The following is a 60,394-nucleotide window of genomic DNA, read 5'->3' as shown; positions in this document are numbered from 1 at the left end:
TTGGCATTTGTTTCAGAGCATATTCCAGGTATAAAACACTGGCACTTTAGGTAGACGTTCTGCAGGTAACAGGTTACAGACAGGCAGTGATAAGACTCTTTTTGTAAAAAAAATTATGTTTGTATGTATTTATTAATATTTATTTCATATATCTGTTATTTTAGATTTTTTTTTTGTGAGTCTATTGTTAAATTCACTATGGTTTTCAATCAAAAGCTGCATTTTTCCCTTGGTAAGTTGCAGTGAGTTTCGTGAATGTGATGGACTCCACCAAACTGATGAGATCCTAATGTGTCGGTCACTAACCATATGTTATTTGCACAAACCAGTGTTGTTTTTTTTTAAAAAAGCAGCTAGAGATATTTGCAAACCAGATCAATAGTGTTGGACTCCTCTGCCATTTAACTACAAACACATAAAACCCCTTAAGAGTTGTCTTCTTGGCTTTTTCTTTCACCTGTTCTGTCTACAGTACACACATTTGGTTGATCTAAATGATAAGATTGTTTTGTGCCTGGTTTAACAAATGTGTTGCCTTAAAAAAAGACCCTTGAGATGGATATAAGTGGAAGGAGAGCTCCAACTTTTTGAGTACTCAGTGCTGGATGACTATCAGAATTTTGGGGGTTTCCCTCCCTTCTCATTCATTTTAACCTCATGAAACCATACAAACTTGATTTGATTAAATAACCGGACCCCATTCAGTTTTCTGTACGTTGTTGCAGTCAGGCAGAAGTTGATGCTACTCCTCGGAGCTTCCTAATTTGTCCGGCCATATCTCCATATGGCAGGTCCTCCTGTTCTCGTCCCTTGCCAAAGAGATAAGGGAAGCTCTTTCCTAGTAATCAATAACTGTATCCAGGCAGGCAGACTGTCAGCTGTAGCTTTCCAACATTTAACTTTTTGGCTGCAACGCTGAACGCAACGCTAAGACCAGCTCACTCAGGGATTTATTGGGACAGATGTCATGTGTGGAGATTAGCAGGCATTTGATTGTGGATGGACCTTGATTAAAGTTAAAGATAAAGATAAGAACAGGAGATCTTGAATGAGTTATAGTTACAATTCAGAGTAAACAAAGGGACAGTAAGATACGTGTTTCTTCTCATATGCAGTCTGGGACAAGTTCTCATACTTGTGCATGAAATGCTCTTGTCCAAATATCAATGTCCAGTTTTGGTCTATGGTTATACAGCAATCGTTGAGGGTTGTTGACAAACTATTTATACTTGTTAACATCCTGCAGTAAGTATTAGTCTCTGAATCAGTTCAGTATTGTTTCATTTTTTTGTGTTAAATACTCTTCTGCAAGTCAGTCACTTAACATTGGATTATTACTGACAGATTAACAAGTAATCCATCATTAAACTTTTGGGCCGTAACCTTGAACTCTAAGTCCGGATCACCTGCAGGGATTTTGTCTGGACCGAGCTCCTACATGTGTTGTGAGATTGTATTGAACATGCAGAAAAGAAGAAGTTTGATGGTTGCTGTATGCTCATTCTAGCTCTGATGATGTGCACCTAACTTGTTTGCATTGTCTGCAGAGGTCAGATCCTAGCATGAATGTGATTACATTAGGAACTTCTGTTTACATGCACCGTGTGTTTGTTCACAGCTGAGGAGGCTTCTTCTTCAGTTGTTAAGCCAGGAGGTCAGATGGTTATCAACAATCGAACCATTACCCTCACCCATTGGCAGGTCTGCAATGGTGGCCATGGCATTCCCTCATTCCCTCATGGCTTCCAACTTATTACTCCTCCTGCCTGCTCCATATCTAGCATGAAGCTCTCTGCCGCCTCCCCCAATCTTTGCGCCACTCTCTTCCTCTCTCCCCTTGTCCATCTCGCACACTCAAGCTTTGAAATCTTTAACTCCTTTAAGTCCTAATCTTTGAACAAATATTTTGGAATTACTTAAATCAAACATAAACCGTCCTTTTTTGCACTAGGACATTGTAGTGCAGTAAGTAGATGTAGGGGATTATTTTTTTAAATATCGAACAACCTTAAAAATTGTACGCTTTTAAATGAAAATGTTTCAAAATTCTTAAACATCGCTGACTGATATAAGTGTAAGGGAACATTTGTAAGGTAAGTGGAACATTTGCATTTGAAATGTTGTGATTTAGAAGAATAAAACGTAACATGTAAAAAGTAAAACACAAAGTAGAGCATATGCACGTAAACTTGGGGTTTCCTGACAGTTAGTTCCTCAGCAGCACAAAATTTTGCACACCTTATTGTAAATTCTTACCTTCACTCAGGACCTGATGTGACACCTCCCTGTAAAAGCTTAAGACCCAAGTGTCATGGAAATTTGTATGGGTAGACAGATATCTCTGCAGAGATAAAACCCATAGACTAGTCTGCTGCAGAGAGTCACTGAAGTTTAAAAAATTCAACCTAATCAGCTTTTATCCAAGCTTTTATGTCACCAGATAGTTTGAGCCCCATGCTAGAATATAACACTGCGTGGGCCCCACTGGTCTACTACTCTTATGGATTATAAGGCCCTTGTCAGTCATGGGACCTTACAGTTGTCCTTAGTTTTCTATGCATAGAACATAGAAGTAATGCTTCTTTGGAGTATTTTCCACCTCATGTTTCACCTGAAGTGTCTCTCACTGTTATTCTGTTGTCAGGCCACTAGAGGGCACTTTAACCCTTTCGGAACATAAACATCTCTTTGTGAAGTGGCATGCTTAAACACCTATATTTGATGCATACTAAGAGTCTAGTTTCAATATTTCCCTTTTTTTATTTTTCAATTTTTTTTTTTAGGTTATAGTTTTTGTGCATTTTCGCCTTAGCCGGACAGGACAGCTGAAGAGAGACAGGAAATGTGGGGAGCAGAGAGGGGGAGGACATACAGTGTTTGTTTGAGGCTGGAATCAAACCAGCGACCTCTGCGATGAGGGCTATGGCCTCTGTATATGGCGCATTTAGATCGCAAGGCCAACGGTGTCCTGTATCAATGATCAGTAAAAGTTTGAAAAAATAGAAACTTTATAAGACAAATTAATACACTTATACAGAGGATAAATGAGAGTTAAATTGAGGATGATTAAGACATTGCAATAGTTTCAAAGCCAAGTTGCACCATGATTCAGGAAATCTGAACATACAGTTGAGCATCTTCCTCTTAAAGATAACCAAAAATTAAATCTGAGCCTTTTTAGTCATTTTTTTAACATAATTCCAAAGGAGGTATATGCAAGATTTCCATATCACCCAAGATCAGCCATGCAAATTTTAGTAAGAATCCATATCATTCATAAGTTATGATATTCTGAGCTTGCAGGTTCAGACTTTGGCCTTTGACTATTGTTTTCTCTCTGTTTATTTTCACTGCTGGAGGAACTGTACGAAGTAGGATCGTAAAGAAAGGTGACAGCTCTTGGGGCGGAGCTGCTGATGTGACAGGAGGTCTCACTGAGTGAGAGCGGGACAGGGAAAGTTTTATGGAATAGATGGTTACAAGGTGGGTAGGGTGGCTTGCTCTCCAGTCATTAGCTCCTGTGTCATGCACCTTTTCAATGGGAGGGGAATCTGGCAGGTAACAGCCACAGGAATATAGGACAGTGGAAATACTCCAGACTGAGACGGTGCTTTAAGGTGATTAAATATTAAGAGTAGGCCGTGATGTGTGCACTGTCAAATTAAATACATTCTCGTCTAGACATTAACCTTTTAGTAGAGGGGACTTTAATTCAGTTTGCTCATTTAGGTAGCATAAAGGTGAATGAACCTTCAAATTACTTCTGAGACACTGATTTTCCTGAACACATTCATTGGAAAATGATCCAGATTTTACTGGTTTCAGGTATTTATAAGGATATTTATTCAAGATATACAGTATGTGCTGATTAGGGTTAGGGTTAGGGTTAGGGTTACAATGTGATTAGGGTTAGGTTTAGGGTTATGATTCGGGTTAGTAGTCATGGGATGTTTGGCTCTTTTCAGAGAGACGGCTCTTTTGACCTGGCTCCCAACAAAGAGCCGGCTCTTTCGACTTCTGAACAGCTCTTAATTTAGGATCTTTTGTAGCCATATTGTTTACCTTCACTTTGCAAAAACTAATGGTTTGTGTGTTGCAACCCTTTTACATACACTGTTTTAATGAGAAGCCTTCTAATTGCCCAATTTGGTGCATTTATTCTGTTACAAAACCATTCTTACTTTTGTTTAGTATTTTAATCAAACTTTTTTTATGTACAAATGAACAAAAAACTGCAAAGCTATCCACAGAACAGAACCAAACTCAAGCAAACAGAACCAGAACCAACTCAACTAAACAAAAACAAGAACCAAACTTAAGCAAACAGAACCAGAACCAAATTCAAGCAAACAGAACCAGAACCAACACAGGCAAACAGAACCAGAACCAAACTCAAGCAAACAGAACCAGAACCAAACTCATAGAAAACAGAACCAGAACCAACTCCAGAAAACAGAACCAGAACCAAACTCAAGCAAACAGAACCAGAACCAACTCAAGCAAACAGAATCAGAACCAAACTCAAGCAAAAAGAACCAGAACCAAACTCAAGCCAACAAACCCAGAACCAAACTCAAGAAAACATAACCAGAACCAAAATCAAGCAAACACAACCAGAACCAACTCAAGTAAACATAACCAGAACCAATCTCAAGCAAACAAAACCAGAACCAACTCAAACAAACACAACCAGAACCAAACTCTAGCAAACAGAACCAGAACCAAACTCAAGCAAACACAACCAGAACCAACTCAAGCAAACATAACCAGAACAAAACTCAAGCAAACAGAACCAGAACCAATCTCAAGCAAACATATTAATGTCCTCAGGTTGGCATTTAGAAAAATCTGATGCCTCAACTTGGATGGGCTGATCCGATTTCTCCTCTCAGTGAGTCTTTGAGGAAGACTCTCTTGGAAGGAACAGATGTAGCCACGATACACAGCCTCCCCTCCATCACCTGTATCCTATATCCTCACATCTGATTGGCCGCATGGCCGCCATGCTGACCAATCAGAACAAAGTTCTTCTGTGAGCAGAGCTGGGGCTGAGCACTGAGAGCCAAGCAGCGAAAGGAAAAAACTGGGAGCCGGCTCTCTCTCGATGCAAGCCGGCTCTTCTGATTCACTATAAAGCATCGGCTCTCAGAGTCGCAGCTTTTGATCATGACACATCACTACCCTGCTGAGAATCCCCCCAATGTGGGTGGAGTTTGCCCTCGGGAACAGAGAAGGTTCCCTTTAAAAGTCATGCCAACACCTGCATTCTCGCACTTTACAGAAGAGGGCAAGAGATAGGGGGAGGGTGTGCGTGTGTGTGCGTGTGCGTGCGTGCGTGCGTGTGTGTGTGTGTGTACGTGTGTACGTGATTGGGGGGAAATATGTCACACAGTTGCAAAGAAACAATTAGTATTTGACACTTCTGACTCCTTTTAGCCTCCACTTCGACTGGCGGGTCAAATTGACCCACGAACAGTATCTATGCAATATAAACATGCAGGGGGGTTTGCAAATATCTGAAAGGAACCGTTTTTATTTCATATGTTGATTACGCTAATTAAGGCAAGTGGAAGAAGTTCCATACCGAAAAAACACTTTCTACAATTTTTTTTTTGTTTTGAACTTTGAAAAGGGTCAATCTGACCCTGAACATAACAGGAGGGTTAAAAAGACGTGAAGAGACCGACCAAAGTCCTTAGGCCAAAGTCCTCCTTCAGGAGCGATGTACTTAAATTCAGTTTTCCCATTTCAAGATGCACTCATGGAACAGAGTGCAAACAGAAGTCTCGTGAATCGGTCACAGACTGTCGCTTCGTGCATTTTTCAGATTGTTCTAATGGCCAGCAGGGGGCGACCCCACTGGTTGCTAAAACAGAACTGATTCTGTTGAAGTCTATGAGAAAAAATAGCACAGTGCTCAATTTCATAAAGTCACTCAACATTTTCTAATGACTTCACAATTTCAAACAGTTAAGTTGTTCTTACTGTGAAGTAGCTGGTTGGCTTGTCCCTTAATTAGCAACACATCAATCATGGGTATGTGTTAAGGCATTTCCTGCTTTACTGCCCATTTTTCTCTTCCTAAATCCTCAATTCACAAAATGAACAACATGGTATACTTCAGAAGACTACTAACAAGATATTGAGATAGTTTATTAAAAGGGTAAATGTTGACCCATCAAATAAACTAAGATATAAGTAGGTTGAATTTCCTCTGGTCTTAGAACATAAGACCAGTTTTTGAAACCAGTAGTATTCCCCTGTTGGCCACTGACAGAAGACAGGAACTTCTGCATGCAGAGACTGACTGCATGCACAGTTCCCCTAAAATACCAGATAGCTTTATCTAGAATTTCATGACACAGATGTCCATGTTCCCCCCTGATACAGTATTACACGTGTGAGCCATGTGCAGTGCTCATTAGTATTTCCTCTGCATCCTCACAGCAGTGGGTCACTGCATTAAAGAAGACAAGAAGTTGTTCAGGGAGGGGGGGATGTAGCAAAAACATACTGCAGCATTTTTCTTCAAGGTCATATTCTCCCACTATAACTTCAATGGATTTGGTGGTTTTATGATATAACATCAAGCTGTGCTTTAGGGATTTTCTCCTCAGTCTACTAATGCACTGTAGGAAACTTTATTTTACGCTTTTCTGATTAAGAGGAACATCAACATGATTCTGTTGTCACCTTGACCTCACCTGGGCATTTTAGACCTTTCTTCACTTGAAGTGTTAATTTTAAATCCAGAAAAGAAAGCTGACTCTAGAAAATTGTCATGTGTGTTACAACAGAAAGCCTCTGTTGCAAGGAATGCAACTGATTTAGGGAACCAACGCTTGATTACATGGAACGTATGTAGGTATAATACATCATACCTACACTATACAGGTTATATTTTCATGCATAACCATTCACTTACTATTGATCATTTCTTAACAATTTTTCCTCTGTAAAAAATGGTTGAAATCTTTGTGACTAATTTTTAAAAATCACAATTAATCTCAAAACTGTGATGTTTGATCACGATTAATCGCATTTTTAATTGCATGTTTTGAATTCAATTGTTTTTAATCTGAAACCGCTTTTTTTTAAAGTTATATTTTCTGGATTTTTTTGCCTTCATGGATAGGACAGCTGAAGAGAGACAGGACATGTAGGAAGTAGAGAGTGGGGGAAGTCATACCGGCGACCTCTACAACAAGGACTATAGCCTCTGTTTGTGGGGCACTTAGACCGCTAGCCAACAGCGCCCCAATTCACTTTTAAGCCCATACTAACAATGTAAATCATTTCTTGCCAGTGTGTTGATTTTAAAATCAAAAAGTGCTGCCCTGAAACCATGACTTAGAGGTAGAAGATACTTACTGTGTGCTTACTCTGTGAAATCCAGTGTTTATGATATTTAAATAATAATCACTGTTAACTTACGTATCTTTTTTTTATATTATTACACAATACTATTACACATTAGCAAATATGCAGGAGTTCTGAGATAATTTTGATTACCTACTGACGTCCAGTGATTCCCAGTTAATGCAACAGGACTTGCACTTTTCAGGAGTTCAGGTTGTCTTCTCTGTTCCTTCCATATAACTTTCATCCACTGGTCTTTGTTGATTTTCACAACCAAGGCAAGTGCTTTGCCAGATTTTGTGACGCGGTTGCCGAATGACTGTCTGATTATTTGCACCTGTATGCTTCAATCGTAGGTGATTAATAAAGAAGAGAAGAGTAACACTTACCCATGTGTTTTATTAGTTGATTGAGAAGGAGTACAGTGACCTCAGGCGGAGAAATAAAAAAAAAAAGTTTTTTTTTGCAGTTTAAGCTTCTCAATTTGTCGCTTCATGTCACTACTGCACAGTAAAACAGCATTCTTCTAAATCGCACTTAAAAACAAGAAGATTTTAATAACTTGACTACCAATTTACTTTATCTCATTTCAAATATGTGTGAGTTTATGTAGAACAGATACCTTTAAAAACACACTGTTTAGAGTAGCTGTGTGTGCACTTAGCTCTGAGTGGTGTCACAGACTCATAAACAGTTCATAGCCCTTGAACAGTGATGTGATAAAGGACAACAGAGTCTTAGTCAAAATATTGGAAAGAAGAAGTAAGAATGATCAGGAAGGTAATGTCACAAGGAAGTAAAATTAATGTACCACTTCAATGACTGAGTTTGATATTCTTGTTTTTCTTTGTGGCAATGGCTTTGACATTTTGATACTTTGTGTATTTTTTTGCAATCAGGTATGATTGGAGCGCATAACAGTGATTCAGCACTTTTTCGTAAAGCTGAATGGAAATACTCCATCATTATGTAGTAAACGTTTTTTGCCCCATAAAGCATTATCACACAGGACAGTAAGGTAACTCTGCAGATCTATAACATGTGCTACAAAGTTAGCTGTAATTGTAAAATGACATTTTAGTATTTCACAGCATTGAGTAAAGTAGAAAATAAATCTTATTTTCAAGAGGGTGAAGTGATTGCTATAGCAGCAATATTACAATAATCACAGCCCAGCGTGTGTGGTGTATTTATTCTGTTCTGTTTGTGGTCGCATGAACGGCGTGGTATTTTCACAGCTCCAAAAAAGGGCAGAACACTGAAGAAGAAAAAACAACAACAAAGAAACAAGCCTTTTCTTCTCAGTCTGCTTGTTCAATAAAAGTTTTACCCTCCATTTCTCTCCGCAAAAAAGGAGTCCATTCTGAGTCAAATATCAGAGCCTGATGTATCCAATTTCAGTACAAGTTGAGTCAGAGTCCCTGTTTTCTCAACAGTACACAGGTATCTTAACCAACCTGCAGTAGATAAAACAGTGGATAGAGCTTAAATCCATGACAGACTTGTGAATCCACTATAAGAAGCCAATACGCTGCTGTATTTCACACAGGAAAGGTTGGACAGTGACAGTTAGGTCCCAGAGTGAGTGTCCGGAGGTCGCTGCTGAAGCGTCTCATCCACGGTGACCACTACGTCCTCCACTCTGTTGGAGCTCAGGCAGTTTGAGTGGTTCAGAGATATATAGTTCATTTCCTCCAGCCAGTGATGCTCACCCAACTCAGTCATCTCGCTCATGTTGTTGGTGATGCAGTTTATCTCAATCTTGCTATGGTCCGGGACACGACGAGAGCCAAACACCCAGGCTAAAGAGAAAGAAAGGGATAACTTTGTTATTTGGGAAGTCAGTGCAGATGGAGATCACCAGCCCTTTCCATAAATGCACTTCTGAAAGTTGAACAGCCTGAAGTTTGATGTGGTGACTGGAAATAAGTCAGTGAAGTAATTAAGGCGTTGTCCACATTTTATAAAAGTTATGATATGCTTAGTCTTTAAATTCAAATATCCTGTGCCTATGGTTCTACCACAACTACATTTGCATAGAGTGAGAATTTAAAGTATGGCCACTTCTATGCTGGAACATTCATGTTCATTTAAAAAACGTGTAGAACAATGAAGCAAACTTCATCCTACAGAAAGTTATGATGGGTTCAGCCTTTGTAATTCCATTAGAGGCAAAGCACCATAAAATTGTTTCTGGGGGAGACGTGTGCAGCACAGCGGCCCTGCCATGTGTGGTGAAGCCTTTCTGAATTGGGACACATCAATCATCTACTGTCAGATGAGGAGCTGAGATTATGCATGACATGGAGAGTGTGAGAAATAGACAGCAGGCACAGAGGGATTCCTTAAGACCCACAAAAATGCACAGTCAGATTATCTGAAAGGATGTCGACTAGAGAGATGAATCAAAGAGAGATCGGCTAATTACAAATGAAGAAAGCAAAGGGAAGCAGAATAACTTATTTTCAAGAATGAGAGAAAGGTCCAAGATGGCCTGATACGTTATTTGCAGAAAGTAGAGCAAAAAATAAATAAACGTAAGTATTATCTTCATTGAGTTTAAGCAATCTTTGAGATGCCCAGCTGTTGATTTCAGAAAAGCAGTTGGTTTAAATTTTTATTGTGGGTGCAAGCCATTAATATCACTGATAGGCCAGCAGGAGGCGACTCTGCAAATTGCAACATCTATCTAGCAATCCAACTCTACCAAGGGCTGAGGAAGTGACCCATCTTCTCACTTAATTTTGTTTTGCCTGAATTACGATTTTCCTGGTGCTTTTCTCTGATGCTAGTTTCAACACTTCTGAAAACACAGAATGATGCTCTGTCTGCAAGTTTTGCTCTACTTTAGCGTGAGACCAATTTTTAAAGCAGAATATGCTTGAAGGCTTGGCTTCCTGTGTTTGACGAGTTGCTACCACCACTGCCTGTCAACAAGAATAGAAGCCTTTAATATCTGTACGCTCATTCAAGTGTATTTCTGGATCTGAACAACCAAGATACCAGATTCCGCTTCAAGACAGTCCTGCACAAATCAGTGGAAGACGTTATCAGGGCTGAGTCCACTTGTTATATACAGCATTTGTGCTGAGCCAAATTAAAACCTCTTAATGTAATGCTATTTAGAAAGTCATCAATACTCATAGGAACAATGAAGGGAAATTGTTGTGCATTTACAACCATCTAAAGATTATAACTGTATTCATTCTGATGACCATATCACCCTGTTTTTTTTTCTTTAAAGTGGGACACTCATATGTTAACAAGTCGTTGTTCAGTTGTTATGCAATGTCAAAACCATGACCCATCCTGTTGTGACTAGCTGAGTCTTGACAGTGTTTTTTGCAACCTTCATCTAGTGAGAAGTAAAACAGCCTCCACATTTACACCTCAGCACATTACCCAAGAGAGCCACAACTGCATTGCCTGAGTCTTTGTGTGGATGTGAAGGTGTGAGTTTTTGTATGAAGGTGAGAAGGTCACGTGAGATACAGACTGATAGACACATACGCTGTCATGACCAGCTGGAGGGGTCAGCATGTCTCTGTGGCAAAGCTAAGTGCAGCAGACTGTGACCCATGTGAGCTTTGTGTTATTTTTTACCTGGTTCACTGGTTCCGCCGCTGCCACCTTCAGCAACAATGGGCCTGCCTCCACCTTCATGCAAAGAGGAAGATAACAGACATGTGAGTGGCTCTTCACAAAGACTCTTTATGAAATGATGGAGACAAATAAAGAAGGCAGAGACAGAAGTCATTCAAACACGAGTTGACAGCTGTGATAATATGATTGAAAGGGCAGAAAGCTGAGACACTGAAGTAGACGCCCCCAGTGCAGCCTCAGGGCTGGCTCAAGCTTTTTCCATGATAGATTTTCATAAACAAAGCTCCAAATGTCCAGGCACCAGCATATCTCAAAGAACTCATAATGCTTTGTTTCCCCTGTAGAACACTACACAGACTGCAAGCCTGCTTTTTACAGTCTCCAAAAGTACTATGGGAGGTAGAGCCATTAATGAGGCCCCTCCTCTTTGGAGGCTCAGGCACCCTGGCTTCTTTCAAGAGGCTTTTAATGATCCTTATTGATAAAGGGTATAGTTAGGGCTGGCTCAGGCTTGGACGAGCCAATAGTTATGCTGCTACAGGCTTATACAAGCGAGGGACCTGACATGTATGCTGGCTTATTTATATGTATACTAGCACTGTATCCGACAGTGTCTCTTTGTGCAGTCCCCGGGGTGCTTATATCTCCTTGACTCCTACAGCAGCAATTACAGTAGTAATATCAGTCATACTATTATGACCTGTGTCCACTAAAAGCATTTTTGCACTGGCAGTGCACACCACCTTAACATTAGAGTGTTTCTTACCCCCATCAGATTACTAACTACTTACTTGTCTTGTGGCACTTCTATGTCTATTTGTAGTGAGTGTTGAATCGGTTTTAAATTTCTCTGTATCCTTGTTATTTGTAGAAGAAGAGAGAAGAAGAGAAGAATCATGGCCTGACATCAGCAGTTCGCTCTTGACCTGGACACTGTACCCGCCAAAATACAAATATGGTTAGTTTCTCCGCCAGTGTTGTTGACAAAGTTCATATTGGAAGTCCCACCCCTTATTGATTTTGATGGTCAGTGAGGGAGAAGTGACATTAATAGGCACTTAAGTGGTTGGTTTTGGACAGATAATAGATGCTGCCAGTGCAAAAAACTCTTTAAGTGGACAGAGGTCCTTATTATTAATATTGCTGTAATATTTCTGCTGTAATTACTGACACTAACACAGAAACTCAGTTATCTGTTGTTATTTCTGCATATTATTTTCTGCATATTTCCATCTTTCTCTTTTGTATCCTACCATATCCCACTTTAAGGGGCCTTCCTGTTGCAGCACATGGCTGTTTACCTATCCTCATTCCTTGCCAGTTTGCCCATGACTTGCTCATGGTGAAATGATGTTGTGTGTAAATAAATCTGAAAAAAGTACAGTCCAGACCACAAACTGTCATGACCTAGTTTGATGAGATTTGGTGCTATATGAATTAAGATTGATTGCTTATCTACATTTTTTCCTCTAAAGGTGCCGATTAATTGTCATGCGTCCTAACTTTTAGTCGGTCAAAGTAATTTTCCCTCCATAATTTGTTGTAACAACCTCCACATAGTGCTTCAAAACGTGTCACACTGCACCTAAATCTCAAAAATATATAATTTGTGCCTGGTCTGACATTTCTGTCACGAGCTATTTGATGGTTTTTTTGGCACTTTTTAAATTTGATAACAAATTACAGGAGTGTTGAACAACTTAATTACTAAAACTTCAATATTAATGTTATGAAAAATAGTATGTGTCCAGAGAGTATCTGTGTCCTGATCTGCCCCGGTTGAAACAGAAGAGTGAAATTTTCAATCCTGCTTTAACTCGTCTGATGTAATGAGCCGACAAACTGGTCCAGTCAGCACTATGAGACGACGCGTGTCCTCAGAATAGACTCATTGTTTCATCCCTTCATTTATTATATATAACTCCTCAAAAATAGAGAAACAGCATCAGGCCTCTCCATTTATCTTACACTGATTAGTTAGTTAGTACGTCTTAGACACAAGGTCACGTGTTTATTAAAGTAGAGCTGTGAATTTTTAGGAATGATTTTTGATAGGTTTAACTAAAATATCTACCACATTTACCACATACAATTTACCCCCCCCCCCCCCCCCTCCCAAAAACCCCCCCAAAAACTGTCAATGTATGAATTTAATAATTCAAGAACCTGTCGGAAAGAGTCCCCAAATCACTTCTTACAAGATGTTTGCAGTCTGTGTTGTCAGTTTCAGGCAGTTGTCTTGTTTTAAGCCTTTAGTGTGGTAAACAGAGACTCTGAAGAAGGCGCTCCAGGACAGGTGCTTCATTAAATTCCAGGATGAAAAATTGGGAAAAGGTCAAGTTTAATTAATTTCACTCCAAGTTATTCAAATGTAAAAGTGTAAATTTGTAATCAACTAGGGTATAGTAGTGACTGATTTTACTTCCAAACTAATTATTGACAGTTATCGTAACCACTCAAACTCTCTCTCTCTCTCTCTCTCTCTCTCTCTCTCTCTCTCTCTCTCTCTCTCTCTCACACACACACACACACACACACGCACACACGCACCGGATAAGGGGGTCACATACCGACAAAATCATTGACCACGTCTTTAACCAGGTGTCCAACTATCGCATATGCCACAGCCACCACAACCAGCGCTGCCATCACCAGGTAGAGAACCGCTTTAGGCAGCTGGATGGGGTCTCGTGCAGGAGTCCGATAGTCCGTGTACAGCAGGTCACTCTCAGAGTAAGAGTAATGAAAGATGTGCTCCATGCCTGAGGTATGGTTGGAGTTCAGAGGAGGGTTACTGGCGCTCATGGCGCTGTCCGGCTGCAAAGCGGTCACCATGGTGGTCGTCACATCCTCCGCTTTGTCCATGTTCACCAAACCTGTAGTTTTATTCATCAGAGGCAGTATCTGAGACAGAAAATAGCTCCAGTCCTTTATGGCGCTCGTGTTGCATAAAAACATCGTTTTAACTACAACACAGGATGAGGGGTCACAAAAGCGCAGCAATCAGATTCAGAGTGAGAAATACCAGACTCTCCAGGCTCGCCACTTTTTAAAGAAACAAAATCTGATTTTCATAGTCCGACGTGTTACCAAAAGATGTCAATTCTCCGTCAAACAGAAGCTCCACGGTGCATCTCAAAACTTACCTAGCTTTGATTCACTGAAAGAACATAGCGTCGGTACTGCACGGCTTTTACGCACGAATAAAAATGACTTGTGCTCACCAAATTTTTGGCATATCTCCTAAAGTAAAAGAAAAAAACATGCACAGAAAAAAAACACCTCACAATGACATCCAAGGAAACACTCAAAATGTGTCAACCTTATCCCCGCGACCTTAAAAACGCGCAAATGTTGGTCGAAGGGGCCAAGCATCTGTGACAGACCGGGCGCCCCGTGGCTGCCACACGCACTGATGATGAAAAATTCTCATTAAAAGCCTCGTCCAGTGAACCCGCACGAGACACAACACCACCCTCGCTGCTCTGAGGTATCCGGAGGAGAAATGAGCGGCTGGAGGGAGAACACGGACACCGAAAGCCTTGATTCAACCCCGTTTCTCCAGACTCTGCAGCCTGAGGTGAGTTCATGTATTTTCTACCACAGGCTGATGTTTCGGATGATACAGAGTTGATGTTATTGCTCTGGGATGAAAAAAAAAATTCCACTGATTACTGTTGCTGTGATTTAAAACGAGTCCCAGAGGGTGCTCTGTGTGATATGATCTTGCCTTTCAATACAGCTTAATGTCACTCAATGATGTTACTAAGAACTTTCACAGATTAAAACAAGACTAATACCAAATAACACCAAAAAAGCCAACAAAACCTAAACCATTGCGTGGACTCTTGGGACTTGAATTTATAACAAAGACTGAGTTTGAGGGATGGTTACTTGTATGTTTATATTTTGTGCTTCTCCTTTTTCAGAGGCTCCATTTTTGTTTATTATCTTTTATTTTTTCATGTCTGCAGTTTTTTTCGAATCAGTACCGATGAAAAATGTTCAATACATAACACAGTGATATGCCTGTTTTCACAGGAAAAGGACATAGTGATAAAACAAAACTAAAAGAGGTGGAATACATTCCATAAAACACATAACAATAAAAAGCCTAGAACACTTCCTTTCTTCCATTTCCTTTTACCGTCCTTTCAGTTCCCTTTTCTCCATTTCCTTCACCCTCCTTTCCATTCCCTTTCTTCCATTTCCTTTCCATTCTGTCTTTCCTTACCTTTTGCCCCTTTTCCTTTGCCTGCCTTTCATTTTCTTACCCTTCCTTTCTTTCTTTTCCTTTCTTACCTTTCTTTCACTGAGAAAAAGAACCAAGCTCAATTAAGATCAAATCCGCCTGCACTCAGGGATAAGTTCAGAGGAATGTATTAGACTCACTGACCCTTAAATCAATCATGTGAGTCAATCAGTGAGTCACTGTAGACGCCACCTTGGCCATCAGAGGTTCAGCTGTCACCACAGAGGGGGATTTTTCTGTTTTTTTTTAACATGTCCATCAATGCTTCACAGTGGATGTCATCTTCACTGCTGCAGCTAAATTATATGATAAAGGTGCAATCAAGCATTTTGAGCATTGAAATGACCAGAAAATTTAAGGAAGTTAAAGGAAAGTATTATTGCTCAAAATCAAATTGGGATACAAATACCATCTCTAAATACTTGAGGAACAAACGGGGATCAAGCCTTCCCAAAAATGATTTAGTTTTTCCTTAAAAGGTGGGAAATATTTAAACAAGTTTCCTGGTTTGACTTGCTGCTGACCCATTGTTCAACCACGAGGAAAAAACAGCTTCTGCTAAATGGACTTGCTATGAGAGGTATGGATTGAAAATCCTCTGGAAACGTTCATTTTTTATATAAAAAGGTAAGAACCCTGAGAAAGTGTGTTAATTTGTCCCTGAGGCTTTAATTTACCTCCGGCTGCTGTGTGCTCCAGGGAGATAAAAAACAATCTGCGGGTATTATATGTATAGAAGAAAAAGACGCCTGTGTCAGTCTTTGTATTAATGTCAGAGTCAAAAGTATACATGATAACATATAATATTTATCTACAAAGCTGCACATGGATAATCCCTGGCAAGGCTTTGGTAGGTTAGCCCATTAATGCAATCATTCATTGAAGTAACAGACTGTATGACAGGCTGAGCAGGTTTAAGATGGAGTCACTCCAGTCAGTGCAGGCTTGCACATGTTGGAATATTTCTGCACTGCATTGCGAGCTGTCTATAAAAGTATACCATTACTCGCATTTGTGCTAAAAGGTACATGCCTTAATTACTTTGGTCGAGTCACATCATGGCCTCAAAACAGCTCTTCAGAAACAGGTGAGTGACGTCACGGATACTAAGTCCATATTTTATACAGTCTATGGCCAAACCCTATACAACCATGTGTCAAATAACCAAACTTCACTGCAAAATTAATTATTTTCAGTCTATATTGTTTGTCTCTCCATGCCTGGCAACTGTACAGAGGAAGAGTTAACACATTACTTGCCCATTTTAGTTATATTAAGTTTTAAAGTTATGCAAAATTAGGCAGTTCAGTTGTGTTTAGTGCCGGCAGGGTGCTGCAAATTTTCTGCTGGGTGTCACCTCAGCTGAAAGTCACTGAATCTGAGTTCTTAGACAACTTTAATGTGCATATTTAATGCAAATATTGGACAAATTATGTCTTGCTGTTTTCAGACAGTCTAAGACGTTTCTGCCACAGTTATGTGGTAGTATTGTGTTGTGTTAGCAGCAAGTAACAGGTACTGATGTCAGTCTGGATCTTTCAAATCAAAAACAGTAGGCAGTTTATTAATTTGTAATGAATAGCTGAGTCGTCAATTGTGACAAAATAAGAGCTTAATGGACCAGACAAATCAATTTGAGACAACGATTTATCTTCTTTTTGCCTCCTGACACCGACCTGGCTCTTTATGATAAAGAGACTCATAGGGGAGAGTAAAAAGGGATAAAAGGCAGGATGGGTATTGCAGGAAAACCAGGGCAGAGCATCCTCTCTATACCAGTGATAATCAGCAGGGATTGTTACAACAGTGAGGGCATGCGTCTTGTGATCAAGTCCCTCTGAATAACACAGAGTCTGCGTCTGTGCTGCTCCGGCTTATCTGAATGCCTGATGAAAATTACCTCTCATACTGGACTCGTATACTTTAATCAGATAAGACCCCGGCCAGAAGAATGCTTCATTCCCCCCTTTCTACTCCTCTACAGGCTGATATAAGCTCTCTTGTGTCACTCGTCTCTCGCTCCTCCTCATCCTCACAGCTCGCGTGGATAAAAAGTCATTTCTCTCCCTAAAGCCATCAAGGTCAGCTCCCCCTACCCCCACCTCCCACCTCTCCTCTAATGTCAGATCCTGATCCCCAGCAACCCTGAGGTGAGCTCAGTCTCAGGGAGTGGATTCACTTTCAGCACACACTCTCCATGATCCTCATCCTCAACCTTTTGCCCTTTTCAGTGACATTTCCCATGAAATGAACGTCTCAGCTCACACTGACTCTGCTGTTTATGCATCCTTTTCTATCTGTATCTACATGATTAGTTACTAATGGCAACAAGACAGATCTGCAAATAATCCAAAATGATAAATTTTTAGGATGAAATAAGACAAAAACAAACATGAATCAATAAACAAAAAAGCTGAAGTCCTTTCCATTGGTTGTTAAAATGCTTTTAATTAAATGAAACATAGTTTTTCAGTAACATTGTTCTGAACACTTTGTTTTCTGTGAACAAATTGAAATGCAAAATTTGTATATCTTGACAAAGAAAAGGCAGAGGAGATGAAGAAGACAAAGGTGATGAAGATGAAGGAGCAAAGGAAATCAAGGTAGACAAAGAAGATGAAGAAGATCAAAAATACAGAGACAAAAAAGATGGAAATGCAAAGAGGATACAAAATACATGAGATGATGAAGAACAACAAGACAGGAAAAAAACAAAAAAGATAAGGAGCCATGAAAGACAAAGAAGACAGAGAAATAGAGGACGAAAACATAGACTAAAAGGATGAAGAAGATAAGGGGGACAGAGAAGGAGACAATGAGGAAGATGAGGAGAAGACAAAGATAATGTGGACAAAATAGATAAAGCAGACAAGGAGGAAGAGGCAGACAAAGGGGATTAAGAAGATAAGGAGAAAGAAGATGGGGATGACAATGATATAGAAAAAGAAGAAGACAAGCAGGAGGATGAAGGGGACATAGTAGAAGATAAAGAGGACATAGAAGACAAAGAAGAAGAAGAGGGAGTAGGAGAAGGGCATCACTCAACAGTTCACAGTATATAAAAAAAACTCCAGTTGTTGCTGTTCACCAAACTTCTTATAAGAAGCTCTGAAACTTTGTGTTCTCATATTTGTATTAAAAAAAAACAATCTTGTCTCTTGAAGCTTCCTGTGTCACCTGGAAGATTTGCGTATAATCATGTCAGAAACGGGTCAACATCCATCTCCTCCTCCTCTGTGGATATTCTGCAGGTAAATAGAACACTGGGGCATATTGATTTTCCATCCATCCATTATCTTGACCGCTTATCCCGTTAGGGGTCACGGGGGGCTGGAGCCTATCCCAGCTGGCTTCGGGCGGAAGGCAGGGTACACCCTGGACAGGTCGCCAACCTATCACAGGGCTAACACAGAGAGACAGACAACCATTCACGCACACACTCACACCTACGGGCAATTTAGAGTGATCAATCAACCTGAGCATGTTTTTGGACTGTGGGAGGAAGCCGGAGAACCCGGAGAGAACCCACGCATGCACGGGGAGAACATGCAAACTCCACACAGAAAGGCACCCGCCCGGCCGGGGATTCGAACCAGGAACCTTCTAGCTGTGAGGCAACAGCGCTACCCACTGCACCACCGTGCAGCCCTCATTGATTTTCCACCAATGAAATGAAATTGACTTGATATTTTTGAGGGCTATCAAATCCGCAGCATCCTCCTCAAGCTGTAGGTCAGAGGGACATGTGTATACTATCTGCTGAAGGCTGCTCAGTAATTTGAGCGGTAAAATGCACCAGCACACAGGAAATAAACTGTCAAATAACCTGGAACACCCAGGGTGACTGACATTTGTATGAAATTAAATGTGTCGAGTTTAGTTGTGTTTATTTGGAGCATCTCAGCTCTCTGTCAGAGTCCTCCTCCTCCTCCTCCTCCTCCTCCTCACCGGATGTTTGTCTGCTTGTCACATAGTAAGAGAAAAATACAAAAACAAGAAATAAGAAATACACTCACTGTACTTTTCCCTTTAACCCCTGTTTTAATCAGAGTTCATGTAATTTATAACCTATACCTACATCTATGGTGCTTTATAGGCATTCAGAGGGCTTGGTGAAGTGTCCCAATCAGGGTGGCCAAATTCTGATTGGAAAAGATCAGATTGCACGTGAGTCACTTTGAACTGCATTGTGTACATAGTTTTTATTACCTGAAATGTAAAAACAATCTGTCATGAGGACATGACTTAACATTTGTGTGTGATACATATACTACCAGTCAAAAGTTTGGAAACACCTTCTCATTCAAGGGTTTGCATCTATTTTAATTATTTGAAACACTGTAGATTAATACTGAAGGCATACAAAATATGAAAGAACATATATGGAATTATTTAATTAACAAAAAAGTGTTAAACAAAGCAGAATATGTTTTATATTTTAGATTCTGTAAAGTAGCCCCCTTTTTCCTTCATGACAGCTTTGCACACTCTTGGTATTCTCTCAGTCTGCTTCATGAAGTGGTCTCCTGGAATGGTTTCTAATTAACATGAGCCTTGTCAAGAGTTCATTTGTAGAATGACTTGCCTTCTTAATGTGTTTGAGACCATCAGTTGTGTTGTTCAGAGGTAGGGTTAGTACACAATGGATATCCCTATTTGACTACTGTTGTAATCCAGATTATGGCAAAACCAGATTATTTCATAGTTTTCATGTCTTCAGTATTAATCTACAATGTCGAAACTAATTAAAATAAATAAAAAACATTGATTGAGAAGGTGTGTCCAAACGTTTGAGTGGTAGTGTATATGTTAAACTGAGACAAGGCAGATATGACAAAGAAGTTAGCATGGAAAGGTTTTTTGTTCGTCATCATAACACCGTATTTATATGTATTTAGATAAAACCAATTCACAATCCCATTTAACAAACTGGACCTCGAGGTCAGGTGAATTTAGGTCTGCATTACTCGAGAAGAAATTGCAGGGCGTCAACTGACAGTCAGGGTTTGTGAGAGTATGAAAGGATGAGGGAGGTGACTTGAGCCTTGTCGCACTGGGAATATTCAATATGAACATGCAGTGATGTTCTTCTATCCATTTCTCTCTATCTGTCTCTTCAATGCAAATACCTATGTGATTCAGTTTAGTAGTAGTTTTTTTTTTCATAAATATTAATCATTTTATTCCTTTACCTTTATTTTGTTTTAGTCTGTAAGCTTGTCCACAGTGACAGAGTTATTTTGTCCGTTTGGCTGCTGGCATTGGGTCTTACCATATAAACATGACGCCAAATCTGGATTTAACTCCCACGCTGATTATCTGCATTGTATTAATCACAATAGGAGATTTAACATCAGAAGAGGACATCCCTGTTTGTATTGGGATATAATAATTTTGGTTAAAAAAGAAAGGTGAGCATGATTTTAGGGAAGTGAATGAAACCTGTTAAGAGGATTGTTTTTATCCGTCATGCTGCCTCTTGTGTTTTTGAAGTATTTTGGGGTATTTCAGAGTTCAGTGAGATCTCATCCCTCCGTCCTGCTGAGGGCGGCTGCCTCTGCTTATGCCAGGTGGTCTTTTTTTTTTTTTTTTACGTTGGGCACCGGCTGACATTTGGCAAAGACCAACTCTCTGTTCACCTTTGAACTTCTGTATCACTGCTAACACCTCTGACCTCCTGCCAGCAGCTGCAGCAGCTCAGAGGAGAGGAGGCGACAGAGCCTGAGACTGCTTCTTATGTCAGTTATTAAGCATGAAATATCTGTGCTCCTGGGCAAGGACATGGCAAAAACTTGTATATATTTATTTTGATATAACCCCCCCCCACCCTCATTGTTTTATATGTTCAAACCTCTTTTGTGTTTCAGTGCTTACCTTTGTATTTTTAGTCCGTGCATAGAAAGCAATGTAAAAGCCATTGTCAAATTCCTTTTATGCACATGCATGCCGGGCCAATGAAGCTGGTTCTTGAATGTAAAACTCCAGGCAAAAATCAGTTTCAGAGAAATCAACAGAGAAAACTGGGGTTTAAAACAGATTTTGCATTACTGAAGCTTTGTGCACCAACATGTTGTAAACATTACACCGTGCATCTCAGTTATTTAAAGTTGAGTCCTTTTCTCCCATCTTAGGCTGGCCACCTACCAGACGTCTTTTTGATCTTAACTGATTTTAAAACCTTGGGTGACCAAACACAAAAAAGACAGTTCTGGCTGATTTTGTATATCACCATCCTCAGAACACACATAGATGATTCCATAAGACCACTTAGACTAAGATCTCACATAATCTCACGTGATCAAGCATGACTTCTAAGGATGATTAACATCGTCAGCTGGCTGTCCTGGCATGTATTCTGTTTTGTAGTGAAAAACAAAAAACAAGGAAAAGAATATGGGTGAATAATTCCACAAGCTGTTTTTATTTTTTCCAACATTACACTTTTCTCAGGCACAGTTGTGTGTAAGTTTGCTGGCATATTTGTGAGCTGTAAAAGTACGCAATATCCAGTGATCTTCTCATTGGTTATTGTGGATATTCTCATTATGCTCTCATTTATCCTCACTTATATCTCCTGATTTCCCTCATCTCTCCTCGATCCTCTCTCATTCGAGTTAGTGCTTTGAAACACACCTTAATAAATAGTTTGTTTATTTGCGAGAATTATTTCGACCATGAACTCCACTCTCATGTCGGAACCATTTTACTGTCTGACACAGCAGCAAAATAAATAGCGTCACTTACAAACAGCATACTCAGTGTTTTGAAACACATTGACTTAGTAATAGGTACTGAGGAATTTCCTCAGATGATCATTTTTATATCAGTTTGGGAATCATTTTTAGGTTATGATAAAACTGTGATATATAAGCTACGTAATAAATCAAAGAAAGACACCATGTTGAGCAAGTTAAGATCAAAAGTGTGTTTTTGCTCGGCCTGAAGTTGCAAAAGTTAAATTCTGCTGGCGTAGGGAAAAGTGCTGCTTTCACCTGAAGTTAATGGGGATTCACCCTTTCTCCTGAAAACTTCCCAGAGGGTTTCCCAGGACAGCAGAGCTAATTACTTTCAGCGACGAGCATTAAAGAGAGGCTGTCAGAATGTGAGATAATGTTGGGATGTGTCTGTCCCACAGCTGAACCAGAGGCACAGCACATCTGGCACAGGGAGTCCCCCTCAGCACGTCTAATGATCCACACCGTCTCTGTCTAATGTATGATCTGTAGCACCAGCAGTTTGTGTTTTCCTCCGGTGCGTGAGTGATTGTTGCTTCATGAGGCTCAGTAGCGTGATGAGAAATTATGTCTGTGCAGGTTGACAGGAGGAAGCTAAATATGAACATGGCTTCATAGACTGTGTTAAAAAAAATGCTTTTTATTGAGACATCACAAAATACAATGTAGGTGAAAGTGTTATCTCAAGGTTGTTTTTTCAAGAAATGATGCAGGCATGGGGTAAGATCGACCACATCCCCACATAGGTGACGGAAAGCAAATCCCCACATAACGCCATAATGAAACACTGGCAGATGTAATGTTATTCAATGTTTTCCCCCCATAGGCTTGACCAGTGGTTCTCAACCTTGGCATCCTGACCCCTATGGGGGTGATGGGGTCACCAGATGGAATTACATATCTTTGACAGGTAAGTATTGCTTACATACAATCACCTGAGGGACATAACTTGAGCTGTTCCTGACTGACAGTGTGTTGGCGGCGTGGCCATCAGATCTGCCCCTCTTCATAATTTTACCCAAAATAAGGCCATAAACTAGCTATCATTAAAATGCCCAGGATCTATCAATGTGCTAAAACTGGATTTTATTCAGGAAGGGGTGGAGATGCAGGGCATTTTGTAGATATTCTGTAATTTAACCATGTGACTAAATTAATAGTAAATAATGAATTCTGTTCCCTGCACACAACAGTTCTGATAATGTTCCGATTTCTCTGAGTTGGTGTGATGGTCAGACTGGATGACTGCGACCTTTCTGTCCGTCTCAGCTGATAGTAATGTCCCTGGGATCGATACCACATTAATGCATTCCCCTCGTGCTCTCTCCTTCCAGTGGACTGCAAGGGTACCTCGCTCAGCCCATTCAGCAAAGTCACTCTGGTTCTACAGTCGCCATGAATCATTAAACAGTCGATCTCTTTTCTGCTGCTGCTTCCAAAATGTGTCAAAGGGGTTTCCCTGACATCAGCAGTCTGGTCAATTAAGTTTAACGTTAATGAAATAAATGTTTTCAGTCAATCATCAACATCAACAGGTATGACATTTAGACTGAGATTGACTCTGAATGCAGTTTGAAAATGTCAAGTGAAGACAAAAGAAGAAAGTCTACATAGCTGTTTTAGAATAGTCTGTTATATTAAACTAAACACCAGTGAGCAGGAAAAAAAGGCCAGCCTTTATTAGGTCAAGAATTTAGCAGAATATCTTTACTGCTTCATACAGCTTTGCCTTAGAGGAGATTTACTTAGTGATCTTCCCTCCCTCACGTTGTCCTCCATCTCTGATGTGATAATGGAAAACCTTTGGCAAATGGAATTGTTTTGAAAAGCCTTCCCCGGCTGTCTTTTCCCTGATGAAACACATTTGTTTCTGCCGCTTCCCCTCCTCAGACGTCCTCGGAGGGAAAATGGTCTTTTTCAGAGCTTTCCCTCGATGTGTCAGAGAGACAGAATCTGCTCTCTGAAAATTTAATTATCACAAATGTCGAGCTGGAGGAGCCGGGGCTTGCACAGACAGGGCGACCCTGTTCAGCTGCAGAGGGAGATTCCCTTGATCTCAACACATGGGCATCAAACTGGACTGTCAAATTATATTAAAGCTGAAGACTAACAGGTCTACAGCAGATTTGAACTGACCCAGTGTTTGTGTGTGTTTGCATCAGGATGTCAGTGTCGAAATTTTGTTGGAAAGAAGGTGAAATCAGGACTGAATGTCCAAGACCTGTTTCAAAATCATCTATTAACCAGATGGATGCAACCCTAGCTCAGCAGAAGCAACATAGGCTATGTTCACACTGCAGGTAAAAGTGGCCCAAAGCTGATTTTTTTGGGGTCAAGTGACCAGGTCAGATTTTTTAGGGGCAGTGTGAACACTCAAATCTGGCCCAAATCTGATTTTTTCAAATCACGTCACTTTATAGCGACACGTCACAATTCTGCGCGGCGGTAGCCTTGCAAAAATAAAGGATAGCAACGATGGAGCGCCTCAATTGAGTGGGCTGCCGAAGGGGTCTTGGGGAGAGCCGCTGACAGATGTAATTGAAAGTTGCCCTCAACATCCGGAAGTTTGAATAAACTGTCTCTGTGTTTATACTTGACTCCATGTTTACATTTGTGAAACAGCTGCATGTGACGTCATTGTTACTGTTCTTTTGCGCATGCGGGGCAGGTCGGAGCCGCAAGCAGTTCACACTGGAATCAGATACAGGTCACATTACAGATGGTAATGTGAACAGGCAAACAAAAAATCGGAATTGAGCATTAAGCCTTGCAGTGTGAACGTTGCCATAAAGACAAAAGACCCTCATCAGCAAACAGTTTATTGCAAATAATACTGTGTTGGAACAATGAGTACATCTTCCACATATGTAATTGTCATAAACCTCATGAGATGACAAGTTTGTGGAGGGAATGGTAAAGCTCCAGATGACGGCACTTACCAACTATTTGTTTAGGTGTTTAGTATATGTACAGCTCCAAAGAAACATTTCTATTAGTGAAACATGTTAAAAAAAAATAGGCATTTTAAAGATGGGAAGATAACTTTGCTAGATCATCATCAGGAAGGAAGCAGGAAATATTTGGTTTATTACAGTGTTTGCATATTATGTTACTCTAATTCCAACCTGTGTCTATAAAATAATACTGTTGGTGTTGTTTGAGTTGTTTGTGTAGCTATCGTGTGATTGCAGCAGTTTAATCTCACAGAATTATGTGGATGGACATCTAACCTGTCTGTGGTTGTCATCCAGTGTTGTTCAGACCGGGTTCCCTTCAGGTGAATGCTGGGTTTCTCTGGGGCGACGATTCGTCTCCTGTCATTTACGGCTTCATCTCTGCAAACTGATGCAGGATAACGACGGGATGGGCCGAATCAGAGAGCTACACCCAGAACAGGATGTCAGGATGGTAAAAAATTATGCTCAGTAATGTGGATTTACTCACAGCAATCACATCAGTTTATTTCATTACTGTGACGCTGATGGAAATGGCTTACAGCCTGCATGAAAATGTCACTGACCTCACAGCCAGGGGTAAAAATAAAAATTGGATCTTCCTGTTGTGTTGGAGCCGGAGCTATAAATGGAATCGATCTACCCAACAACAATTATGATCTTAATTTGACCTATTTGCTGTTCATTTGTGCAGTGTGTCTGAATGTGTGCATCAGTGTCTGTGTGGTAATGCAGAGCGATGCACCGGAATGAGCAGATGACTCCAGGTTTTATTATCTCAGCAGTGTGAAATTGATGCTGTGAGATGCTGTTTTGTAATTACACATCCTTTGATTGGCTAATAATTAAGATAACTTATTTATTTTACTATTAACTGTCTTATAATCCTATTTTATACTGCCATCTTATAACAATTATACAAACGTATGGTACCTCTTGCAGACATGCATCCATACATAACATTTTTCCTCTTTTTCCTGCAAATTAAGTTTTATCTTGTTGTTATCCTGAGATCTCGATTTTTCCCATTATAACAGATTAGTTTTTGACTATTACTGGATAACGATGCTTTTATTTTGGACTGACAAGATCATTTTCTGCTGATCTAGAAAAAATAAAACAATCAGCTGGTATTTATTTTAGCCTAGACTATGTCATGCCACCCTGCCTTTGACCATACCAATAAGGGGAGTTCAGACTATCTCCATGTTTTCTTTTGTGCTTTTGCAACCCTGGGGATACGGGAAACCGTGTCTAATATGTTTGCTATGAATCAGCCAGCATATAAGATAAGAAAACAGCAAGGATGGAGTCAAAACATCCATATACACAAGTCAACAGAAGTACCAGAAACTAAGCAGTCTTCATGATTGCATTCCTGATCCCCCCACAACATGCAAGCAGTCTGTCTCAAGAAGTGCTTTTTTGCACTATGTAACATGCAGTTCTCAGTTAATGCAATGTGTTAAAATGCTAACATCTAGATAACTAGATAACCTATGATAGCTTTGATGACTGGGAAACAGCTGAAGACTGGGTATCTAAGAGAAAAGGGAGTTCTTTTAGCCACCCTTCACTTCTTCTGACCACCACAAGGCGGCTCCTGCAACACAAAAACTACTGTTCTGAACCCACTGATAGTATTGATCACAAACGATAGTCTCACATCCAAAAAGCACAAAGCTTGATGGTGATGATGTGGCATATCTGTTTACTCAGCAAGTCTTGTTATGAAACATACTGTCAAGTTAAATAAGCTTTTTGTCAGCTGTGCTGGGTTATCGACTTTGAGTCTAGGCAAATCTGGACCTGGTTTGAGCCTACCTGATGTAAAAGAAAAGAGGCTCTGTATAAATGTCCACCTCTGCTGATATCTGTTCTTCATATCTCCTTTGTTCCAGAGGGGAGGCTGCCGCAAGATCGAAGGAGGATATTTAGAGTAATGGAGTAGGTCGTCAGGGTTTGGCAGGGCCAGGGAGCTCTATCTCACTCTGACAAGACCTTAAATGTCTGCTCGTCCAAAGGTTGTGGTTTCAATTCCCCCCCCTCTGCAATCCTAAAGGGAAGGAAGAACAGACCCAGCAACCTGCACCACCACAGATCCAATCTCAAGGCTAATAGAAGAGGGACACTGTGGCGATGCCTAGTTGGAAGAGATGTATATTTTAGAGAAAACAAATTTAAAAATAAAGTGAATTTAAAGCTCTTGTGAGGCATTCCTGGCTGGTTATGAAACGCACTGAAATAAATACTGATTCCTCCACTGCCATCAGTAGAAAGATTTATGATTTCCTTAAAAGTTCTTAAAGTAAGTAATTTCTGAAACCTGCTGTAGTGATGGGTGTTATGCGACATAATGAAAAACATCTCACATTTAGTTGAACACTGCTACTTCTGAACGTACAGGACAAAATCAGCAACAAGCTTTGTCCATAGGGGGCGACAAAAAACAACAAACTGAAAATCCCTTAAAGGAGCTTTAAGTAAAGTAAAATCAAGAATGCTTATTTCAGATGTCCTCTTTCTTATTTGTTAACAAGTTATTTCTTCCTTCTCTTCCCATTTTTTAATATATGTTTATTTTTACATATACACAATGACTGCTGGACTATGGTAACCAGACCACTATAAGCGTAGGAACTACTTAGGTGAATAATGGCTGCAAATTCTTCTGTTGTTGGGCTGTGATCCACTTCTGCCTTCTTTCCTTTTCTTTCAACATTAGAAGCCTTGTCTTGCCTTTTAGTACACCCCGCTGCACCACAGGTGATAATCAGGGTTGGACATATAGATTCAAGTTAACTGCAGGGAAAAGCATCCAGTAGGTAAAGTATGGGACATAAATAAACTCTTGATTTGAACAGAAAATTTGTATATCTTTCTTTTTGACTCCTTTAACACGTGACAATGGCTTGAATATTTACATATTACATTTTTCCTGTCTCTCTTCAGCTGTACTAATCAATAAGGGCAAAAATACTCCAAAATAACGTCAAAACATATGAACGAAAAATGTGGAAATCAAAGGGGGAACACAGGATAAGTCTTCTGATAATCATTGAAGGAGAAACCAAGGCACTGCACCTCCGGCTTAGCTGGTTCTCATCCACCAGCTCAAACCCCAGAGTGCAGTTAAAGAGAGTTATAATGTTATTGAGGACCTCCACTCATGTGCTTCATTGACTCTCACCTCCAGCAGAGTTATAAAAGTCACTTGCTCATAGATAAATCACAAAGTGTCAGGGTGCAGAAGTGAAGAAAATGTTGTAAATTAATACCTCTTATACTTTACTGTGCAGTCAGAAACTGTCAGTGTGCCAACTCTGGGGAATTGGTTAGAAAAAAAGTATTGACCAAGATGCCAGACCGCAAAGAAGCAGAAGTTTTCATTCTAAAAAATGACCCATTTTGTCATTTTATATTTAATATTTAATATTAGATCTTGCTGGCAATTGACATAGATTTTGTTTTATCAATACAACTTGCTCCTTTCTTTTAGAAAACACCTATTAAAAAATCCTGCTATAGCAGGATCATATAAAGATGAAACTACTGTGTGTTCCAGCACAGGGTGTGACTTTGGCCAAAGCCAGCAAACAGTAAAAGTAAAACAGTGTTTTCCACCATTGATATGTCATTTTTTAAATAACCCTTTGGTATACAAGGGAAATGTGGCCCAGAGGAAAATTTTACTGCTCAAGGCTTTCTCTTCTAAGTCTCCGGAGACAAAATTGAGATTCTCACTTAAGCCTCATTCAAGTTTCAAATTGTTCTCATTCGTTTCTCCGAAAATTCACTTGGAGAAATAGTTGAGTCCATGACATGAGTCTTACATGCAGGAAATGGTCAACCGGCTGGGAATCGAACCGGCGACCCCTGCAACAAGGACTGCAGACTCTGCATGTGGGGTGCTTAGACTGCTAGGCCACCAGCACCCAAAAGAATCCAACCCTTTAGTTGTAATAATCTGGCTAAATCTGGTCAGTCCTTTTGCGGCCCATATTTTAAATAAATCGTCTGTCATACCTGGTATGAAATCTCTGTCTTTTGCAATTTCTCTCAAATACACAAAATCTTTGTGAAGTTGTTTTGTTCTCAAACAGACTTGTAAAGGAATGACCATATTGTGAAGTCAAAGACGAGATCATTAGACATCTAAATAGCTGATCTTGAAGGTGGTTCAAATGTTTTAATGAGAATTGTAAGTTTGTGGACAATTACATTGAAATCTTAATTTTGTTTGGCACTATAAATGTTCATGAAAAGATGAGCTCAGGCTCTTTCTTTGCTCCATCTGAGCTCAACTTAAGAAACAAAGCTGAGTCTGACAAAAACAAATGGATGAGGTTAGATTGAGACAATTGAGAGAGCTCCCTGATTTCTCCACCTGAGCTCAAAAGGAGTCACAAAAGTTGAGAAATACCTGAGAATCATTTCAGATTTTGACGAGATCTCCTTTTGAACTGAAAGGGAGACTAAGCTGAGATTTTTTGCAACTTTTTTCTGGAGGCAAGAATGAGAAACAGGAGACATAAGCTATAGTCTCATTTTGCTTTCAAACAGATCTCATTGTTGTCTAGTGTTCTGTTGGATCTGTGCTGCAGTACGCTGGGCCAGATGTCACTGATGTACGTTTTCAGAAAGCGGAAGTAAACAAAGGTGAAGCCGATAGAGAAACTGCTTCTTTAGCATCCACTTATGATTTAAGAAAGTTGAGAAGGGGTTTGTATGGAATTTAATAATTTTCACATTACACGAAAACGGATTTCCCCCCATCAAAAAAGAAGAGAAAAGAGAAAGTGGAACGAGCGCTGTGAATTGTGGGAAACAGTACGCGAGGCAGAATGGTCTGATGCATACTGAGACATTTTCCCGAATTAGTAGACATCTGGGGAGTTTTGGCATACTGCAGATTTTGCTCTTGTTCACATACTACTTACTACATACTGAGTTTTGGCCAAATCAGTACGTACTGCTAGTATAGTAGGCGGTTTCCAAAACAGCCTAAGCCCAGCCCATCAGTGAAATAACTTTAACTTCTGAGCTAGTTTCAGTGTCTATTCAACAGTACACAGTTTTGTTTCAACTGAAAAATGAGCCCTGGGAACTTTATCAGACTCTTGGAGTATTATCTTTTCAGAATGAAGGATTGGTCCACAGATAATTAACATGGGTCAACAACGTCCTGACAAGTGCAATCATACAAATGTGCGTGTTGACAGCAATTTGAAGCTGAGGGACCTCTACACATGATGCAGAACCCCATTTTGATAATGTAGATCAGGCCTGGCTGTTATTAATCCATTTAAAGACCCACTGGTCCCATTAATAAAAACATGACACAGGATTGCTGAAGTGATGAGCAGACTGACACTCTGCGCTGATAACTGTTTAAAGACAAGAATGTGTGTGGGATAGATGAGGACACAGCATCTGGCCCTTTCATGCCTCGTCGAGTTGATGGAATACTAATAAAAGCCATATGACAACAGCATACTAAGTGTGCAATTAATATTCTAAAATATTCCTACACTGCATGTGGCAGAGACCTGTTCCAGAGAAAAAGTGACGGCTTTGTCTTTCCTGTACAGATGAGCGTCCTTATTAACCTTTTTCTCTGAGCCAAGCCTCTCACGAACCAGCCGGCTCAGCTGGACGCTCCGAATACACACCATCGCCGCTTGTTGTCCTGTCACCTGAGAACCGTCTTGACAGCAGATAGATAATCTTTTCCTGAGCCTTTTCTCCTCTGAGCTGGACAGCCAGAGGGAGCTACTTGATTGATTAGGAGATAGGTTCAAATCTAATTGCACATTTAGATAAAAATGTTTTTCTTCTACCTTGGTCTAAACATGAATTTCCTCAGATCAAGGTCATACAATGTTATGTCTACCACAATGAAGCCAATCTGTACCCACTCTTTGTGAGATCCTTTCAAGATAAACACGTGCTCTATATTATAAGAAGCAGTATGAAGATGTGGGAACCCAGCTATCCACTAAAATAAGATGCAAGCTTTATACGTCAGGAGGATGGGCTGATGAAAGTCAGGTAAGCAGACTCAGACGATTGCAAGCAGGTATGGTGTGTGAGGTAGCCGAGCAGAGTGTCAGGACAGGAAGACTACACCTACTTCAACATGCACTTGATGACAAATGAGACGGATAGGGCAAAGTACATGGCAACTTATCAACGTGTAAAGTAAACTAACCATACAGTTGCAAACAGACTCATTGCAAACCCCACGGTCTTCTGTGGTACTGCTTGCTTTGCCAGAGGAGACTCTTGGCTGGCTATGAGAGCAGAGGGAGTACTGTAGACCCTGGATGTGACACTTTGATCAATGTTTGACTCTGCACAGCCAGGTGGGAGATGTAGTGCCTGCCATGTTAGGAACATCTTATTTATAATGTTATTTGCATGCCAATGAAGGTTTACATGACAGAAACTCAATTAAAATAAATATTTCATTCTGACTTTACCTCTAGTTTTGACTTTTTCTCCAAAAATTAAAAACTCAAACGAACACAGAAGTTAGTGCTAGGTGCAAGGATTTTTTTCAGGTGGAATAAAGGAGGATTAGCCATTCTTCCTGCTGAGATGCTACTCCCTATCCAAACTCCAGAACTCTCCAGAGTGAATGCAATACTAGATTTACACACAGGAGGAAGGTTTTGGTTCTTATCTCTGATGTAGCCATTAAAACTTGGGATAAAGCTGGAACCACAGGGAGCAGATAGTGTTTCTCAAGATCCCTTGTTTTATTAGAAAGCAAAAGAAATATGTCTTCAATGAAAAGTTTTCATTTTTTTCCAGTCTCTAAATTTTCAAGCTTTCCAGGTTCATTCACAATGTATCTACATCATGTTCATTTAAATGTGACACTATCTGCATGATATTTCTTCAGAGGGTATTTCATTTGCATAGCACCTTTATGAGAATATAACACAATAAAAACACTTGATGTTTAATTGTTATTAATTTGACATGGCGTTGACGTTGCTGATGGTTTAATAAAAGTTGTATTTAATAAAGAGTTCTATGCGATAGATTTTCACAGAAGTGTAACAATTCTGTAACAAATCTTTTAAAAGTCTTGTCTGGAAGGCTTATAAAACTGTCATTTCTGTGCAGAGTTAAAAATACATTTTGAAGGAGAGGTTAAAATCCTGGAAACTTTTTCACATCCACATATCACCAACACTCATCCAAAAAAACAATTCAGATGGAAATCAATATTTTTTTCAGTCAAAACAAAACAACCTGATTATTGGACGAGATTTTTTCAGACTGACTGACTATAGCCCGGCTTCAGATGAGTTATGATGTAGCTCTGGGACTGCATGATGTTTAAATAATAGACTAATAATATGATTAAAAGTCAATCAATAGATTATAGTTTTTGGAGGACATGTGTGTAGAGCTCCTCTGCCCTCCGGTGGCCTAAAAATAAAAAAATGTGGACTTTGAGGCACAATGAAGGACATGCAAAAAACTCACTCATGAATCACTAGTGTGTTTGTGCTGAAGGGATTCTCGATCCTCTGCAGGGTGCTGGGGAGTGTCAGGCGTTGAGGCTCAAGGGAGGTGAACGGAGAGGTAGCCATGCGTGACTCAGGAAACAAAGCAGCAAGGTCCAAGCACATTCGGCAAGGAAGGACTTCGACAAAGAAAATGGAATAAATGTTCATGTAAGTAAAGGGCCTTAAAAAGACAGAAAGACTTGGTCATTGTTTAAAAAAAGGAAGAATGTCTTAATTTGGGAACATTACAATAACAAAGGTTTGTACATACGACCCTCAGTCTGCTGCATGATTGATGGCTCTCAGTTCTGCCTCCTTCTCCAGGTAATCTGTATCATCATTGCCTGCATCATGGCTGAGAAGAACAGGTCAGGAGAAAACACAATCCCCAGATATGTTGTCAAGATTATTGGCAGCAAACAGGTCAAGCAGTATGTTGAGGAGCCACAACAGTGAGTGTATTACGAGTTTGGTTGTGTTTATTAAGTGGATGAATGGAGCTTATAGTGTAATTGTTGTGCTCCTATGTCCTTTGGAACTGTTATTTTAAAAAGTTCTCAACAAAGTCTCTCCAGTGCCTCCTTCGCCTTGCTTCTTTGCTTTTTGTTGTGATTAACTGTTAGATACTTGCTCCTTTTGCTGACTTACAGCACCTCATCTGCAGTGCAAAATAATATCTGTCACAGTTCACAGAGAACAAAAGAGGAGGATCCTAAATGCAGACAAAAAGAAAGGTGTACTTAACATACAAAACAACAGGAGATGAAACAAAACTCACTAAATAAAAATCCACAGTAAAAACAAGCGCACTGGGAACACAGGAAGCCATAGCACCACTCAAGTAAAACTGACCAACGACCTGAAAACCCAAGGGTGGAAACACAAGGACTAAATACAGATGAGGTAACGAGCAACAGACAGACACAGGTGTGACAACGAGACACAGGTGAAACTTATGAGGGTGCAATCAAACTGGAGGGAAACATGAGGACAGGAAATAAAACAAAACCAGATACACAGGGGGCAAGAACTACAAAATAAAACAGGAAACACTAAAGACTTAACTAGAAACACAAGTCAAAATACACACAACACAAGACATGGATCACTAATACCACAAGGAAGACATAAGGTCAACTTATAACAAACAGGTCAACTTATAAAAAACACAGAATACACACAGGAAGGAAACAAGACTGAAACAAAAGGTAAATCTAGGAAATCAACAACTCACAACAACAAGTTTAAAATATAATTATCAAAATGTGTGCTGAGCTTTAAGTGTTTCTTTTTTAAATCACTGCTTTTGTTTGATTCGTTTTCTGTATTTCAAGAGTCCCTAATACAGACAATTATGATGGGAAAAAACTCCTAAACCAAAATTTCATTTAGTTTCCACTGCTTTTGAGTTTGGTGTTTTAGTTCACGTCATGTTGTTTTGTAAGTCAAGAGGGAGGATATTGGAATGAAAAGGTTTGTAACTACAGACAGTATCAAATCAATGTCAGCACAACAGCTACCAAGCTAGAGAGCTCCCTCTAGTGGCTGGCTGCAGCAGAGGTCATGAAGCCCGCCGCTCCCTTTATAACAGAGTGCAGAGTCTCTGAAGAAGTTGTCCTCAAACATGGTTGCTGTTGTTGTTGTTCACTCTTATCATGCTGATTTGTGTTGAAGTGTTTTCTTTTTGGAGAACTTTGGTTTTACTAACTGTATTGACCAAAGTTTGCAAAGTGAACATCATGTTGTAGTAATTTGTTACGAAGATTGAGACCAAAGAGAATTCTTACTGTGGAAATAAGCCAAGACCAAAGTGGGATCATATTCTTCCAGACCTCTTTTCAATTAGGCTTTTTTTTGCAGGAGGTGAAATTTCCCCCTGCTGGCCGAATGAAAGTTGCCCACCTTCACTTCCATGGTGTATTAGCTTAGAGCTGCTGTTTCTGGCATTAAAGCTGCTGTCGGTAGGAATGGTGTAAAAAAGTTTACTTTTTTTCTGCTGGGTTTGGAGAAAAGGTCATAATGCCCATCAGTACTCATCAGTAAGTGAAGTAATTTGAGACTATTGTGAAATCTCTGCGTTTTCCAATGCCTTAGTATCAAGCAATGTAATTCTTCCCTCGTTATGACAGACCAATCATAGCTAATCTCCAATCCTCTGTCCTGATTGGTTAAGGGGCGCCCCCTACTACGTCCTCCGATTGGTTATGAGTCCGGCACTATCATGACTTGCACATGCTGATTTGTGTTGGGGGGCTAAGAGGAAATCTGGTTGGGAGGGATAGTGTTGACATTCGAAGTCTCTCTCTCTGAACAGATGTGTACTTTGTGACTACCAACAGCAGCTTTAAGAAACAGCAGCTTAAAAATGTATTGTACAAAATAAAATCATTACCATCTGATGTTCTTCCCAAACAGAGAGAGTGGAGTCTTGACAAACGCAGAACGGAATCCTACATTTGATGAAAACTGCATGAAACTTCCAGAAAAACAAAACGAGATGCTGACCAAGTCTGACAGACTCACACAGCAGAGGGTGGAATGTGCACTTTGGGCCGTAATAGACCAGGTTTGACTGTTAACTTCTCTTGGTCAAAATGGCTTGTTTTGAGCAAAAACAGGGAGTAGAAATAGTAGTTTACTTCTGATCCCAATAAACTACAATAACAACAACAATCTATTGAGTTCAAGTCAAAATCCTACAGTAAACAAACAGTTACTAAATAGGTAGAAAAGCAGTTCAAAGCTAAAAGTTTGTGTATATAAATGATTAGCAGTAAGAGAACTAGTCCACAGTTAACAAACAAGACATAATAATCTTGTATTTTAAGTGTTAATATTTTGTAGCACCTTCTTGAAAGATTGTACCTGATGATCACGGGATGGTCCTGCAGGTTCCTGACCGACTCTGTGTGACGGCGCCCTCTGGTGATCGCTCCCGGTCCTACATTCATCCAAAGATTCAGCATGATTCAAAACGAGCAGCTAAAGACCTGGGGACAACAGAGCAGGTATTTCTGACATATATGTAGTTGAGAATTTGACAGGCATGTGAGGGACAGAATAAGCCCTCACAAAGCAGAGTTGAAGCTACAAAGATCATACACTGAGGAGATGGAGAGCTGGTTTTCCTCCTTTATTCAACAAGAAACTTTTCTGCTTACTTGACAGTTTGAATATTGTTCAACTAAAAAACAAGATTATTTAGCTGTGAACACATTGGATCTTCAACACAGTATTTATTTGTTGCCGCTACAACAAGACTAATACCTAGCTGACAAAATTCAATTTTAAAAATGTCCAAATATAATTTTAGTCTAGTCTTAAACATTGGACCAATCTCTCAGATCCCTTCCTTACCACTAGACTTTTACATAATCATACGTTCTTTTAACTCTTGGAGTAAATTGCTGATTGAAGAACATGGTTCAAATTGAAGCTCTAGCTTTTGCTATTAAAGACCTTTTTTCTGTTCAAGCTTTAAATTTCATTCACATAAAATCTATGATGTGTAAAAAAAAGTGTCTGTTTCTTGTTGAATGAAAGCAAAGTGACAGAGAAGACCTTGTGGTTCTGTTTCCTTTGTACATTTTCATCAGTTTCCAATGTACCAGCAGCATATCTGCACCATTGCAGCTATAACTTCAGATAAACACACTGGGGGTTTTTTTATGCAGAAAGGTGCGTTTGAGGACAGAGGTCAAGCTGAGCTCTCCTTGGCTGTCAGAGGCAAGCTGTGTGACTGGCAGCTCTCTGCCCTGAGATCAGTAGAAGAAGTTAGGCGACGACTCTGGACCTCACTTTCTGTGGGACGCTGAATCAATCCGACATCACTCACCTGTTCCTGAAACACAACGTTCCTCTAAAGTTACCAACGTTGTCTTTACTTCTGCAGACGTTTTCTGACAAACATGATCCAGTCCAGGTAAGTCAGCAATTACAGACTAGTAGGCATTCATAAATAAATGTATTTTCAAACATGATTTTTTTTAACACAACCAGGGTAAATATGGAAACATGACTGAGTGTTAATCTATTTGTTAAATGGCATTTATTTGAATAGTCTTTCACAAGACAGACAACAGAGATGCTTATCCAACTCTGCATGTCACTTTTAGTTTTCAAGGACTGTCATTTTTTTTCATCCAACAGATAGAATTTAGGGGAATGAATAAAAAGATTATTACAAAAGAAACTTGCTTGCAAAACTTCAAACTTAAATTCCCTTAAGTATGGAAGTCTGAAGCTGACATGCATCCACATCTTATTTTGTTTCCTCAGTTGTGTTAAATACTTCCATTTTAGATTGATTCAAAAGATCTCAACTTACAACAGATGATCATAAATCAACTATGTTAATAGACTGAACTTTACTCATTAGTGTGGGCAGTGCAGCGTTGCATTGTGGTCTGGAATTTGACTGCGACAAGACTATTGTATTGTTTTTAAGATCGCCAAAAATGAGACTGTTTTAATGAGAAAACAAGCTTTCTTATCCCAAGATACTGAGATAAGTGAATCACTTGTAACAGAAAAAAACAGCTTTGTTACCTTGAGAAATGCGTTAAAATCTCGAGAAAGCAACTGGAAAAAATAATTGGTTATGAAAATGTATGGATGCATCATGTCTGCTTTGGGCTTCTGTACGTAAGCAAGCATTTGATCCAAATTAATCATGAACCTCCTTATAACTCACCAAGATAACATTTCCCTCTTGAGCATTAAAAAAGTTGATTGTTTGCAAAGTCAAACTTCTCCTGAATCCAGAGGTCCTCCTCAGATAACAGAATTTAATTTATATCATTAAATGATGTTCGTAAGAAAGAGAAAAAAAGTACAGGTAAGATAAATGCAGACATGACACAATCATGTTTCACTCGCCCGCTTGATAATCCCGTTGATGTGTTGGTTTTCACTGCTCATCTACAGAAGTTTATATTTGGGGACCCCATAGTTGTAGTCTCCTTTTCATATTCCTGATTCAAGGTGAGAAATGTAGGCCCCTCTTGATGTCTCACCTTCAATATGAATGTCACCGAGGCGTGATCACTGCTGTACCAGCATCAGACGTATTAACACAGTTGTGTTAAGGAGGCGAGAAGAGATCGCTGTAATCTGATGGAGCAGGCAGGGCAGAGTGTGTGAAACTCCCAGTGTGTGTTAAGCTCTCGTGCTTCTGCAACACCTGAACACTGTGTGAAATCACATACTTGCACACCAATATTATGCTGTCGTTAAGAAAGTACGAAGATGTGATGATGTGATTCTTCCTGTTCCTCTCCTCTTGGTGGAGTTGTAAGCTTGCAATTTTAAGAAGGGCTGAAGCCTGGAGCTCACATTTAATGCAGCACGGAGCATTCTCTATTTCAGAATAACTGTTCCAGAAGTCTTTTCATCAATCTTGATGTTTGCAAAGGATTTGAAAGAAAAGTGCATTACACAAAATAATTTCATGTAGCCAAGTCTCATCTCATGACTTTTTACCCTTAATCTCAGTCTTGTCTCTTATTGTTACAGATTGATTACAAAAGTCTCTTCCAATTCATAACAAGTTCTGCGTTCACGGAGCAGCCCTGCGATCGGTACGATGAACTCAGTTTCAAGGTGCAGCATATTTAGAGTCTGTATTTGCTCACGGAGAAATAACTAAAGATGCTCTCCTCTCACCTGCAGCTTCAGTGGAGCTGAACAAGGACAAAGCTAAGAACACCAGGAGTATGAGAACACTGTGGATCGATAAAGTAAAGAAGGAACCAGAGCCAAGCTCATCAGGCCCCAGCTCAGAGGACTACAATTCATTTTAATGTTATTGTCATAAGAGTGAGTTTTTTTTTTTGCCCTAACCAAGACCTATGTTGCTTTTGGTGTTTCACTGAAGGACACTTCCTGTACCATTAATGGGTGAAACTTTTCTAAGCTTTCAAGCTCAAGTACGCAAGATTAGAGAAACAAGCAAAGCACCTACACCTTTAAAACAATGAATCAATAGAACATATACTTGAGGTTACAATACGATGAGATGAACCCACACCAGACAGAGATAGTTTGCTTTTTTCTTTATTTTTTTGGAGCTTTTTTTTTTTAATATTTAAGGTTTTTCCCTTTTTCTTGCTATCCCTGCTTTTGGCACTACGTACTTAGGGTGACATGTTAGATTGTTTTTAAAACAAACGTCTATTCAAAGCCTTCATCTTCTGGCAAGCAAAGTATGAATACAGCTAATAAAAATAAAGGTTTACATTTTTCCTTGTTTACTTTACACATAAAATAAAAACACTTTTTTGGACCCCCTCAAAAATGGGGGTATTAAAATATTTGACATTTGTATCACAAATCAATGTAATGAGACAAAACATAAAAACTGTACAAAAATGATAAAATTCATTTTTAAAAATTCTGGTGATCAAATGATGCTGAGAGTAAATCATTTCGCTTGGTTATGTTACTGACCATGAATCTAATTAAAAGGAGACGCGAGTTCACTTCTTCTGCTGGATGAAATTCAGATTTACTTGATGTCGGACGTGGGGGACCAGTGGGAAGTTGGGGTTTGGATGCACCACAGAACCTAATAAAAACAGAAAAGCACATCATGAGGTGAAACTGAAACATTGGAAGAATCTGTCCTCATGATTCAAAACAAAGTTCATCCTGTCTTACCCTGGGTCACGAAGGGTTTGCCGGGCTGGTAGCCTCCATTGCCCTGCTGGATGAAGTTCTGGGGCATCCTGTAGGGCCAGGAGGGAGAGAGGGCGTACTGCGGTGCTTTGTTGTGCTCCCATAACCGAGAGCCTTGGCTCACATTTACAAACTGGGCTGGGTGACCTGTATCTGCAGAGACAAAATCAGAACAGAGAACAATTCAACACCTGGTTTCGATCATGCAGGGTGTCACATAATCCAGAATGTCACTTTAGGGTCTTCAAACTAAATAATGCTTTGAATCATGGAAGAACTAATCCAACTTTATATTTACAATTATCTGTCAAACTTGTTTAATTCTTTTATGATCTAGCTTGTCTCTTTATAGTCTGGTGTTTTTTCCATGCACAATTTTCACGCTGCTGTCTTAGCTAGCACTCACTTGAAGAATATCTCAACGGAAAAAACCCTGGTTAAATAAACGACTCAGTGTACTTGTATTAAAATATGTGATTGGTATACTTAAACATTTATAGTGTCTGGCAGATGATCAGAATTGAATGGGTAACTTTTCACTCTGCATCTCGTGATTTAAAATGTAATCGTGTCATTGATTAAAATGTTAAAAAGCAGCCGTAAAATACGATTGTTTGACTTCTGGACCCGCAACAGATGGAATGCATTTTTGTTGCCTAATGCTTAATTTTGTCTGGAAAAGTAAATAAATCTGCTGTTGTAATAAGAACTGTTAACTGGGACTTAAATCAAATCTATACACACAGTTTACCAATCAATTAAAATCTGTACCTGTTGTTGTAAAGACAAAGAATCAGGACTACACAAAGCCAGAATGAAACACAGATGGTGCCACAAAAGTTCACCCAGTGAATACCTGACTTGACTACAGTGCCATTGCCCATTAGTGCCCCAGGTTGTGCCATGTGGTTGTGCCAGTGTCCTTCCCGTCCAGGCCCGCTGATGCCCAGCTGTCTCCCCGCCGGCTGAGCGAAGATGATGCTAGGGTCGTTCAAATTCATCGGGCCGTGGTTGCCCCCCGAGCCCGTGGGACTCCCGTTCCCCGAAGCAGAGCGCAGGGCAAATTTCAGGCCAGGCGGGGAGGGGGCAGTGGGGGAGGACGAGGTGAGGACTGGGCCGTGGATGGGCCAGGAAGTGGAGGGGATGTGGACTGGGTGATGAGGCTGCCCCTGGGAGTGATGTGACTGGTGCTGGTGGGAAGGAAGAATCCCCAGTGTGGTGAGCGCTGCCGGGTGGAACTGGCTCGGGTGAGAGGTGGGGAAGCTGAAGAGAGACAGGGGAACCTGGGGGTGAGCGGGCTGCTTCATAGGACCGGCAGAGCTGGTCTTACTGTGGGAGGGCTGAGAGGAGCTGGAGGACTGGGAGGAACTTTGGGGAACAACCGTTGGCTGCGGGGAGTAGGGTGGAGTCTGCCGGCTGTCAGACTGATGAGAAAAATGAAGTCAGAAATCAACAACCAAAGTCTGTCACATTACTACAAAGGCTGACTGAGTTATGAGCAGACTGAGATAAACTGACTGTGGAGTCCAGGTATCCACGTCCAATTTTCCTTATACGCACAAATATCAACTCTTGACTCCACAGTCTATACTCTCACCTCGTGAAGCAGAGCATTACTGCTACACAGGCACGGTACAATGTTAAATATTGTTTATAACTCTACTCTCTGTAAAGAATAGTACTGCAGTGTGGTGTTTGCCGTCATAGTACCTTTCCATAGTCATATTGGTGCAGATTAGACGAAAAACAATGGAGGAATGTTTTTTTCTATGGTATTGGACCCCATAAAATAATTTGTTGATTTATCTACTCTTCAAAATTGTTTCAAAAAATCCCAGAACAATACAGTGACTTGAGAAAAACAACCATACTTGGAAACTTTGTTTTAAAAACATTTTTACAGCATAAACAGAAGTCAATAATACCAGTATTTGTTGCTAGAATTTTAAGACATCAATGCAAAATACTTGAACAGACACAACTATAAGACACTTCTTGTACATCAATAAATGCTGAAATGTTGAATAAAGAATCCAAAAATGATGCCACTTGTACTCAGTGCACCATGAAAATTTAATCTGTGATGTTGAACCAGTATCATTGATGAGTTCACAATTAATGACTGTCAGTTATTCCTTTTCCGTCAAGTCATTTTTAAAGAGACAAAGTTCTGAATTTTCTCCTTTTGTTGAACCGACTTCTGTGTGATGCGTAATCATTGTACTCACACATTCAGAGGGCTGTCTGGTCCTCCCAGGGATGTCAGCAGCTGCCTGTGGAATGGGGACTGACTGGGAGTTCACTATAGTTCGTACCATATGAGGAGCTGGGGAAGAAGAAGAAGAAGAAGACATTTTGGATGTTATATTCACCACCCTCTTGCAGAAATACTTTGTGTTGTGGTCTCTTTTTACAGTCAGTGTTTGTGAAAGAGGCAGGTTATGTGTACCTGGTGCTCCGGTAGTCCTCTGTTTGAGGTGGCGGTACTCAGGGCAGTCTCTCCTTACATGGCCCGTGTCCCCACACTGGAAACATCGTCTGTCCTTTGGCTCCCGCTCCTCCTCTTTGACGTCCTCGTCTTTATCGTTTTCCTTCTTTTTAATCCTGGTAGAGGAAAACATTCAAGGCACAAGAAGGAGGGTTGAATAAACCTGAAACATGCAGTACAAGAGTGTGAAAGAAAAAATACAAAGCTAAAGGCTCTCCTTACAAACTTCTGACTACAATTCAAACTGCAACTTAGTAAACATCTTGCACTACAGAAACTCTAATTTTAATTCAAATGATGCAGATTTAACCAAAGTCCTCTGTGAGGCTTGAAAAACAAATATTTACATTTTAAAAACTTGTATCAACAGTTCAGAATAAACAGCTCATTGTTTCTGTTACTCAGCTGGGGATCCAGGAATCTGTACTTCTCTTGCTGTTGCTGGTCTAGTCCTCTCTGAAGTCTCTCATCTCAATCACACTTTTGTCTCTCTGTTTAACTCTCCTCTGGATCTGCTCTCTGTTCCTACTTTGATAGCTGTGAGAGGAAATAAAGTGTCTGCATCTCTCTTCTTTTCGGGTTTCACAAAGTTGCTGACATTTGAAGGACTCTTTTTGTTACTTTGTGTTTTGTTACCATTTGTTGGAAGTTGCTTATCAGTGCTTACGGTTTAAATACAAAACACAAGGTTGTCATTGAGCTGATGTTGGAGAATATTTAAAGTCTTTAAAAGTATAGTATAAGTCTGGTTTAAGCTAAAATGACAGAATAAAATTTGAGAAGTTGTTACTTAACACAACTTTCTTACTGTGTGGCTGCTGTTAGATGGAAATGGCATAACTAGCCAATAAAAACAAACAACAATCAAGCTCAACACACATTACTAATATTACCTAGGGACCTTCAATAATTCATAGCAACTTCTTCAGTTCTTTGCAAGCTGAAGAATGTGCAAATATGTACACTGTGAAGTAAAAACAACACGTCTAATCTACCTGCAATCTCTTTTAACAACAGGAAAATAGGAGTCCTTTGAGAAATCTCTTCTCTCTTGTGTATTAGGGTTACAAAATTCTGGGAATTTTCAAAGTTGGAAACTTTCCATGGGAATTAACAGGAATTTTTCGGAATAAACGGGAATGATCCAGGAATTTACTAAATTAAAGGTTGGCTTTTAATAGGGAACTTAAATATAGTTGGGGAAAATATATTTTAGCATAATCCTGATTAAAACACCCAGATTTCATGCAAGTACAGTTGAATATCTATGCTATCATACACATGCACATAGCACACTGCTTACAGCAGGGCTATGGAGACCACGCCCCCTACATGCCCTGTGCATTCCTCCATCACATGCACAGATGATTTTTAGAATCCTGCAGAGGCTAGGCTTGAGAAGCTTGAGGGAAGATGCTTTTTCATTTAACATTTTGAATGGGACTTTGTTGGGATTGCATTTTTGTTAATTTTGAATGGGTTGGGTCGGGGGGGATGAATAATATTTAACTCAACATTCATGTTATTGTTCTTCAATGAAAGAATTGATTGTTCAATAAAATATTTAAAACTTGATAAAGTTCTACTTACAAATAAATCTTTTTTAATTGTATTATTTTGGATGGATGTCTGCTTATAAAAAAACAAATATTTATGCTTGGATATGATACCTTTCCATTAAATTGCCCTCAATTCCCAGTTAATTCCCATAAATTCCCACTAATAACTTCCCCTGGAAATTTACCGGAAGTGTTCCACCCCTTTGCAACCCTATTTTCAATTTTTTCTGCATTCCTACAAGTTAAATACATATAGAAGCTGAACTTACAAGCAAGAATAAAAGCTTGGACTATTTTTGGGAGCAATTTCCAGAGGCTGATGATGCTATTTATCTATTTCAATTTATTTAACCAGGAGACCCCCATGAGATTAAAAATCTCTTTTACAAGAGTGTCCTGGTCAAGATCAGCAGCACGCAATGCAGCATGGAGACACGCGCTTTAACCAATCAGAGTTAAGTTTCTGATGGTTGAATAGGAAATATTTATTGTAGTGTTGTGTAAGGAATGTGTTAAACAGGCTCAAATGTTATTAAAACGAGGACTATCGACAGTAATATGTTGGGACACAAATGTTAAAGAGCCTTAAACATGACATCTGGAGGTACATTGAGGAAATACTGGCATGGTTATAAGAATGTGCAGGAATTCCCAGGTGTAGAATAGTGACATTTCTACATGACATGAGGTCTTGTAAAACTAATCCTGCAGGGATAGGGTTGGTAATCGCACTTAAAGTAGCTGCACAAAAGACAAACATGAAAAAATATAACGTTTCATATAAGCGTGGTAATGTCTTTAGATTATTATTTTTGTAAGATTTCAAACACACTTTTTGATGCATATTCTAAAAAGACTCATTTCAGCGTGAGGAAACACAAAAAGAAGGATATGCAAATGTATACGATATTTATTACTCGTCAGTAATGTCTCTTGGTTCTTCTTGGAAATCTACCAACGTGAGAGAAATAGGTCTGTGCATGAATAGGGGACAACCTGCGCCTCTTTGGACAGTCCTTCATGTAGTGTCCGATCTTCCCACAGATCCTGCAGCACCTGTCGTTTGGCGCCAACTCGCCGTCTGTCAGCACCTTAGAGTCGAAGAAGTAGTCCTGCAGCAGAGAATAAAAAAGAGAGAGATATTTAACAGCAAACAGTTTCCTCAGGACTCAAGAGAAGATGGATTATTAAGTCTAAATCATTCATGCACTTCAGGTGAGCCATGAGTGACGTACCACTTCAGTGCCTGGGACCGGGTAGAACGGAGTTCCAAACAACTTCCTCCCGTTTATAAAAGCCTTCATGATGAAGTTAGTCACTGAAGGAGGAAAGCAAGGACATTTAACAACTAGAGCGCAGAGAACTCTACCTTATAAAACATGAAAAGACTTAAACCAGTGCTTCTTTGATCAAATATCAAACACTATAACGCTGCAAGAAAGGCCTCTGACCCATCAAAATAACATCTTAGAGAATTTGACACCAGAAGTCTCTTTTGACTGTGATGAAGTGAGCTTATCTTACTTTTTCGGGAAACTCCAGCACCGAGATTATGATTCAGATCAAAGGGATCTGAGGAGGAGAACAGACAAGCGAGTAAGAGAAGGACCTGCAGCTGAAGGTTAAGGGATAAGACAATCTATGAGTACCTTCGATAGCGATGCACTTGCTGGTCCACTGTTTCTCAAAGGTGGTGAGGCGCTTCTTTTGGCGGATGCTGATGACGTGCTCCTTGAAGTCAAACTCCTCTGTGTAGAAGCGCAGGAGTCCCAACCACAGCTCTCCCACTGACTCTGTGTTCGGCTGCAGATCGGAGAGAAGGCGACGCTGTGCAGGCAGAAGAAAACACTGAGTACCCAGGAGAGCTATACTAAATTAAGATGAGGCCAAATAATGAAATACGAATAAAAAGAGTCCCAGAGGAGTGCAAGGTTGAGCTAAAGAATAACTTTATAAAAGACCCACCAGATCTTCCAGGTCATCAAAAAAGAAGGCATTCCAGCCGTCCACCATCCGCTGTGGAACCATTTTCCCATCAAAGATCTAAAATAAAAATCAAACAATGGTGTTTGAATGAGACTAGCCGCTCACATTATGCTTCAGGTGTTTCTTCTAATGTGATGGAATATGATCGTTTACCTCCTGCAAGACGGGGATGACTGGTGGCTGCCTCTGTTGTAGGAAGTAAAGCACCATCAGGATGTATGCATAAGATGAGAGGCTTCCTCTTGATGCGTCCCCAATGTCGCAGCGCTGTGTGCACAAAGATGCTTAGATTACAGAGCAATAATCAAACAATAATACAAAAAAAATAAAGATAAAGGCAGCAGGAGACACAACTCCCATCTCCTGAGAGGGAAATTCGTTTTTCAACAGTGGAATGTGGTGACTTTGAAGTGTAATGCCTGTTTTAACTAAAGGCTCATCTCAATGGGACCTCTAATGACAATGAGAGTAGTAATCTGAGCCCGGCATCGGCAAAAAAATGTTTTGCAGACATACTTTAACAGGACACTCCATTCATTTACAGTTGACATTTGGCTCTTTGAATGGCCTTAAACTGAATATTTTTCCATTAACAAAATAGAGCAGAAATCATGCTGCTCTGTCTTGATGGGGTAAATGTTTATGATGTAGACATTGGTTATATTTTTGGAAACGTCCCGTCAGAGACTGTGAGTACTGTTGGAATCCAGAAAAGTTTTTACTCATAACTTTAATACATACATTTTATGCAAACCTGCATACTTTGCTGTAACTTTGTGATTAATTAATTATTATTTGATCAGTTTTGACCTTTTTTAAATACCTTTGCAAACACCTTCATTGTGTATCCAAGGAACTGCACACGTGGATCCAGAGCTGCGTAAGTAGCCAGCATTCTTGTATTGTGTTGAGCCTGTGAAGACGAGCGGTTTGAGTCAATAGATGCGGCACTTTCACTTATGAGCAAGAACTGTAAGCACTTTATGACACTGTAAGAAGGTTAAGGGCCTCATTCACTCACCAGTGTATTGTAAAGGCTAATGTCTCCCTCCAAACCACTCTGTCTGTGTTCAAACTTCACAATAGGCACTTTAGCTGTTGTGATAGGCAAGATGTTCCTCAAACCTGCAAAGCCAAGTCAGTCAGATTCACTCCTCGACAGTACAAAAGCAATAAAAATAAAAAAATCAGTGAAAGGTTTACTCACCCGTGTGCTTCTTCAGCACTTTTGCAAGACCTTCAATAATCTCTTTGCAATTCAGATTCTGTATGTAGGATTTAGTGAGAGAATATAATCGTTACTCATGTGTCATTTCACTGAGGAAGCCAGAGACATCAAGTGATCATGTGCGTGTTTGGTTACCTCTGCTGTCTCGTGACCCTCCAGAGTCATGCAGATGTCGAGGTCGCTGTCCCGGAAGCCGAAGCCATTCTTGGAGGAGCCGAACAAGCAGAGCTGAGCTTTATCTGTGGATGAAGTAAGAAGCTTGTATCCACTTTCAGAAACCCATTTTTATGTTCAGAAATGATAAAACCAAAACTGGTTTCTCAAATAATGACCAGGGGGCTCCGTCCATTCTGAATCTGGGTAAGATTGGGGTGATAAAACGCAAAAATTACAGCAGATGTTTTTACAATGAGTGCCTTTCAGAACAGGAACTGCGGCTGAAGGTTTTAAACTTGAGGAATGCTCAAGACATTTACATGAACAACAAACAGACACAAGTGTAGATACATTTGGCGTAATAGACAAATAAAATTAAATCTGTCTCATAAACAAACCTAACAGTTCAGACCTTTGAAAAAAGGCTTGGTTCACCTTATAGGAGGAATATTAATGATTTAAGGCTCTGAGCACCATTGTAAACATGTTGTGTGTACTAGTTCAGTCCTGATGCTCACCATTGTACTCCTTCCTTATGAACCTCTCCAGGCTGCCAAGGATCTGCTCCCTCTTCTGCTGCTCTGCATGTGTGGGTGACAGTTCATCTGCAAACAGCAGCACAGAAATTCAGTCACACATTGCAAGTATAAGTCAATTCACTGATTTAGCCTATTAGTAGTACCTACTGTGAAACAGAAGCTTAAAAAGGTTCCTCTAAACAGGGCTATAAAATAGTTCAAAGTTTAAGGGGTGTGGCATCAATAAAAAAGGGGGAGGGTTCCTACAGTTCCTATAAGTATGACAAAGTTCCTGTGATCTGAAAACAGCTAACTTTTAAATGGGTGCAAGCTAAGAATTAAATAAAAAAAAAACATCATGTTTCTGTGTCAACAAATCAGGAAGCATTTAACAATATACATGTGAATGTGAAGGATCATACAATAGCAGATTCTGCAGAGGCCATCCAGAATATCTCTGAAGCGGTCGTTCATGGGGGGCAGAATCTTCAGCTCGATCTTCTTGAAGTCTTCAGGGCACTCGTCCTTCAGGTGGCCGTCCCGTTTGCAGATGCTGCAAACCACTGTGGGAGGCTGGAACACAAAAACGTTCATCAAATAATCAGGGACACATGACTTCTTTTACAGGAACTGAGCGCAAAAACAACGGCATAATGTATAGCTCCAAAATGTCATTACATATGAGCCAATCTGTCAGTTATGAAAGTGGAGGTCTACAACTTTGCCTGAAGTCATCTGAATCATGAACTGCTCTGTTTTAAACTGAATTACATACATCAGCACAAAACAAACATTTGATTCTATCATACATGAGAAATGTTTTCTTTCTCAAATATAGATTCAGAAATATGGTCCCTACTTTTACTATACTACAGAGACAGACTACATGCTGAGTAACATCAGAGAACATGAACGCACAGTGTTAATTCTGATTACCTTTCCACCAGTAAATATCATCCTATCAAATATGTAGTGCAGATCTTTTGATGCAATGGGTCCTTCTTTTTCTAAAACACTGCACTGTTCCTCCTCTTCTTCCTCCTCCTCCCCCTCTTCCTCCTCCTCCCCCTCTTCCTCCTCCTCCTTGTCGCTGTCCAGCAGGCCATTGGGAGAGAAGGAAGGTTTGTTCCCCTCACTGAGAACCATGTCCATGAGACTGGCATCCAAAGTCTTCTCATCCTTCTTTCTGGACGGATCTGAACCATCTTCATCTTCGCTGTCATCTTCCTTGTCCTCCTTCCGCCCCCTCTGAGTGCTCAGACTTTTTTCACTGTCCTCATCATCTTCGTTCTTGTTTACACAAGCAGCCTCCGCCTTCTCAACCCCTTCCAACTTTGCAGCTTGCTTCCCTGCCTTCTTGCTTCTCTGACACCCAGCAGCGCCTCTTCTCTGAGGACAAGCGAAGTATTTGTAAGCCGTACGAAAGCGCTCCTGGATGTACTCAAAGACCATCTGACTGTTCAAGCTGCGCGCCACATTCCTCTTCAGGGCGAAAGGATCTAAACTCAGAAAAAAAGAGCACACAGAGTCAATTTCCATGACTTCTCCAGACCGAAAGAAGAGTTTGTAACAGGAGGGGACTTTTACCTTCAATAGCGAGCCTGCGACGAGGCCAGTTCTTCCCTTCCCTAGAGAGGAGCTCCTTCAAGCGGATGCTGATGATGTATTCTTCCAGAGCAAACTCCAACGTGTAGAAACGTAGCAGCTCTAACCACAACTGGCCCAGGGACACGCCTTTTCTGAGGTCCAAGGTCAGCCGAGTCTGACAGAATGGCGACAATAAAGACGTCAAATCTGACACGGGTAATCATTTCTACACCATGTGACTGTGTGCTGAGACTCACCAGGCCTTCAGAGTAATGAGCATCTTCAGGTTTCCTCTGATCCGGTTTTGCTCTTCCTTCTCCTCTAGCCTCATTCCGGTTCTCCCCTCGTCCGTCCGTAGAGCTCTGAGGTCTGTGCTCCCATCGGACGAACATGTCCAGCGAGATTCCAGTAAGATGATACTCGTCTACACGTTTCACATCAAAGCCTTCGATCTGAAGGAGGAAAGTCAAAGTCAAACACCATCAAGGAAAATTAGCAAAATAACTCCTGATAACTTTTTCTCTCAGTGATGCTTGTATCTCATTGTATTCGCTCTTGTATCGTCTGTGGGTAATCCTCTAGTGTCACTTTTATGACTTAGTCTTAACAATAGTGGGCGTGGGTAACTGGTAAATAACCTACAGATATATTAAATAAAAAGTTTCATCTCCAGAAATAGAATCTTTGTTCTCTGCAGAAGCTTCAGTGCCAGAACAAGGTGTGGCGCACTTTTTTTCCACACCTGGTAGCTTAGTCACCAACCTCCTGCTATTACACCTGCTACACCCACTCTGCTGTCCTTGGCTGTTTATGGACTTTACAGGAGTTTAAGAATTTAAAAGATCAACCTATTTTGTTTTAAAAGACCTTGAATTTTTTATTTTCTGCTGAGATGTACGGATTTACAGCAGGAGCTGATGAAGTGTAGTTGCCGATGCAGCAGAGCAGGTTTTGGAACAAAACAATTGACACCTGGCAGTGATTTTTTTTTTAAAACTTGATGTGTGCTTGGTCTGCATTATAAAGGACGTCAACATGGGTCCATGTGTGAGCACAAAGGATGACAACATAATGTGCTGCTATTACAAATCACTTTGGATTTGCAGATTGTGGACATATTGTAATCCTTCACAATGGATCTGTCACATCCCACACCCCTAATTTAACCACAGAGGGTTAGCTGCCTGATGTGTATTATCTGAAATGTGCAACTTTAAGAGTGCCTGTTTAGCTTAGTGATCCTACACAGACGATAAATTCCTTGTTGCAGTGGCTGCTGGTTCAACCACCACCTCAGCCTTTTGCTGCACATCATTCTTCCCTTTCTTCCACCCACACTTCCTGTCTGTCTTCAGCTTTCCAATCCAACAATGTCCAAAAGATGACTTTTAAAACGTGTAGGTAACCTTTGTTATTATTATTGACATCTTTTCTACTCTTTACCCTGCGATCATCTCTCTCAGGACAATGTAAGTCTGAAGAAAAGAACATTATTCTCAAGTAAAACTACAGAAAAACAGAAGTCCCCACCTACACTTATCTAAACATTGCAGAGAAGCTGTTTCTGCTGGTAAATGCTGGACACTAAAATAGAACAACTCTTTCGTTGACAGAAAGAATTGTGTTTCCTTTGGTATTGTGCAATGTAATCACCATATTGCTAAAAAGAACTAACAGATCATCTCGAGAGCAGCAGGAGGATTTCTTAACCAAGTTTTTGGGACTTTATGGATCTGCTCTCAGTGAAACATCATGAACAAACACCATCTGCTCCTAAAAGTGGACATGGTTGATGGCACTTTAACTTCTCTTACCCAGCGGCCCAGGTAGACAGGGAGGATGGGCTCTCTCCTCTGCTGCAGGAAGAAGATGACCATGAGGGCGAAGGAGTAGGAGGGAATGCCACCTTCAGCCTGGCAGTCAATGTGACACAGCTGCAGTGATGCAAAGAAAAATACCTTACAGTTAATCTGCATTTACATCTTTGCACTTCATGACTGATCCAAAGAGAAGTCTGTAGTTTGCAACAACGATCTCATTCTGATTTTTAGCGATCCTGACATATGGGTCAGATATGTCTTGTTTATGCAGGGATGAAGGTGTTGGTAATAAAACTACTAAATAAAATGAGTCACTGTTGGTGTCAGGCTTACCCTTGCCCAGTAGCGGAAGGCCAGCACCAGAGGAACCAATCGAGGCTCAAGTTTTGCCAGGGCCGCCAGGTGATTGGTGGTTAGACAAGCAACGTCATTGCCTGCACTCACTTTGCACATCAGGCCACTGCACAGAAACAGAGTAAGGGAGGATAGAAATTAATGAAAGGAACCATTCTTAAACTGAAATTGAACAGCAAATTAGAAGACTTTTTAAAAAATATGATTAACACAGGAAAAAATAAATCTATTCTACCCTGAAGGCTTTGCATGGAATTTCTTGTTTTGGTAGAGGGTTTTATGAGGTTACCAAAGTTTGAGCAGACTGTTATTGAGTAAGGGAATTACAGGCCTAAAGGTCATGGAAGATTAAGTTGATATGTGCAATAACAAAAATACACAAAACACTCTGGTACACAGCTGACTTTGCTGCCTCACATGACCAAACTAAAAGACAGTCATAAAAGGATTACTTTCCTGTATTAGCAATAGAAAGTCATAGAAAAAACTCACTAATGTGGCCCTACAGTCACTTTCTGGACGTGTATGACAAATTATTCAAACATTTATTACAGAAAACTAACAAAAAACACTCATAGATGTAAAGAATAACCAGAAATAGGCATCATTTGTTCTCACCTGCTAGCATCCCGACAGAAGACAGCAGGAACTTTGGCATGAAAATCAGACTCAACCTCGGAATATTCAGCTGGAGAAAACACACAGAGAGAAACACAATATATTACCTGATAGAAAGCTGAACAAAGAGTTATTCCTCTTAGGGTGTTTTACAGAAAACTGCAACCACACAAAAATGCACAATCCATCCAAATGAGGTCCTTAAGGGGCAATGTTTGTATCTAAATTCAAAACCAAAGCAAATTAAGAATGTCCATAAAGTGTGCTCTGAGAAAATGTTCTACTTCTACACTTAAACCAATAGAAGTTCATGCAAGTTCAAAGTAAGTACTGATTAAGATAAAGTTTAAGTTCACATGCTGAAACTTACAGCTGTTCTTAATGATTTCCAGCACTTGAATCAAGACCTCAGGTTGTGTCATCTGAAAAGTAATGAGAGAAAAAAAAAATGTTGATATCAGTCGACTATGTCTTTTTTACGTGTTTAGAGAAAATGCAGCATTATTTTGTGAATCAGACTTACTGAGGAAGGGTGGGTGACATCGATGTTGATATCACTTGTTTTGAAGGCAAATCGGGTAAGACATGAACCATAGAGGCGGAGACCACAAGCTGCAAAAACCAAGAAGAGAGGATGATTCATTTAAAGAGCATGTGCAGCATATTTCACACTCAGAAGACTTACAAACAGCACCTGATAATTATAAGACACATAGGACCAGCATACTTGAGAGGTGCCTCTTGATGATCTCCTCCATCCTGCCAACCACGGCCTTCCGAACCTCGAAGTCCTCCTCTGAGATCCCGTACACTGTGGCTGTTTCCAGGACGGCTGCGTCCACCGCCTTCAGCTGGGCAACAGAGGCGGGCGGCAGGGCACGCAGTTCATTCTCCTCCTGTTTCTCCTGATTCACCACGACCAGAATACACAAAATACATCATTCTAATACTTTACACCAAGCCTGTTCAGATCAGTGTTAATAGAGCTCAAGGTCTGGGATTAGAGGCAGCACAACATACCATTATGTTCTTCTTGTGTCTCTTCTCCTTGATGTGTTTGTGTGCTCCTTGGATGTTCTCGATGTGCACGGAGCAGAGCTTGCATAAGTATTGATAGGTTGGGTACTCCGGAGACTGCTGAATAATCAAAGAAAAAAAGCAATTAGTTCTGGCACAATATCTAGATATTCTTAGTTGGATTTTTTTCTGTTTTATACCGAAACATAATCACGACCATTAACTCCGTCAGATGCACACACCATGTCAAAAATCCAACAAACCTTTAGTATGTGTCCTCAATGATTCTGACTAAAGTGATCTCACTAAGCAGTCCCATGACACTGGTATCAACTGTGTCAGTCGGTGTAATCATATAAAAGGGCCAGTGTTGACGGCGTATGATCAATCCCCAACACAAACAAGTATACCAAGAGGTGAGCATAATGCATAAATAAATAACATAATATCAAGCTAACTGGGAGAAACTGAACCGTTAATCAAAGATAAAGCAACACAGCTGCCAAGTGAACGTGGGACAGCTGGCAAGAAACAGACTGTTTGAATTTGTAAGCACAGGCTAATAATAATATCACCGCCACATCACTACAGCACTACTAGATCTAAATATAATACAATTTTTGGATTCTGTTAAATGTATTTGCAATTTCTGACATATTAAGACTCTTATTATTGAGCAAAGACACAGTTTTGCAGCTACGGTTCACACTGATGCACCCGACTGAAACACAAGGCCATCTAATTTATCCTCACTTTGTATGATTTAAAGATCTGCTGCAGACATTTGAAATGTTCTAAACTTGTCTCTTATATCAAAATAAAAGATACTTGTTCAGTTATTTAAACACATTTTTCTATTTCTCTATAAAATGATCTGACTGAGATGTATGATGGATGCTTAGATCAGTGGGGTCATAAGTGTACCATGTGATGGGTCTTTTTCCTTACTTTCAACAGTCGGTGGATGTAGTCTCTGTAGAGGCGCTCCTCTGCTTGCCGGAGGCCAAGCTGTTGGTCTGTCAAGGGGCTGTCCTCCACACTAAGCCTCCTCTCTGTGCGCTGCTCAACAGACTGATGCATCAGTGCAGCAGTTCTCACTCCTAACATCAACAAAGATGAAGCAGATTAGAGATACATTAATGGAAGAAGACTAAATAATCTGTACCTCAAAGCCTCCTGTTAACCCACCATGGGATCTTTCCTTTGCATGGGCTGCAGTGGAACTCTTGGCCCTCTCTGTAAGACCTTTCTCAGGTGTGCCCAGTGCTGCAGGAGGGCTGGTCTCTCTGTTTGCTGAAGGGCTGTTGTCTGCAGACAGAGATGCCCTGGAGTCCACAGCCTGTGCCATCAGCTGCTGTTGGGGGCTTGTCACTTTTCCCTTCCCTCTTTCCCCAGAACTTGTCCTTCCAGTCAGTCTAGTCAGCCTGGAGGGTCGTCCTCTCCTCTTGTCCAGGGGTGTATCTGTGAAAGTCTTGCCTGGTCCGCGGCTTCCCTGGCTGCCTATATTGTGCTCATCCTTTGCAGCGGTGACGTTTTCTTGTCTGCGGGGCGCAGACTTGGTGCCCTCCCTCTGAGCAGGAGCTTCCTTGTTTGACTTCTCGCTGGACAAAGCTTTGGCCCCTCTGGGCTGAGACTGTTTGCTTGATTTTCCCGGGCTTCTGGACTCATCCATTCCTATTGTCCTGCTGTTTGTGTCCCTGGTGGGGTCAACAGTGTGATGAGGTTGACCAGGGAAGCTGGCCACCTAAAGTCTTGGTGAAAAAAAAAGGAAAGAGAAGCGTTAGACGACATTTAGTCTTGCTCAAACAGGTCAGGTAAAGCAAATTTAACAGATGCAAGTGCCAACTTTCTTTGCATGTGATTCGCTAAGTCATACACCCATATTACTTTTATGCAACACAATTTGAAGACAGTGATCTACTTTCCAAGAGAATACTCAATTCTTTAACTGTCTAGAAAAGGAAAACCTTTTCACTGCAAAAAATACAAGTACTTGGGCATAAAAGTTCTGATTGCTGTTATGTGGCAAATCTTACACACTAGTGCTTCAGCTACTGAATTTATTCACCATTTAACTTTGTGTGTTCTGAAAAAAATGACTAAACTGCTGCTACTTCCTCTAACATAAAGCCACAAGAGTGATGTCTTATCTTGTGAAATAAATAAAAGCTTCACCTCCACAAAATTCCAAAAACATGATGGCATAAATGACAAAGACAGAGCGGGCCATGGTTTCTTTGATAAATCTAATTCTTGTTAATTTCAAATCTTAAATGCTGTTTTCAAAGGATAGACTCAATGCATTGAGGATTTGACTGCACAGTAATATCAGCAAGACCTTTAAAACAAATGAAGACATCAGCAGCAATGACACACAGCATGTTTTTAATGCAACTTAACTTGGAGAAGTTTTGTGATACTGCAAAATACATTTGAAAAGCCGAGTTTTTTTGTTTGAATTGGCTAATCCCAACATGAGTGCAGAAGTTCCACTACTTTAGAGACTTGAACATCTGGGTTGTAAAGTTAAAACATGTGTGAGTATAACAGTATCTGCACTGGCAATCAGACAAGATGAGCTGGATATTTCAGGCACATTGGCAAAAACCAGATATCACGCATCCTGGCGTATAGGGTTGGAACCAAGCGGCAGCCTCCGTCCGCAAGAATTGCCTGTAGTCGTTGGCGAGGAGGTTCAAAGCCAGCCTCTTTACCTCACACTAGCTCGACAGCAGTTATATTGAGTTCAGCAATTACAATATGGCTCCTGCTGACGATTGGCTTCAAAACAGCGCTTCCGAAAAAGATGGGTGACGTCCCGGATACTACGTCCATTATCTATACAGTCTATGGTTGGAACTAAAGATTGTGTTTAATCATGCATGGCTCAGTTCATGAAGTGGGTGTAAAACGCTTCATCACAAATACTCAAATTTATAGGATTGAATTGCTTCTAGAGCCACCCACTCAAAAGTCACAAGCCCTCGGAAAATGTCTATTCCTGTAAAATGTTTTTAATAAATGATACACTTAAACCTGTTATCAAACATGACTAATTGATGATCAGTTTCTGTCCATTAATTAACCTGTTTATCCTCCAGATCTACAGAGCAAAATCATGTTAGCATCAACAGACATGTAGAAGAAAAGGGAGCATGCGCAGAGTTTTCAAACGGGTGCTAAAATGTCATGATTGGTGTATGTTCCTCTTGTAGGTGATTACATAGTTCGGATGAAGATAGTAGCCAAATAGTGCTTTAGGTAGTCACATAAAGCAGCAAGAAGTCTGTGGCTTTACCAGGGACTCTGAATCAGAGCAGAGAGAAAGTTTATAAATACATGTCACCCAAAACCAGCAGAGAGCCAAAGCAGAGACTCACCAAAAGGGAAGGGGGAAGTATTTTTCTTGGCTTAACAAAAGAACCTAAAGTTTCTTTTTTCCACTGTGCATCACTGAACAGAAGGCGTTTCGTAAATCACACTGTTACAAAGCTCCATCATTAGTTACCTTGGAATTATATCTTATCAGGTAATGTCCTTCAACTGCCACATGATCACATGAAACTGCCTGTTTCACTTATGTTACATCACAAAAAAATCATGTAAATCCACAAACGATGCAGCAAAACTTCTCAATTCCTTTTTTACTTTTTAATTGGATCATGCAATTTCCTCTTACTAAGCTCCTGCAAAACATCTCTCTTCTCCAGTCTTGACAGCTGGTTCAAAATGCTTTCCGAATGACAAGAACTAAGATCATCTTTCTCCTACATTAGCTTCTTTACACTGGCTCACTAGAATATCTAAAATTCAATATAACACCATTCTCACCTGTAAAGCTCTACACCGTTTTCCAATTCTTATGCAAGTTTTTGTGAATATTTTAAAATCTTGAAATGTTTCAAAGACATTAACAGTTTTATTTTGTATACAAATGTAAGGAAAACTGTTTGAAGTTTTTGTTGAAGTTTGAATAAAGTTGTAGTAAGTATTAAATATTATTTTTTTCAATCAATAGAACATTAAAAATGGTGCCTACTTTTTAATTTTCACAAGTTATATCCTCTTATCACCAACTTGCAAAATAATTTGGCACACTCATTTCTACAGATTCTGCATTTATTTAAAAATACAGCCGAAAAACATCTTTTTAACCACACAGTTGAAGAAATATATTCACTATCTGACTTCCTAAGAAATTTGAAAACGACTGTTGACATAGTTTTTAAAATATTCACAAAAATGCAACTTGCACAATAATTTGGAACATGGTTTAGATGTAGATATCCAGTTAAAATGTTGGATGTCAGTACGAACTGTAAGTAGAGTTTCTAACTGTGATGTAAACATGTACTGGAGTTAGTCCAGGATGAGACTGCACTCAAATCATGTTATAACCAATTGGTGAATCTTCTTACAAATTATTATTAACACAACAATTACCCAGCAGCAGACACACTTCTTTGTTCTTTGTTGCTTCACAAACTGTTTGGCCTTCACTTCACTCTCGCAGACAAACACACTGGTTTCTATTCATTTACAAATCCCCTCACTGGTAAAACCCTGTTATATCTACAGTCACTAATCAAACTTCACAGCACAAACCGTAGCCTGCACTCAAGTAACTTTATCAACATCATCACAACTAAAATCCTGGACCTCCTTTGGCCACACCTCCTTCCAGTTTCCCCGCTGCAAACGACTGGAATGACCTGCAACAATCCCTAAAGCTGACCTCTCTCTTTCTCAAAAACGTATTACACCCCATAACTCAACATCACTGCACTTGCTTTTAAGTTGCTTTTAAGTTGTTCACTCCTGTCATATTTTGTATTGTATTGTCCTGTTTCTACGTTTCTCTGTATGCCCTATCTGTTTTTGTTTTGTTTTTATTTATTGTCATGCCACCTGTGTTGCCTTTTCACCCAGGTCGTTATTGTTAATGAGAATTGGTTCTCAATTGACTCACCTGGTTAAATAAAGGTTAAATAAATAAATACATTTGGAGCCTAAAACATCTGGCCATTTTTAATTATTTTTCATTTTAGCATCATGGCATCAGTGGAGTTGGCTCCTGAAAAGCTGGGTTCCAGAGTGCAGAAGATTTGCAACATTGTACTTGCAGAAAGCAGGCCTGATCGTGGGAGGCAAGACCTTTAATTATGAAACAACTTTGCAATCTGTTTCATTCACGTCATTGACATGATAATTCCCTTAGTAAATACTGTTATTTTGTAGGTCTTTGTCAGCCTGTTACATCTGAGTTTTTTTATGTCTGTAGAAGTTGACTGATTATCAAATAGTCTATGTCAAAACGAAACTAACGTTTACTTATCACCAGTAACACGTTTACATGTCATACAGTCAGAGCCGAAGCAGGCAGTACAGTGATGTCCCAGCTGTTATGTTGAAATCTGTCTACCCCTCCAACTGCATCCCGCACATCAACCCTTATAATGTCGGTTCTGTTGTTTTACCGTAAACGTATTTTGTGTTAAGTTACGGGACGATTTGGAAATCACAAACTCGTCTGCTCGGACTTACACTTCTGCTAACGTTTGTTTCGAGTTAGAGAAAAACGAAACTGCAAGGGAACCAGATTCCGACATAACACCAGGGTGAACGTTAGCCCAACTTCCAAAACAGAGACGAAGAGGGAGAGGGCATCACACACGCAGGCACTACACATCAATTAATGTGCTCACCATTAAAAGCTGTTTCTTGTGCTCTGGGAATGATTCACGCTGACTTCCTAGAGACTCTTTGCTGTTAGCTGTCCACAAAATGTTAGCCACTGTGCCCCCGGCGGTCGTCCGGCTGAGCTAGCTAAAGGGAGATAAATAATACTGGCACTCAGTTTGCAAAACAGCAGCAAGTCATAAAAGATAGAAAAACAACATTTCAACCCTTAAAACAACCATGATTAAGATGTTACTTACTTTCCAGCTCGAAAGTTGATTTTGGATCAATGATTATCTGTCTCCATGGTTCTGTGCTAAATAATGTTTTTCAAATCCCACGGCCCTGGTCAAAACAGCAACCATTGACGCCATGTTAATACTTAGCCCCGCTGCATTGTGGGAATGCCAGTGATCATGAAAAGAGGCGTGTCGTGTGTGGCGTTCAAATACTGACTGCAGTACAGTAGCGTTTTTGTTGTTCCCAAACACGCGCTGGGACGTTTTTCTTGTAATAATAATAATGCTAATAATAATAAAATGTATAATAATAATAATAATTTATTTATATACCACTTTTCAATACAAGTAACAAAGTCAACAACATTGATTAAAATATTAAAATATTATTTTATTGATTTAAAAATATTTATGTTTACAGTTCTAAAAATATAATCCCAGTTATTCCACGTCAGTTATTTTTCCATGGTGATGGATTATTATTTGCCTGTTAAATGTGATGGAACTCTTTTCAGTGCATTGTTTTGACATGAATGCATGCAATCAGTTTGACTCTGGTTTTGCCATAGGGTGTTGCTCATGTTAGTGAATGTTAATAACCGCTGTCAAGGGTTTGTCAAGGGGTTTTGACCAATCAGAATCAAGCTTCTTACACAACCGGAAGATCAGTAAGAAAGCCAGGTAATAACCACAGCCAGACAAGAATCCATCACCATGGAAATGAGTAAATACTGTTATTTTGTAGTACTAAGTGCTTTACAGTGGGCAATAAAAACAAGAAGAAGTGCAAAGTAAAATGAAGCAATAAAAAATAAAATGAAATACAAGCTTAAAAACCCTACAAACTTATAAAACAGACCCTTAAAATCAGAGCTAAAATTAAATAAAATCACACAATAAATGCTTTCCTGTAAAAATGTGTCTTGAGTAATGACATAAAACACGGGACTGACTCTGTAAGTCTGATCACCTCTCGTTAGAGCTACCTGACAGGACCCCCTGCACTTTTTAGATGAGTTTGACTTCTTGCTTATGGGTTTAATTCTACCATTTCATGCATAAGTCACTTAAGAAACAGCAATACTTTTAAATTTAAGGAAGAAATACACTTATGGAGATCAAATTACCTTGTGTGGAGGCTGCAAGAACAACACAACAGCAGACGGATACTGGCCCAATAATCTTTAAGGAGAAAAAAAAAAAGTTATAACAAAAATTCCAAAAGTTACAGTTTACAGTTTTCGTGTCGGGGTCTTGCCTCACCCTGTCGGGATTCTTTTTCCCATAACAACCTGCTAACCATACATTATCCCTTACATAATATAGGAAATCAGTTGAATTACAGGACAAAGTTGTATAAATAGGTAAAAGTTGTATAAATAAGTATTACAAAACAGCCAAGTCCCACTATAAGTTTTCTTTTATAGAAATGTTGTCAGCAGGGCATGATGTTTATTAATTGGACCGTTGAATAACTATGGCTCTATTGTAGTCACTTAAGTTACACCATTTTTACCTGCAATTGTTTTCTGGAATATAGGAGGTAAAAATCTAAAACATAAGTTTAATATTCGCAAAATTTGGATATATTTAAAGTCACTCCTATTTTTTAACCTAAAAATGACTTGTAAATCTTTTACACTTTGAAGAAAATGTTGAAAAATAAATAGATTGAGACTGTCTGAATTACATGAATTGAAATGCTATTTCTATCTTTATTTCATTTCATTTATTTCCTTTGAATGTATTTCATTCTGATTTACTTCAAATGAAGATTTATTTTTGTATTGTTGTTTTACAGTCAGTTTAGTTGTTATATCTTAATTTGTAGGCTAATCTAAAGATGATATTTGAAATATTCATTTGTGAAATGTTTAACATTTTAAACGTCTGTTTGTTAATTAAAAATGCTGGGTAAATGCCACACATGTATGAATAGGCCTAGATAAAATACAAAATCAGTGTGCGCCACAAATTCTAGACGGAGGCTTTTATTTTGTAGGTTCTTGCGATACAGGAAGTGTTGATCCACCTGATGTTTGACT

At 39.9% G+C, this 60,394-nt stretch overlaps 2 protein-coding genes and 3 long non-coding RNA genes across 10 annotated transcripts; 2 read left to right on the top strand and 3 right to left on the bottom strand.

Annotated features, from left to right (window-relative positions):
• Positions 1 to 8,536: 8,536 nt before the first annotated feature.
• Positions 8,537 to 14,467, bottom strand: LOC117828521. Of its 2 annotated transcripts, XM_034705724.1 has the most exons (4): positions 14,109 to 14,467; positions 13,533 to 13,866; positions 10,963 to 11,016; positions 8,537 to 9,161 (listed from the first exon to the last, which is right to left on the bottom strand). In XM_034705724.1, the coding sequence occupies exons 2-4, from the start codon at positions 13,852 to 13,854 to the stop codon at positions 8,929 to 8,931; spliced, it is 609 nt and encodes a 202-aa protein (XP_034561615.1). In that variant the 5' UTR covers positions 13,855 to 13,866; positions 14,109 to 14,467; the 3' UTR covers positions 8,537 to 8,928. The 2 variants fall into 2 exon arrangements, with proteins under 2 accessions (XP_034561615.1, XP_034561606.1); XM_034705715.1 differs by having other exon boundaries at positions 13,533 to 14,467.
• On the top strand, positions 14,153 to 27,297 carry LOC117828564. The gene is made up of 4 exons (XR_004634434.1): positions 14,153 to 14,542; positions 22,775 to 22,858; positions 25,200 to 25,356; positions 26,804 to 27,297. It is a non-coding gene; the product is annotated as an uncharacterized LOC117828564 (long non-coding RNA).
• A 184-nt stretch (positions 27,298 to 27,481) lies between these two features.
• On the bottom strand, positions 27,482 to 33,288 carry LOC117828550. Of its 2 annotated transcripts, XR_004634427.1 has the most exons (4): positions 33,204 to 33,288; positions 32,697 to 32,780; positions 32,403 to 32,562; positions 27,482 to 27,704 (listed from the first exon to the last, which is right to left on the bottom strand). It is a non-coding gene; the product is annotated as an uncharacterized LOC117828550 (long non-coding RNA). The 2 variants fall into 2 exon arrangements; XR_004634419.1 differs by lacking the exon at positions 27,482 to 27,704 and having other exon boundaries at positions 31,648 to 32,562.
• Positions 33,289 to 34,815: 1,527 nt separating this feature from the next.
• LOC117828557 lies at positions 34,816 to 39,827 on the top strand. The gene is made up of 5 exons (XR_004634433.1): positions 34,816 to 34,991; positions 35,317 to 35,433; positions 36,100 to 36,347; positions 37,940 to 38,004; positions 38,096 to 39,827. It is a non-coding gene; the product is annotated as an uncharacterized LOC117828557 (long non-coding RNA).
• Positions 38,464 to 58,512, bottom strand: tut4 (terminal uridylyl transferase 4). 4 transcript variants are annotated; one of them, XM_034705657.1, is made up of 31 exons: positions 58,371 to 58,512; positions 58,137 to 58,257; positions 53,620 to 54,182; positions 53,380 to 53,531; positions 52,435 to 52,551; positions 52,142 to 52,319; positions 51,938 to 52,026; positions 51,785 to 51,836; positions 51,415 to 51,484; positions 50,776 to 50,902; positions 50,437 to 50,556; positions 48,880 to 49,074; positions 48,623 to 48,797; positions 47,972 to 48,534; positions 47,458 to 47,608; positions 47,036 to 47,122; positions 46,497 to 46,600; positions 46,341 to 46,398; positions 46,155 to 46,258; positions 45,957 to 46,046; positions 45,287 to 45,400; positions 45,113 to 45,190; positions 44,797 to 44,974; positions 44,672 to 44,719; positions 44,383 to 44,465; positions 44,144 to 44,259; positions 41,550 to 41,704; positions 41,329 to 41,426; positions 39,957 to 40,524; positions 39,083 to 39,253; positions 38,464 to 38,990 (listed from the first exon to the last, which is right to left on the bottom strand). In XM_034705657.1, exons 3-31 carry the CDS (start codon positions 54,101 to 54,103, stop codon positions 38,902 to 38,904), a joined length of 4,614 nt encoding a protein of 1,537 aa, XP_034561548.1. In that variant the 5' UTR covers positions 54,104 to 54,182; positions 58,137 to 58,257; positions 58,371 to 58,512; the 3' UTR covers positions 38,464 to 38,901. The 4 variants fall into 4 exon arrangements, with proteins under 4 accessions (XP_034561548.1, XP_034561555.1, XP_034561563.1 ...); XM_034705672.1 differs by having other exon boundaries at positions 38,495 to 38,990; positions 40,431 to 40,524; positions 58,371 to 58,510; XM_034705664.1 differs by lacking the exon at positions 58,137 to 58,257.
• Between the last annotated feature and the right edge of the window lie 1,882 nt (positions 58,513 to 60,394).

This window comes from Notolabrus celidotus, chromosome 2 (genome assembly GCF_009762535.1).
Source record: "Notolabrus celidotus isolate fNotCel1 chromosome 2, fNotCel1.pri, whole genome shotgun sequence".
In the NCBI taxonomy this organism is placed as follows: Eukaryota; Metazoa; Chordata; class Actinopteri; order Labriformes; family Labridae; genus Notolabrus; species Notolabrus celidotus.
This window is presented reverse-complemented; position numbering and strand designations above follow the sequence as displayed.

Coding starts and splice junctions, on each gene's coding strand:
- LOC117828521 (XM_034705715.1), bottom strand. CDS start 13,920: ATGTTTTTATGCAACACGAGCGCCATAAAGGACTGGAGCTATTTTCTG. Junction 11,017..13,532: donor CGTGGTCAATGATTTTGTCG/GTATGTGACCCC, acceptor CTTTGCATGAAG/GTGGAGGCAGGCCCATTGTT. Junction 9,162..10,962: donor CGGCGGAACCAGTGAACCAG/GTAAAAAATAAC, acceptor CTTTCTCTTTAG/CCTGGGTGTTTGGCTCTCGT.
- tut4 (XM_034705657.1), bottom strand. CDS start 54,103: ATGGATGAGTCCAGAAGCCCGGGAAAATCAAGCAAACAGTCTCAGCCC. Junction 48,798..48,879: donor CTCATTACTCTGAAGGCCTG/GTGAGTCTCAGC, acceptor CCATTCTGTCAG/ACTCGGCTGACCTTGGACCT. Junction 46,399..46,496: donor AGGGTCACGAGACAGCAGAG/GTAACCAAACAC, acceptor TCCTACATACAG/AATCTGAATTGCAAAGAGAT.